Consider the following 66,659-nt stretch of genomic DNA (forward strand, 5'->3'; position numbering starts at 1 on the left):
AGTAGGACTATGCTCCCTTGGATCCTATGGGCTCCTGCTGCTTCACCCCAAAGTGTGCATTTAGATGGGGAAAGGTGGAGGATGTTCCTAGGCCTTGGTAGAACAACTTTTCCTGCTGCCTACAAGTCCCAGAAATCCCAATAGGATTTGCATGTTATTTTGAAGGAGAATCTCCAGTGTACAGTGGGAAAAGATACTCCACCGGGGCCTGGCTTGCAACTGCATGCAAGTAGTCCAAACTTCTGTACTCAGAAATATGCAGAACACCCCAGGAGAAATTCTCTAAGCTTATTGAAACTCTCCTTTCTTCTGTTTTGTCAGCTTTTTGCATGAGTAGGAAGAGCCCTCATGTCCACATTGAAATTTTGCCTAAATATTTTCCTCATTTTTACCTTAACACTGCTTGACATCTTATCTTCTCCTGCTCCAGGTTTACACTGTCATATATCCTGCTCAACTGTCCTGATTTAAGCAGGACATCCCAGAATTACAAAAACTATCCTGGCTACTGATTAGATCAGGCATAGGCAAACTCCGGCCCTCCAGATGTTTGGGACTACAATTCCCATCATCCCTGGCCACCGGTCCTGTTAGCTAGGGATGATGGGAATTGTAGTCCCAAACATCTGGAGGGCCGGAGTTTGCCTATGCCTGGATTAGATCCTGGGATGTCCCATTTGGGGGGGGGGGGCATGTTCTTGCACAAGTCACTTGACTTGTTCAGAAGCATGGCCCCGAAAGACACATATCCCAGTTTTCCTCTGGGACATGTTGGAGGGTATGCAATTGTAGGACCGCATGAACCTCCAATGATTCATTTTGTCACAAATTGCTGCACATTTAAGAAGAGTGGAAAGTCAAGCTCTAGGATGCCCAGTGGCTTTGTGTTCTGCTTTACAGAGGACAGTCCTCTGTTTGAAGTCCCAGTTCAAAGATAAAAAAAACCATAAGAAGCAAGAGCAAGGATCTTGGAGCTGCCCATCAGTAGTTAACATCTGAACAGCAGAATAAGAAGCACACTGGTCAGCTTGTCACAGTTATCCCCAGTATGAGGAAATCTGTATACATTTCTGTATACATTATAGTAATTATTTCTAAATTTACACCTAGATATGCACATTGGCACATACTAATTTTATGCAAATCTGTGTATTCTTTTGCCCTCATTTTTAATGTGTAACTATATCCATAACATTACCCTCTCCCCCATTCTATATTTCAGTGTCTATCTCTCAGGAGCATTTATATCTCTGGCCAAACCACGGGTTTTGGAAAAAAATATGTTGGTATTAAAACAACCCTTTCCCTTTGCTTTACAGATGTAGGTTTGTATGTGTGCAACAGATTGACCTGTGCTGATCATTCTGCCATAGAATTGTGTGTGCGTTTAGTAGACAGAACATGCATTCTTAAAATACACTGCTTTTTCCCAATTTTTTATTAAATATATCCAGAAGTGGGCCTTTGTAGCTTGCTGTGCCCCTGCTGAAATATGAAACAGTCATCATAAGAGAGATGAAATAAATTCCACTGAAGCCTTCAGATTAATCAGTAATTGTAGCCAACCATTACTTGATCTTCTGCCTTCCCCACAAGCTCCCCAGTCAATCTATACTGTCTCCATCAATGCCGCCTTTTCCGTTCTACAGCAGAACGCAAAGCCTGCAGAATCAGGTGCTCGTTATTCAAGATGTTGTATTCACTCAGGTTTACTAGCTTGTCGAAATCTTCATCGCTGTATCTGAGGCAGTAAGTATTGTATGGTGTCTTCCAGGTGGAAACATCAACATCTCCTGCAGCCATCTCTGCTTCACCATCGCGTTTCTCGCCTGGGATAAAGAAACGACGAGTTATTAATGGTTAGATATTTGGCTTATTTCAGAAGCATACATGTGTATTAACCCAATGAGAACGTTCTTAGAATGGTTCATTTACAATTTTGGTTTTGTGTTTTTTTATATAAAAAATAAATCTACCACAATTTTAATGCCCTATTTTGATTTGATTTATCAGGCTTGGATATCTCTTTATACTTAAGAGGGTCTCAAAGTAGTTGAGTGTATATAATATAATGAAGTTAATAAAGTATATTAAATAACGCACAATATCATTGTAATTATAAGAACATACACTCAAGGCTGGATTAGTATTTGTTGGCACAATCTTATTCTGACCATGCTAAAGCATGAACAAAAGAAGCAAAAGACTTAGTCATGCTTAGAGGGCTTTTATTTCAATCAGTGGGACTTACATTAGTGACTAACTTAAGTATCATTGATTTCAGTGGGTCTACTCTTAAGCATGACTAAGTCTGGACCCTGGATCCATTCCAGTGCCTTAGAGCTTGTTGTAGTCAGTCAAGACTCAGAGGTTAAAGCTTCAGGGTTGTTACCACAGAGATTTGGTATTTTATATATTTTATTTTTAAGATTCATACGCTGCCTTTCAGTCAAGTGATTTGCACAATGGCTTACAACAGATTGTAACAATTCAGTTCAGAGGAATTAATTGATTTCTCGGTAGTGGGAAAGTCCAGCAAAAATCTCCCCACCTCTAGGAATTGTATTGCCTGACAGCACTGGAAATAATAATAATAATAATAATAATAATAATAATAATAATAATATATTATTTATACCCCACCCATCTGGCTGGGCTTCCCCAGCCACTCTGGGCGGTTTCCCCCCCCCCCAAAAAATTAAAATACTGTAATACATCAAACATTAAAAGCTTCCCTAAACAGGGCTGCCTTCAGATGTCTTCTAAAAGTCTGATAGTTGTTCTCTTTGACATCTGGTGGGAGGGCATTCCACAGGGAGGGCGCCACTACCGAGAAGGCCCTCTGCCTGGTTCCCTGTAGCTTTGCTTCTCGCAGTGAGGGAACCGCCAGAAGGCCCTTGGTGCTGGACCTCAATGTCCGGGTAGAACGATGGGAGTGGAGATGCTCCTTCAGATATACTGGACCGAGGCCATTTAGGGCTTTAAAGGTCAGCACCAACACTTTGAATTGTGCTCGGAAACGTACTGGGAGCCAATGTAGGTCTTTTAAGACCAGTGTTATATGGTCTCTGCGGCCTCTCCCAGTCACCAGTCTGGCTGCCGCGTTCTGGATTAGTTGTAGTTTCCGGGTCACCTTCAAAGGTAGCCCCATGTAGAGCGCATTGCAGTAGTCCAAGCGGGAGATAACCAGAGCATGCACCACTCTGGCGAGGCAGTCCGCAGGCAGATAGGGTCTCTTAGGCAGATAACTGTCACTTAGGGTGGAGTTTATTAGCTATTGTCAGTAACTTACCAGGTGCTTTGTAATAACGGAAGGTATCATTCACTAATGGGAAGAAAACCAGGATTGGACAACCAAGGACATGTGATTGATCAAAGTAGTAGCATTCCTTTAGATGTTTCTTGTCTTCTTCCGTAAGGACAACATGTGGAAATGGGATACCTTGCTGGATATAGTACTTGCAAGCTTGCTCTAGGGGCTTCATTCACATGAAAGTTAAAACAAGAGAGGACAAGAAATGTATGTTAAAAAGCAATCATATGCCACTAAAAAAAATCTATGTGGAAAACTGAGATACCCAGGAAGCACAAGGTAGGAATTAATGAACAATTCCTTGAATGGGGGAAGTAGAAAGCAGAGTCCCTGCTTTTTAACTTGTTCATAAACCATCTAGAGTTAGGAGTGAGCAGTGAGGTGGCCAGGTTTGCTGATGATACTAAGGTGTTCAGGTTCATTAAAAGAAAAAAGCAGGCAACAAAATCTGGCTAAATGACATCGTAGAAGCTATCAGGGATTGGTTGCAGGCGTGAGGGGTTTGGCAGTGAGCTGATTTCAGCTTGGGTGATGGTTAGGCATTGAGTAAGTTGCATGGAAGTGAGGTTGTAGCCCCTGCCTGCCCCTCCTTGGTAAAGAGTATCCAAAAGGATCCAGGAGGAATGGTTTCTGTCCAATGCCTAGGTGGGAACTAGGGCCATACCACTCCTCCAACAGAAACCCCAGGTAGGGGGTACCCCTATTTGATGTAGATCATAGGCACCCCTTCCAAGATGTCGTTTACGCTTAAATGCACTTCCAGCAGATGTGCTGGAGTGGAATAGCAATGGCTTTACTCAAGGCCTATGCCAAACCATTCACTGCTGAAACCAATGAAGCTTTGGCGTTATTCAAACCCAAAACCCAATGTGCTGTTGTCCAGTGTGGTTATTCGTTTCCCCCAGCTAGGTCACAGGGCCTTGGCACATGGATCCTATAAATGAATATTATCTAAGCTTGGGAATTAATGACTTAAAGAGGAGGAGCAGACTAAAATTTATGTGAGATGAATTCCCAGGAATTGCCTTGATAAGATTTTACTTCCATCAACAGAATGTATTTTCTTTCATTGCATTAGTCATTGTTTTCTATCTAACTACCTACTGGAGAATAAAATTTGCATTTAGGGTGTTTTTTTAAAAAAACAACACCCTGTGGTAATGTTTATACTTGCTGCAACTCAAAGGAAAAAAACCTGCTGCAGGTTGGTAGATGTGTGATCAGCCATATCTTTTATGCTATTATAAACCTCGTAGCAGTTTTATTACATTCAAGTGGTATGTATTATTTGTTTGTTAAATAGGTAAATAAATATATTATTGTCTTTTATAAGTTCTCACCAGAATGTGCTCAAGGTGAGATTCAGATATTTTAGAGCAGGAGTTGCCAGGCTGGTACCCACCAGATGTTGGACTCCAACTTCCATCTGCTCCAACCAACATGGCCAGTGGTTAGGGGCGATGGGCACTGTATTCCAACAACATTGGGAGGAACCCCTGATTTATAGTGAGGTGAGGAATCTGTGGCCTTCTGGCTACAGACAGTTAATTAGAGAGGTGACCTTGGGCAATATGTCACAATATGTCCACATAAACCTGAAATATAGCGCTTAAACAAACAAACAACACAAAACCTATTACCAGTGTTTGTGAGCCTGCACTGTAACTCAGATGTACAATGACATCAACTTTCCTCTCTGGCCTTAAAAGTGGTGGGCAACTTGTATTGATGAAAAATCCAGCGTCCACCAGTCCTATAGAGTCTGCATGTTCCGTTAGTTGATTTGGGCATCCGTCTAACACCGTAGCTGGAAAGGAAATATATTTTTTGCCATCAGAAAAGAATATTTCTGCCTAATTTGGAACCCAATTAAATTAAAATACATACGGCATTTTTACCTATGACATTATGGCTGCAGTCATATGCCACTTACTTAGGAGTAAATTGCACTGGATTAAGGAGAATTCAAATATCACTTAGAGCAGAGTGTGTGGTCTGCTTTCCATAATGGTGGAGAATTGTAGTCCAATCAGGTTTCCTGTCCTATGGGCTTTGGAACCTATCAGAACCATAGAATTTCACCTACCCTCTTTTGACCTCTCAAAATATTTGTGGGTAAAGCTTGATCTGTCCAGGTGTCAACTGTAGCTTGTTTGTTAATCCCTCACGAAGAGCTGTTTCTCAAACTGTTTCATACCAATTGTCTATCGTTGTGCCAGAAAAGAAATTCCAGTGTCTGGTTATGTTGCATCTCGCTGCTTGTAATAACTGGCTTATTAATTCTTTATTATGTAAATCCAGATGGGTGTCTTGAGATATATTGAATAAAGCTAATTCTGGTTTGACTTCCATTTTTTTAGTGTTATTTTATTAATTTCTTGGAATATCAAATTCCAGAAAGGTTGGATTTTGTACATTGCCACCTTCTGAGTGTTATTATTAATAATAATTCCATTTATAGGCATCATAATAAAACTGTAAAATAGAACACTGTGAATATAACTAATAAAACAAAACACTAAGTCATTGGTCAGTTTAATCTAAAACATCTGGAGTCTAGAGAAGTCTGGACTACAACTCCCATCAACCCCAGCCAGCATGGATGATGGTCAGGAAAAATGGAAATTGTAGTCCAAAACATATGGAAGGCACCCAGTAGAGCTATCTAGTTTCATACTGTCAGTATCAACTGTGTCTGGAAGTGTATCTCCATGTGCTCAGGCAGAGGTGCTTGATTATGGAAAGCAAGTGTTCTGATACTGAACAGTGGCTTCAATAGACAACTATGTAAACCTGTTTACCTTTCCATCTATTGAAATTTTCATTCTCCAAGTAGTAGTTATGCATCTGAAAACCCTTCAGAAAATTGTGGTATTGGGCAACAGAAAAGCGATCAGTCAAGGCCCCTCGGAGCTTATTGGCAAGTTCTCCGGCTGGGACGTACATACGGCTCCTTATTTCATATGGCCTTGTAGGTAAATAAGGCTCTTCCTCTGCAACAAGATACAAAAGGTGACAAAATAAGCAGTCACTAACTATGCTCTGATTTGCTGCTAAGCCGAATCTTAGACAACTCAGTTACCGGACAGCTATATAGTAGCAAACCCGCTGCAAGAACACTGTAAAAGACAACGTATGGCCCAATTCTAAGCGTATTAACTTGGAAGTAAATCCCATTGAGTTTAATGAGATTTGCTTCCTAACAGAGCACTGTAACTTCATACATGTGTCCATATAGGTGCATAACAGTCTCCGACCTTCATCACTACTGACAGCATTGAACCAGATTGCTTTGATATTGTTTTGGCTTCACATTTTCGGCTGAAGTGTCAAATGGTTAGGCAGTTCAGATACCATGCCAGCAATTCACCTGGCGTGTAACCTCCCTTTAAGACTATATATTGTCAAGTTGTCTTCTGAGGTGGACCATGCTATGTACCTCTGAGACAAATCAAAAGCGAAAGGCATTTTATCCAAAGGTATGGGCACACAACCTTTAACAGGTGGCATGGTAGGATGTTACTCGCCTGACCTCCTACTTACTTGGAGGTAGAAGGGGAGGCAGTTGCAATGTTGGCACAGTGCAAACACGCTAACAGCAGCACAGCACCATGCCAAACTCTCTGCACCCCTCTACCTCCCAGTAAGCAGCAACAACATGACTGGCCAGAGATCAGTTGAGGTAGCAGCACCCCACTGTACCCAGCTGCTATTGCATACAGCTATGAGGCTAGTGGCTTCCTTGTTTTCCAGTCTTGCTATATCAAATACATCATGGCTCATCAGAGACAGGCACCGTCAGTATGCCTTATGTTTTGGCATGTCGCTATTCCACCCATTTAAAGAAGGCTTGCTGCGATGCACACACACACACACACACACACACACACACACACACACCCCGACTGTGCTTACAGTAAATTATTCAGAAGACCCACAGAGAATGAAAATTGTGCATCCAAATCGACACCCAATGGTTGCTGTTTTTAAAGGAAAAATAACTCCCAACCTCCATCTCTTAAAGTAGCATATTGGGTCAACCAATTTAACAGCAGAGAAATGGAGGAATCAGATGCATGAAGAGGAAAAGCTCACCAATATCTATTAACTTGTCTTGAGTCCATCTGTGCCAGAATTCCTCTGAATCATTAACTCTGTTCCAGATATACAACAAGTTTAAAGAAAATATGCTACTCCACATACCTACGAGGGGGGAGAGAGAGAGAGACGGGGAACAAGAAAAGTGAGTTCACACGAATAAATTTAAGTAAGACCTCAAGGCAAACCAGTTGAGAATGACTCTTATTTTCAGCTTGCTTGGTTCTTCTCAGTCAACCATGAATGCATGAATATGAGCATATTTAACTCAAAACATAGTCTAAACTTCTGTTTTTAATGCCCGGGAAGATATACATCAGGCAGATTAACATCTATAAACTGAGCAAATGAATCAAGCTGGGGGATACAGCACAGTCACAACTTTTACTGCTACACTCTCAATGGATGAAATTGTCAGGAGCTCGTCCTACAGTCAAGTAGGACCCTGGGAGAGACACATGCCCAACTGGCATGTTCTCTCCCTCCTGGACGATCGTGCGGGCGCTTCAAAAGCTTTCTTCAGCCCAAACATCACAGCAACCGATGCCAACAGACATCGGCACACTTAGGGATCCACAGAGTCTTCACAGCTTGCGTGACAGACCTCAGCAACTCAGCATTTTGGCTAATCTACTTTATTTACATATAAACACACATGGAGCACTGCAACATGGCTCCCTCTCTCTCTAGCATCAGACAGCAAAGATAAAAGGAACAAGGGACAATAGTCCCACTTCACGGAACACAGTAACACAAACATCCTGTCTCCGTCACTTCCCACTCTGTGGAGTCAAAACATATACCGTCATGTGATAGACAACAATCCCATGACTGCAGTCATGGAGCAGGAATTCTAACAGAAATATCAGTCTGCACTTGCTTTTGGTTTGCAATCTCGAATGCTGAGTCTGATAAGATATACAAAGAGCAGCATAATTTGAGACTGCTCTTTATATGAAGCTGTGCAGAAATTAAGATGAGCTCACTGTTGGGCATGGGGGTGCTAGGAAACAGTAGACAGCGGGTTGACTCTGAATGCTCTTCAAGGCAGGAAAGAAGCTCCAGAGTTTATAAAGAATGACCATGAGTTATCTCTGTCAAAGGAGAAAGGAGGGTGCATTGTGGTTGGTCCTTCTCTTTCTGCCAGAAAGTAAAGAAAGCAGAAAGTAAAGAAGAAAGCAAAAAGTAAAGCAGAAAGAGCAGTTGTGTTTTCCTTGGATTGTCATTTGTTCCAATTTGGCAGTAAACAGCAGGTTTTCCTGGGGAAAGTGGCAGGACAAAAGGAAAAAGGAAAATGCTCAGACATGGACCTGTTCCTATACAGTGTGGCATAAAAGGAAATGGGGGTGAGCCCCATTGCTGGATGTTTTGCTGGGCAAGCAGATCCAAGTTGCATGATGATATTATTATCTCAGGATGCAGCATGACAAAAGCACTCATTTAAACATGCCCCAGGAAGATGTAGCCCTAAAGCTTGATATGCTCTTTTAAGATGGACCAGATTCTTGGCTGATTAGAGCGTGTCCAGATGAGGTGCGGGCCCTCCTGGGGGATATCATCAATTTGTCTCTTGGCACAGGGACATTCCCAGGGGAACTGAAGGAGGTAGTGATGCGCCCGCTCTTAAAGAAAACATCATTAGATCCTTTAGATCTATCCAATTACCGCCCGATTTCGAATCTTCCGTTCCTGGGTAAGGTGATTGAGAGAGCGGTTGCTGAACAGCTTGGTGGGTTTCTGGATGAAACTGTTAGGATATTTCCGTTCCACCATAAAAGGGAGCAGGATGTTTGTGTCACAGCTTGCGTATTTCCTGTTCACAGGATGTTTCTGTTGTGTCTTTGCTTTTGTTTCTCTCTCTGTGCCTGAGACACCGAAGCAGGCAGTCATTTTTTCTTTGTTCTGACCAACGCTGAATAAACTTGTAAATAATGTTCTCCTGCGTGCAGCTTTCGCTGTGCATTATCTGCTGATAGAGCGTGCATCAGCTCTGGAATGTGGCAAGCTATTTCTGGAGCTCGTGTCGCTAATTGCTGATACTGTATCTACGGGAGATCGATGGGTCGCAACGGAGACGACGTAGAGTCATGATGGACTTTGTCTCCCTGGCAGTATCCCAACAACAGGCTTCGGGCCCAGATTCACGTCACTTACAGGAGAGTAAGACTGCGAGAGAGATATGTGGGGGGAAAGCGAAAGTGAGGCTTTTCGTTGCCACGGCAGAGTCTCTTTGAACTCCAGCCGGCTAATTGGCCTGGGAGTCGAGCCAAACAGAACTCAAGATTTATGAGCTGCCGAGATAAGAAGTCTCTGAAGTGAATAAGGCTCACGGCTCAAGAAAAACCCTGGAATGGAGTTTTTACAAGCTTCTGAAGCTGCTCAGTGCCCAAAGTTAAATCAGCACAATTATGAGACCTGAGCTGTGTGGTGTGAGAGTTTACTACGACAGTTTGGAGTGTGGCATACTGTGTGTGAAGCCCCTCCAGTTCCTCTGACAGATAGATGGAGGGCCCAAGATTCAAAGGCCATAGACGCAATAGTCTTGTCTGTCTCTCTGGAGGAAATTGCTATGCTAGCTGGAAATGCGACAGCATGTCAGATGTGGAATGCTTTGAAAGTAGCTCATCTGCCAATTATCCCAGCCCAGAGTTTGACTCCGTCGGAGGTCCTGGCTGTTTCCCAGAATGCAGAGTGAATGCAGGGATGCTGAGGGCACTGGTTGCAAGCTGCAGGGGGAGCTGACTGTGATGTCATCCCAGGCAGCATTCCAGCCTCCAGGGGGAGCCAAGGAGTCGGCAGCTGAGAGCTCTGTTTCTCATGGGAGCCAAGGTCATCCTCACAGATACCGGAAGGCCAGAAGTAAACAGAGACAGATGCCTGCAGATGGCCCGAGGCAGAGGGGGTGTGTGTGGAAAGCCCAAGCCAGGGAAAAGCAAGGCTTTGTTTGCTGGCACAGCTTCACCAAAGGCTAAAGGCAAGTCTGATGGCCAAGAGCAGGGGGGCAAGCAGCAAAAGCCCACGCCTGTGGAAAACAAGGTTTGGCTTGCTGCAAATCTGCTCCAAAGGTCAAGGCCAGATTTATTGTAGATTCTGGATGCACCCGCCATCTGGCAAAAGATAAGCATCTGTTTATCTCCTTCAAACCTCAAGATGGTGAGATCCACCTGGCTGATGGAAAGACGTTGCGAATTGCAGGAGAAGGGATTGTGAAACTGGCAAGTCTGCACACTACCATCAAAGATGTACTTTATGTTCCAGGTGCTGCAGACAATTTGCTCAGTGTCCCACAGCCGACTGGGCGTGGCTTTGAGATTTCCTTCAAGAGGAGCGTCTGTGTCATCAGGAAAGGCAAAGAGGACATTTTGCATGCAAAGTTTATAGATGGTTTGTTCTGTATAACTTATGATGACAATGGTGCTGTTGCTGTGTCTAATGTTGATTCTTGTTGTGTTGCACAAACTAACAAAGTTCTTCATGCAGGACGCATTCATGAAGCACATTGAAGATTTTGTCACATGTCTTGGCAGGCGCTGGCCAAGATGCCTAAGTTGGTTCAGGGTTTGAACATCAAACCCTGTAAGTTTCACATGAAATGTGTATCTTGTGCAGAGAACAAGGTGAAGGTTGCTCCAAAAGGCAAGGAGTCTAGCAGGCAGGCTTCCAAACCCTACCAGCTAGTCCACGCAGACCTGGTTGGTCCACTTGCGCCCTCTTTGGGTGGAGCAAGGTACTTCATGGTTCTAATTAATTCTTTTTCCAGGTACATTCATGTGTTTATGCTTGAGCAGAAATCGCAAGCGTTTCCTAGGTTCAAGGTATTCTGTGCTTGGTTGGAGAATGTTCACAGTAAACGCATTGGCTGTTTGTTTACTAATCGAGAGGCTGAGTTCACTTCTCAGAAGTTTGAAGCTTTCCTGACTGAGAAGGGAATCCAGCATAGCCTCTCAAGTCCTGGATCTCCATGGGAGATTTGTGAGCAAGCAAAGCAAACATTGCTGCAAGGACTGAAAACATTGTTGCATGATGCCAATCTCCCTGAGAAGTTTTGGGGGGAAGCTCTGTCCACTTTTGTTTACACTTTTAATCGCAGATTGTCATCACCTATTGGTTGTACTCCCTTTGAGAAGATGTTTGGTAAGAAACCTTACGTCAAGCACATGAGAATCTTTGGTTCTGACATGTGGGTACACACCCCACAAAGCAACAAGCTTGGGAAGCGTGGGGCACATGGTTTGTTCATGGGGTACGAAAAAGGAGCATACAGGGTATGGATGACTGACTCTAAGTCCATTAAGTTCACAAAGAGTGTTGAGTACAATCCTAAGTGGGGGGAAAATGTGGGAATTTTCCAGAGTTACCCAGAGGAAGATGAAGGTGATGTGAAAAAAGCAGATGATGCTGAGGAAGTTGAGGATGATGATGATGATGATCAGAGTTCGGATTCCAGCTCAGTGGGCGGCGCTGCTGCTGATGTCAGCGACAGTGATGACACAGCAGACTACAAGAGAGCAAAGGCCTCAGACAGACCATCTGCTGCGTCTGACAATGAACTGGAAGAACCACTGTTCACCATTGGTCACTTTTCTCCTAAGAAGGAGGAGTTGAGTCCAGAAGACTTGCGTCTAGTACGCAGATCTGAAAGGGCGACCAAAGGCAGACCTCCAAAGAGATTTGCTGATGAGTTTGCTAAGACGGCAACTGCTGTTCTTAGTAGCTCAGAGAAGGTGTGGGAACCTTCAAGCTTCAAAGAGGTTCAGGAGTTAACCTCTGAAGATGCTGAACCTTGGCTTAATGCCATGAAGGCTGAAGTTGATTCCTTGAATAGGAACCAAACTTGGGAGCTAGTCCCAGTAGTCCCAGGAATGAGACTGGTTGGCAGCAAATGGGTCTTCAAGGCCAAGACAGACCAGAATGGCAAGGTTGTCAGACACAAAGCCAGATTGGTTGCCAGAGTTTTTTCACAGGTACCAGGACAGGATTACCACGAGACCTACTCACCCACCGTCAAGTATGAGAGCATTCGGCTGATGCTCAAGATTGCTGCAGAGGAGAAACTGCATGTTTCCCATCATGACATTAATACAGCTTTTTTGTACGGGGTTTTGGGGGAGGAGCTGTATATGCTTCCACCTGACGGGATGCAGATACAGAAGGGAATGGTCTGTAAACTTCGGAAATCCTTATATGGTCTCAAGCAGAGTGCCAGGTGTTGGAACACAAAACTCACTGAGACATTGCTTTCTCTAGGTTTTCACCAGGGCAAAGCTGATCCATGTGTGTTTGTCAAGGAGGAAGGGCAAAACAAACTGTATTGTTTATGTTTTGTTGATCTTCTGATGTTTTGGAAGAATCAGGCTTTGTACCAAAGCACCCTAGCTCAGCTGAAGGAGCACTTTGACATGAAGGATCTTGGTGAGGTATCCAACTATTTTTCTCTGCAGGTGGAGAGGGACCAAGCAGGTAATTTTCTGGTACACCAAACACAGAAAATTGCTGATGTATTAACCAGGTTGAATTTGATTGATGCAAACCCAGCAGACACACCGATGGTGACAGGTTACCAGGTAGATAGTACTGCTGAAACGTTTTCTGACACTATGCTGTACAGATGCATTCTAGGCAAGTTGAATTTCATTGCTAGATGCTCAAGACCTGACATAGCTGTAAGCACTAACCTGCTTAGCAGACATGCTAACAATCCTACTGTTCAGGATTGGAAAGCTCTGAAGCGCATAGCCTGCTATTTGAAAGGGACTTTGCACTACAGGCTGAGGTTCACCAGTCAGAAGGCTGGAGGTCTGGAAATCTTTGCAGATGCTAGTTTTGGAAGTGACACCACGGATGGTACAAGCACTTCTGGAGTATGCTACATGTACAACCACTGTCTGTTTGACTGGCTGTGCAAGAAGCAGACGACAGTAAGCCTAAGTTCCTGTGAAGCAGAACTCAATGCTCTGTCATTTTCACTCATGGATTGTGAATGGTTGATGCAACTGTTTAAGGACATCAGAGTTTCTGTGAAATGTCCTATACAAGTGTATCAATAGATCCTGTTTGGCTTTGCTGAACTCAGAGAGTTGCAAGCAAAGAACCAAGTACTTGCAGATTAAGCTACATCGTGCAAGAGAGTGTATTCAGAAAGGTCTCATTCAGGTGTCCTACATGCCAGGAAATGAAATTCCTGCTGATCTGTTGTCTAAGGTTGTTAACAGAGAACAACTTAAGGTTTATGTACAGAGGTTGCAATTGGGTTGAACCACAGGTACTACAGGTTACACGGAAAGGGGGAGGATGTTAGGATATTTCCGTTCCACCTTAAAAGGGAGCAGGATGTTTGTGTCACAGCTTGCGTATTTCCTGTTCACAGGATGTTTCTGTTGTGTCTTTGCTTTTGTTTCTCTCTCTGTGCCTGAGACACCGAAGCAGGCAGTCATTTTTTCTTTGTTCTGACCAACGCTGAATAAACTTGTAAATAATGTTCTCCTGCGTGCAGCTTTCGCTGTGCATTATCTGCTGATAGAGCGTGCATCAGCTCTGGAATGTGGCAAGCTATTTCTGGAGCTCGTGTCGCTAATTGCTGATACTGTATCTATGGGAGATCGATGGGTTGCAACGGAGACGACGTGGAGTCATGATGGACTTTGTCTCCCTGGCAGTATCCCAACAGAAACATCGGCTCTGGATCCATTCCAGTCTGGCTTCCACGCTGGTCATGGGACCGAGACGGCTCTCGTTGCCCTAACAGATGATCTTCGTAGACAGCTGGATCAAGGCGGGTCGGGGCTGCTGATTCTTCTAGATCTGTCAGCAGCTTTCGACATGGTCGATCATGAACTCCTGGACCACCGCCTTGCCGATGTGGGGATCCAGGGCACAGTCCTTCAATGGCTGCGCTCGTTTCTCTCTGGTCGGGGACAGAGGGTGGTGCTTGGAGGGGAATTGTCATCGCGCCACTCCTTGGTGTGTGGAGTACCTCAGGGTGCGATATTCTCCCCGATGCTTTTCAACATCTTTATGCGCCCCCTCGCCCATCTTGTCCGGAGTTTGGGGCTGTCAGTATGCTGATGACACCCAATTCTATCTGTTGATGGATGGCCATCCTGACTCGGCCCCAGACACACTGACCAGATGTTTGGAAGCTGTGGCTGGATGGTTACGTGGGAGCCGGTTGAAGCTAAATCCTTCAAAGACAGAGGTCCTGTGGCTGGGACGGGACGGTATGGGATTGGGTGGGCAACTCCCATCTCTTGCGGGGGCGCAATTAGTGCCAGCACCGTCCGTTAAGAGTTTGGGTGTAATCTTCGACACCTCCCTTTCCATGGAGGTGCAGATTGCAGCTATAATAAAGGCGGCATTTTTCCATCTCTGCCAAGCTAAGCAGTTGGCTCCTTACCTCTCTCGCCCTGACCTAGCCACTGTGATCCACGCGACGGTCACCTCCAGACTGGATTATTGTAACTCACTCTACGTGGGGCTGCCCTTGAGACTGACCCAGAAACTCCAGCGGGTGCAGAATGCTGCAGCGAGACTCCTTACGGGGTCTTCGCTGCGAGATCACATTCACCCGGTGCTATACCAGCTGCGCTGGCTCCCGGTGGAGTACAGGATCAGGTTTAAGGTGCTGGTTTTAACCTTTAAAGCCCTATACGGCCTAGGACCCTCGTACCTACGGGACCGCCTCTCCTGGTATGTTCCACAGAGAAACTTACGGTCTTCAAATAAAACATCTTGAAGGTCCCAGGCCACAGAGAGGTTAGGCTGGCCTCAACTAGAGCCAGGGCTTTTTCGGCTGTGGCTCCGATCTGGTGGAACACTCTGTAACAAGAGACCAGGGCCCTGCGGGACTTGACATCTTTCCGCAGGGCCTGCAAGACAGAGCTGTTCCACCAGGCCTTTGGCCAGGGCACAGTCTGACTCCCTTCCTCGGTAATCTTCGCGGAGCGCTGGCCCAATGGTTGCCAGTGGCTTGATTTGAATTAATTTTATAATGAATGATTTTAGAGTGTTGTGTTGTGCTGTATTTTTGTACTGTTTTATTGTTGTTAGCCGCCCTGAGCCCGGCTTCGGCTGGGGAGGGCGGGATATAAATAAAATTTATTATTATTATTATTATTCAAACCTTTTTCCTTGGCTACAGAAGGGGAACAGAGATGCCACAACAGTAACTACTCCTGCTAATGAGGTTATCACAATACTTTGACGTTCCCATAAGGCAGTTAAATACATTACCATGGAGATAGCATATTCGGCTTTCTGGAAGTTTCTTGATCATGCGGCCCATGAAGAATTCACTTCCAAAGTTTTCTGAAGGCACAAATGCTCCGTATTTCAGGAACCCAACCTCATAGGGAGTGAACTCCATCCATTCTACAATCAGAGGAAATAAAATACTGTAAGAGCAGAGAAGGTGACTTTCAAACATAATGAAACTAAGGGCTTACACACACTTAACTTTCCACCGCTTTTCCAAGGCATGGTCTGTACCTTAGAATGCTGTGTTCAAGCAACCCCCCTTTTTTTGCCTTGTAAAAACCTGCTCTTTAAAGCTCAAGTGGAGCAAACGGCAATCTGCAGACAACTAGAATTGATGCTTCCTCCGACTGAGCTCGGACATGGAGCTTTCAAGTATGGACTTGTGCCTGGAAAGAGTGGTGCAAAAGGAAAGTGTGGATAAGCTCTAAATGGGCCTCTGCAGGTCATGTAAGACCAGCTTCCCATTCTCTGTGTTGTCCCAAGTGCATAATCTGTCTGTATGTGCAGCAGGAGGAGAGAAACAGATCTCTGTTGAGCCCAGAGGGCATCACATAGGTGCTGCACCCACACTAGGTAAAAAACAACAACCTACCCCCTTGGTTTCTTTCTGATTCTTATTAACCAGGTATGATTTATCAGAGAACTTCTTTTAAACCAAAAATTCCAGTCAAATAGCTTCACACATAGAGGCTAGTCTATGTGAGAATACGTGGGATGCGGGTGGCGCTGTGGTCTAAACCACTGAGCGTCTTGGGCTTGCTGACCAGAAGGTCGGCGGTTCGAATCCCTGCGTCGGGGTGAGCTCCCGTTACTCTGTCCCAGCTCCTGCCAACCTAGCAGTTCGAAAGCATGCCAGTGCAAGTAGATAAATAGGTACCACTGCGGCGGGAAGGTAAATGGTGTTTCTGTGAACTGGCACTCATCACGGTCCTCCGTGCGCCAGTAGCGGTTTAGTCAGGCTGGCCACATGACCTGGAAAACTGTCTGTGGACAAACGCCGATTCCCTTGACCTGAAAGCGAGATGAGGGTCACAACCCCATAGTCGCCTTTGAGTGGACTTAACCATTCAGGTGTCCTTTACCTTTTACCTTATGTGAGAATAAGTGGTTAAGCAAACACTGGCTAGTACTCTGGCTAGTTTAAGAATGGAATTTTTTTACTCCCCTAATTCTAAGTCTAAGGCTGCAGCCCTAGACATCAGGTGTGGGAAACGTGATGTGTGCTCCAGTCGTCACTGAACTACAACTCCCATCATCCCTGGCCTTTGGCCATACTTGAAATTGGAGGTGAGCAAAATATGGAGAGCCAAAAGCTCCCTACATCTGCTATACATACTTAATGCATTGAACCTGAAGGAACTTACACAGAATTACATCATAAAGGTGCTCTCCTATATATACCTATTTGCATGTAAGCCCCATTGTACGCAAAGCCACTCCCGACATACGAAGGGGGGGGTTGCGGGCTCACGCTCCATTCACACCCTCGCAGGGCTGGCTGCAGCCCCGCGGGACTTGGGGAATCCCGGGGTCATTAAGATTCATCATTCACCGCGCCAGCCAATCAGCTGGCAGCGGGGGCGGTACTTGTAAGGGGCATTTAAGGTCGGGGCAGCCCACGCTCGCCCCTTTCTTTTCTTTCAGCAGCTGTTGTTTCCCACCCTCCCGCCCTTTAGGTTCTCATCTGGACTTTGCTATGGGCTTCGGCTGGTCGCCGCAAGGGGCCTGGTAGGAGTTTTTCCATTTGGCTAATTGGCTATATTTTGGAAGCCACTTGGTTTTTTCGCCTACCTCGTAGCAAAACGTCACAACACCTTTGGTTTGGGCGGTTAGGCATTGGCAGGGGTATTATTATGCAAATGAGATGGGGGGAGGAACGCCATCACCTCCCCCAAATGTTGAAGGGTAGTTCGTTAAAGGACTCCGGGGGGCGTCGCCTCGTCCGAAACCTATGGAGGCTAGGGCCTAAAGCGCGCTCCCGAGCGGTAACCCCTCGGGGAGCGCAAAGGGATGTGCATCTTGGGGGCTCCCCCGGTTGGTGCTTAACCCTTCCCGGTTATACCGGTTAGTCTGATAGGGCCAATGCCTAAAGCCAATACCGCTCTTACCTGTAATCAATAAAGTTGTGGCCATTTTTCGCCCATTAACCTAAATTCTGGTGTCCTGTGTCTTTATTTATTCCATCTTGGGAGGGGGCGGGAATCGCCACGCAATGGGACTTCTGAGTATACAGCTGTATTGCAAGGGCCATTGGATTTGTGGACCTAACTGTGTAATAGTTTGGTTCTCGGGTAATATTTTCTGCTAATTTTCCCAAGATGTCTACTCGCTGCAGCATAAATGTAATGAAATGGCACAGAATCGTATAAACTCATAAAGCAGTCGAAAACACTCACTGCAATCAGCTGCCCACAGTATCACACAAAACAAACAGAAGGTTTGACCCACCTATTTCCATCTCAGACCAAATGAGCCTTTTTACAAGTATAAAAGGGAGCTATGTTCTTCTCACAGATATACCACATGCAAGTGTATATATTTGCACATGTATAGGAAACTTGAATTCAGATTAAATGTTAAAAATAAAATGCTAAGCAGTTAGAAGAACTGACCTCCGATTTTGATGCCAACGTTTGAGTATTTTAAATATTTGATTAGCTCTGAAAAGATAGTGGAATATTGACTAAGAGGCGACCATGACCCTATCATAGTCTAGGGTACCAGATATAATGCTAAATTTCTAGGCTATGGCTTTGTAAATATTATGGGTCAAGTTTCAGCCTAAAACCAGTATTTTATCCGTATGAGGATATGCAAAATATGTGATTTTTGTCATTCACATGTCATGGATTCCAAAGAGCTTCAAATGCAGAACAAGTTATTTGATTTCCTTACTCTTTCCCCTCACCTTTGAAATCTTGAGTGCTGTATTTGTCCTTAATATTGATGGTCACATAGATGGGCAATGGATTCTGTCCATCTGTCAAAGATTCCCTCTGGTCCGAAAGCCTGTGGCAATCTTTCTAATTGTGAAGGGAGGAGGGAAACGTTACTTACAAAGCCATGGAACAGACACATGCAGTAACAACTAGCAAATCATCTTAGTGTTTAAACCAATGCCTAAAATAAACCTAAATCATAAAATATTAGAAGTTGAATGGGAATCCTGAGCTCATCTAGTCCAATTCCTGCTCTGGGTAGGAATCTTGTGACAGCAGCATCCTTGGCAGATGGACAACTGAGATTTAGTTCTAGTCATGCTGTCTGGAGCAACAGAGGAACAAACCTTGTCCCATCTTCGACAGGACAGGATATTTGTGATTAATTATCCTATATCCACATAACCTTCTCCAGGCTAAGTATACCCAGCTTTTTCAAACTGTTCCTCACAGTATTTGGATTCCAGATTCCTCATCATACTGGTTGCCCTCCTCTAAATGGACTGCAGTTTTCAAAGTCTTTCTTAAAATGTGCTGCCCAGTATTCCAGATGCTCTGACCAGTACAGAACAGAGTGGGATGATTGCTTCTTGACGGCTGGACCCCGTGCTTCTGTTAATGCAGACCAACATCTTAATATTGCCTGATTACCACCACCCCCGGCCATGAGTGGCTAAATCAGGCACTTTATCCCAATAGAAGTGATGGTACAATAAGCCTTAGGTTATTGAAATTTGTTCAGAAATGAAACCTGGATATATGTCTGTGCTACACCCCTCACTCTGACCTCAACACATTTATTGTAAATTCTGTTGAGATATTCCAGGAAATATATGGAGATCAGGGGCACCAGTAGCAATCCTGAGTATATGCAAACATGTCACATTAATAAGGTTCTTGGGACATAGATTTGGAACCCCCCCCCCCTTTAGCATTTACATTACTGACATTCCACCCTGGAATGATCATACTATAGATATTTTAAGTGCCTGCCACCCTAATAATTTAACCTTAATATTTTCACATTAGAGTCTTCTGGGGCGATTTTCAACTACCATGTCCTGTCATTATAAGGATTTCCATTTGCAGAACAGGAACCCCCCCCCCCACAAAAATAATAATAATCCCCATGTGTGCCCTTCCCAGATCTACTCCAGAGGGTTGGGGGAACTCCTAGAACAGATTTTGGAATGTGGAAGAACTCCTTGCAATGAAGGAACATTTAGAAGAGTTTGGATTTGATATCCCGCTTTATCACTACCCTAAAGAGTCTCAAAGGCTGAGAAACTTCAGCAAGGTGCAACTAGCCCAAGGTCATCCAGCAGCTGCATGTGGAGGAGAAGGGAATCGAACCTGGTTCACCAGCTTACGAGTCCACCGCTCTTAACCACTACACCACACTGGCCTTAATTGATGTTACATTGGATTCCACCCCTGGTACCCCTGTACTATTTGCAGTTTCCTCCAGAATTCTCATAGCAATGTTGCCCTTCATTTTTTATAATGCAGGTATTAGCAATTGTTTAGAACTAAAAGAAAGATTTGATACTGTACCCCATCATTTATCAAATACTCTATGACAAGCCCCCAGAGATCTATAAATGTTGTATTGTATCCTTCTTGTTTCCGTTGACTCAGCTGTTGATAATAATATTTCATGCGCTCCATGGTAAACATCTCCATCTTGCTCTTGGTCACTTGTTTCTTAGCCTCATTTATTTTTTCATCAAGATCTTTCTGGGACCAATAAGCATCTCTGTACAGGTGTGTCATGGCCCTGGGGGAAAACAAAACAAAAAGATGTACACTTTTTATGACCTAAGCTATTAATAATAGTCATACTGTTATTGATAATAATTATGAATAATAATATTTTTTGATATTATAAGGCATGGGTAGGCAAACTAAGGCCCAGAGGCCGGATCCGGCCCAATCGTCTTCTAAATCCGGCCCGTGGACGGTCCGGGAATCAGCGCGTTTTTACATGAGTAGAATGTGTGCTTTTATTTAAAAAGCATCTCTGGGTTATTTGTGAGGCATAGGAATTCGTTCATTTTTTCTTCTTCAAAATATGGTCTGGCCCCCCCACAAGGTCTGAGGGACAGTGGACTGAAAAAGTTTCCTGACCCCTGTTATAAGGCATTGATATGAAATTAAAAGCGGTGTGTTGTGGCCTAAACTTTCAAGGGCAAAAAAGAAAAAGTAAGCACACAACCACACATATATGAAACACTATATTCCATAGGTCAAAAATTCTAAGTCCAGGGCTAAGAGATCCATGCATGCTGCGCTTGGGTTCACAGCACAGATTTGTATAAAGGCACTATGGTATTGGCAGGTGTGATCAGTATGTCATTTCTTCATTCATTAACAGTCCTAATTGATTTAAAAGACTCCACATGACGGTTCCACTTACCACGAAGTGCCAGACAAGCCAGACATGTACGTTACACAGTCTAGAAGATTTAATTTTTTTAGGCCCCTAATGCAGCCATATGTTGTTGTGAATGACCTTGTCCCACCTCCTGTTGTCATGACTGCCACCACTGGAACCTGTATGGCACACAGGCATAAGAAATCAATATACAGCTACCGCAGGATGAAACGTTTAGGAGGACGGAAGTTAAAACACAGCGGCTTACAATACAGTTGTTGTATTAATGGCGTACCTACACAGGTGAGAAGATGAACGGTTGCAATTTAAGGCTGCATATCTATGCATGTTTATGTGGAAGAAGGTTCCACAGAAGCCGTGTTTAATGAGTTTACTCTCAGGAAAATGTGCATAGGTTTATGGCCTTAGGAACTGTATTTAATTCACTATCACAAAGGGGTTTCAAAAGAGCTAAACCCTGGAAGAATAAAGTTGGCCTACTTGACAAAGAAATCTGTAACTATTTTAGCTCAGTGGAGAAACGTGTTTAGGATTATAGCCTAAGCCATAATGACAGGTCTTGGCTAGTGTTAGTCCTGGCAAACTGCCAATTGTTAGGGCTTGCACAGCTCAAGCCCTGAGGATCAGCTGATAGCTGGGACTTGCATAGCTCAATGCGTGTTACTTTGCAAACCTAGATAACCAGCTTGTGCTTTTTAAACCCTGATGACAGGCTGATTGGCTGTGTGGGTACCAGGAGACTTAAATATCTACCGGTACATCACTGGCTTAAGCTATTGTAGAATGTGGCCAATCCACTTTATTTAGTTAATGTGCTTTTATCTCCCTTCAAAAAAATTTAAAACCCCACACATTTTTAGGGAAGTGATACATAGTACATACCATTCGGTAAGCCAAGAATTAGAATATTGCATTCACAGTTGGCAGTGGGTGGCATTACCCCATTTGGAAATTCTAAGGTGGTGAAATGATGGCCAGAGATGCTTTATACAACATAGGCAGCTACTTGTGAGATACAGTGGTACCTCGGGTTACATACGCTTCAGGTTACATACTCTTCAGGTTACAGACTCCGCTAAGAACTTTGCTTCAGGATAAGAACAGAAATCGTGCTCTGGCTGTGCGGCAGCAGCGGGAGGCCCCATTAGCTAAAGTGGTGCTTCAGATTAAGAACAGTTTCAGGTTAAGAACTGACCTCCAGAACGAATTAAGTACTGTATTTTTTGCTCTATATGACGCACCAGACCACAAGACGCACCTAGTTTTTGGAGGAGGAAAACAAGAAAAAAAATATTCTGAATCTCAGAAGCCAGAACAGCAAGAGGAATTGCTATGCAGTGAAAGCAGCAATCCCTCTTGCTGTTCTGGCTTCTGGGATAGCTGCGCAGCCTGCATTCGTTCCATACGACACACACACATTTCCCTTTACTTTTTAGGAGGGAAAAAGTGAGTCTTATAGAGCAAAAAATATGGTACTTAACCCGAGGTACCACTGTATCCCAGTCAACTGCTGGAAACAATGAATGCACCAGTACACCAAAACACCAGCACTGGACAAAAATTGCGAAACACTTGCCAGTGAGTGCTCCAATTGGAGAACAGCCTTTACCAAAGGTGTCATGGGCTTTGAAGACATTCAAACTCAGGACGTAAGGGAGAAATGTGCTAAGAGGAAGACACGCTTGGCAAATCCACACCGTGATCAATTCCCACCTGGAAACCAGTGTCCCCACTGTGGAAGGACGTGTGGATCCAGAATTGGCCTCCACAGTCACTTATGGACTCATTGTTAAAACTGTGTTTATGGAAGACAATGTTACTCGGCTACGAGTGATCGCCAAAGAAGAAGAAGAACATAAAATACAATGGTCTCGCAATTACAAAGGTGGAATGTGGCAAGATAATAAATTCCACAAGATAATAAATTCACCCTTAGCATAAATCAGCATCCCATTTCACATACCTCATGATCTTGCAAGTCATAATTTAGTTGGAGAACCTGCTTCAGAGCCTGAGCAACATGTCTCCTCCGTTTGTGTAAGAACTCTTCTTCCTGTGAGCATATGTCATATCCCAAGCGCACATCGAGGTCTGCTGGGCAGGAACAATGACTAGAACATACACAGGCATTATATATAGATATCTTATCCAAATATATGAGAAATCTTAGGATTTTATCAAGCAGAAATATAACAGAATAGATTACTGCTTGGGATCATTCAGCGTCATATTATGGGAAATAACCATAGACAATTCAGTTATTGTCCTGCCCCAACTGCGCATTGTGTTATTTGATAGATTGGCCCCTGGTCTCCATATTTAAAACTGGTCTACTTTTCACATTGTTGAGAAACTGATTAAACCTTAGTATTTTTATCAGGCATTAATGCTGAATCCTAATCCTGTTTAGGCCAATTTCAGCAGAAGGTGGAGGGGGGAAGGAGCCCCCACTTAGCTTTGTTTACTGCCATTCCATAACATTTATTTTATCTTGCTCATAGTCAAACTTCTATACAGCTAAGTATTTGATCACCTGCTTTTGTAAGTTGTTTGCTGTCCACGTTATTAATAAAATTGGGTTATTTGAGTTTATTTGGCATAGATAGACACATAGCCTAATGTGTGTTGAGGCTATTTCACACAATATCATACTGAATGCCCAGAAAGGTTTTTTAGAATACTGTTTTATTGTTTATATAACTTTTAAAATTTATAAGAATATTTTTATTTTCTGATGACTGCACATCACACATGATTTACTTTTGTTTTATTTTTGTTTTGTTTTGTATTTTATTCTGTGAACTGCCCTGAAATCTTTTGGGGTAGGAGGGTATAAAATTTAATAAATAAATAAACAAGGTAGCTTGCCGTTAAAACTGCAGTTTCACAGTAAAACCACAGCTTCAGTCAAAGATAATAGACACAAGTATGGCAGATGCCATTCTAAACAAATCTTAAAATGACAGCATTATTTACTTGGCAGGAAGTGGGGTGTTAGGATTGCTCTGAAACATTACCCTGTGTTGCATGTTATATTCCCTGGATTCCCTTTATCAGGCTAATAAAATGAATATGTTATGTACTGAAGTTCTCACCCTGGGCCAGCGGGGGGATACTGTAGATAGTTATGCAAATGAAGGATCGAAAGTGACGTTCAGTGATTGGATAGTTTTAGAAAATGGCAACAGTTACACTGTTCTGGAGCTCTATATAAGCAGGCTGACTGAGCTCCTCAGATCAGTTCTGTTCCAGCTTACAAATAAAGAGCTGCTTTGGAAGAATCGCTGTGTCGTCTGATATGTTCGCGCACAACTTAACAGAATACAATATTCTAATCATGTTCTGGCAACTGTCATAGATCAAATGTGGTGTTTAAATACCTTTCCCCCCTCAAAAAACCACTTGTAACTGGATTTGTAATGGCTTTTAGTCAAATGCAATAAATGATTGATTGATTGGGGGGAAAACCACATAAGAGCATACAAAATTATGAGAGGCAACTTATTTCATATTGTCACTACAAAAAATTAATCATTAAGGATACTTACCAGTCGTCTACTTGCACGTGCAAATTGTACTTTTTCTTCTGAAAAGCAGGAAGTAAATGTCACATAGGGCAATCATAATTTAATATTACTACACAGCTAAATGACTAAACAACAACAACAACAACAACAACAACAACAACTCTCATTCCAATTGTCTGAAGTGAAGGACTAGATGTAAAAACCCCACCCTCTCTCTCACACACAGAAGTTGACTGAAGTTGTGATGAAATATTACTTCAGCACTGGCAATACTTTTTTTTTTGAGATGTTTACACTGTTGTGGAGAAAGCTGTCCTGATTATGTGGTGAGCCACTTCACATAAACAGGCTACCATAAGATAATATGGTATTCCTCACAGGAAGAAAAAACTCTGGAAAATGGCTCCACATAGTGGCCACAGATTGCTTAAGGAACTGAATTTCTGAGAACTCTACTGTGAATGAACTTGATCTGCACCTCCTAGACTAATGCGAAGATCAGAACATAATTATTCTCAATCCTCATAATTATGGTTCTCAGACACACACACACACACACACACACACACTGGCCACATGACCCGGAAGCTGTCTGCGGACAAATGCCAGCTCCCTTGGCCTATAGAGCGAGATGAGCGCCCAACCCCAGAGTGGTCCGCAACTGGCCCAGCGGTCAGGGGCACCTTTACCTTTACACACACACACACACAAACAAACAAACAAACACACACATGTTAAAGTGTGCATTTTTGGATACAATATATTTAGAAATTCATACATTGAAATAAATACATATTTAAATTTGGATTTTAGTACAGTTTTTTTAAACAACAACAACAAACAAACCACAAATTGATGGAGAAATGGGGTGAATGCACACATGCAAAACTGACTAGAAATGGCTTTATTTTTTCAACCTGAATATGTAAGCTGCTCTCTTTTTCCTGCCTCACACTGGGAAGGGGGCACGATGCGGCTTCAGGTCAATTTCAGCCCACAACTTGCAGCCAATTTTGCATGAAAATGGCTTAGATGTGCTTCCCTATGGGGAGCAAGGTATGGCTTTAGGTCAGTGGGACCATACATACCTGCGGCATTTACTACTTGCAGCGCACCACAATACTGTTTGCTGCTGGTTAATGTTAAAATGCACTTGTGAAATCACTTACATTTACTCAGAGACTTAATCAATATATTCACATGGGATGGAGAAACAATTTTGCGTGCCCCTCCCCCTGCCCAAGAGAGTGCATGCTTACTTTTTGCTGCCTTGCAAATGTGACACATACAGAGTTAATATCCCAGTTGTTGTGGTTTGTTTGTTTGTTTAAAAAAACTCTGGCCCCATGGTTTCCTTGTATAGATTTTAATTTTTGTTACCTAGACAAAAAAGTGTATGTGCACACATCATTTTCTCTTGGGAAGGAGGAATTCCAGGTTGTATTTTGTTTTGTGATGTAACTGATGCCCTCTATCCCAATTTGCTTTTCAATCCATCTCATAATTCTCAACTTGAAGCGTGCTCACTTATGGCTAATGTGTGTGGTACGGAAGCTGTACTACCCAGGACAGGATGGGGTTGTGCAGGGTTGTTAAGGCAGCAGAGAGCATTGTTGGCTGCCCACTCTCCACCTTAGAGCAGATTTATGCCACAAGGTGCCATAGGAAGGCACTGGACATAGTAAAAGATCCATCGCATCCTGGTCACTGTCTCTTCGAGCTCTTGCCATCGGGACGGAGATACAGGACGATGAAGACAAGAACGAGCCGTCTTAAGAACAGCTTCTTCTCCAGAGCGATCTCGGCCCTGAATGGGAAGCCCGGACTTTGAAAGTCATCTAATCTCCCTTGCTGTATTATACTGTATTGATTAATTAGTGTTTTTATGGAGCAGTCAAGTAATTTCGTTGTCCCCGAAGGGGGCAATGACAATAAAGATATTATTATTATTATTATTATTATTATTATTATTATTATTATATATTCCAACTATGTAAGGGAGTGTGGGGACCTCTGTGTGAGAGATTGCCCAGGGTAGGTTTATTTGCAGCTGTGGATTGTGATTGCCCCCACCCATTTCAATGAAACAGCACCCCTGTTGCGATAGCTGAGACTTGTACACTTTAAAAAAAATTGGAGGTTGTTAGCTTTTCCTAAAATAAAAATAATCCAGAAAGTTCTTGTGTCAAAGCTCAAAGGAGAAAACAGGCAGAGCGCTTGATGACAAAAAGTACTTGAAACTTGTTGCTGTACAGAAAGGTGGATGTCATCTGCCATCTTACTGCAGCTCTGCCTTAAGCAGTTAAGCTGCAGCAATGCAGCTACACAGTCCAGAGGGCATCTCCATGGTTCCTCCTTATCACAAAGACCACTATTGAAACTATGCCTAGCCTCTGGGCCCCAGTTAGTTTGTAATCTGAAGCATTAATCTTTGGACTCAGCCCTGGTATGAACCAAGTCTTATAAAAGTTACTATTAAAAGGGACTTAAAGGGGATGGCAAGTTCAGAAGACCCTACATTTTAATACTTTGGAGTTCGTTCGTTCATACATTCCACAAGGTAGAACAATGGAAGCGCCCAGAATGTCTTATGCCATTCCCATGGGATTCCCTAGGATTTAGAGTGGACAGAAGCAAGTTTGCTTCAAGAAGAAAAAGTTGCCTCTACAATAGGAACCTATAAAGTGCTTTCCAGAATCCTCAAGTTCTGGGGAGGCAGGTAGAATTGTTTTCCACCATAGTTGTTTCCATATCAACTCAGTCTAGGAATTATTAGCTACTGGTTTAACACTTTCAGAATGCTACTACTGAAAAATGGCACTCACCTCCACTATTGGTACTTTCTCTCCCATGGGCAGGGAATTCAACATGACAGGTAGAACATTGGTTTTGGTGCTATAAGAACAGGTAATCTGAGGAAAAGGAGAAATATTGGGTGAAACTGAACGCAGCTCTAAATAGGGTATGCACACGGAATGGGGTTCAGTAGCACAACATGACTTCCTCACCTTTCCTCCTGTAACCCCCCAAACCTATTCTTTGGTTCCTCACAATCCAGAGCAGATTTAGGGCGTGGGGGGCAGAGGAGGGAGGCAAGGAGGAAATGTCCCGTAGTGCCAGCAGACCTTTTTCTGTGCATGCAACAATTTAGCTGAATCCCAACTGATCATCCCAGTCAGAAAAGCCTTGTACTGTTTTCTTCTGAAGGGAAACGTTTATGGTTTCAAAGTCAGTTGACTTACAGGATTATAGTGTCTCTTCTTTGGTAGCATAATGTCCATTGCCGGATCCTTGTACTTGACATAGTGGAATGTAGTGGGGCATGGCGGTATAATGAGAGCATCCGAACCCATCTTAAAACAGTGAGTGCCTTCGCAGGAACCTTTCACTGAAAGCGCAAGGTCTTTCTCTAAAGACAGGGGACAAAGCATGAAGAGAAACCTGCCATTGCATTTGTTTCCATAATGAACAATTTTGGATGAACACAATTAATTTTAAAAGAAACCACTTGGGAAAGGGAAAGGATCAGCTCTCAAACCACTCAGCACATTAGTGTAAACATTACCATTTTGAGGAAAGTACACTGCAAAGTTCTCCAACATGTGGACTAGGATTAGCCATTAAATCAAGGATGGGTAACCTGTGGCCCTCCAGATGCTATTGGATCTCCCATTATCCCTGGCCATTAGCCATGCTGGCTTGGGCTGAGGAGAGTTGGAGTCCAACAACACTGGAAGGGCCCCAGTTCCCCATCCCTGCTTTAAATGGATCTGACAATGTGCATCTGTCTTCAGGGCTACCATGTTATTACCAGATATTATGCTGGAAAACTAATTTCAGTCATGGTGTTCTTAAACACTTGCTTGGATTAAGTGTTCTATTGACCACCAAAACAGAAAAGAAAATTATAATACTGCAAGCCTCCTTGAGATTTGCTTTTGTCTATTGTTTTTGTCCAAGCAGATGGAATTCAGGTAGATCATTAGTTGAAGAAGGGGGCAGGAAAAAGGCAGGGCACATACCTGAGGGCTATGTTCTACCTCCACAGTTGAAGGAAGCATGCTTCTGAATACCAGTTAATGGAAACTGCAGAAACAGAGAGTGCTGACGCACTCAGGTCCTGCTTGCAGGCTTACCATTGGCAGCTAGTTGACCACTGTGAGAACAGGTTGCTGTACTGGAAGAGCCACTGGCCCAATTCAGCAGACTCTTATTACCCTCTTCTTATATCCACCCTCCACTTCACACTCCTGTTTGGCATAGCAAAAACATTCTGCTCATCCCCTCCCCACAACACAGCCAGGATCTGGACAGCCTCCTTTAAGTCACTGTATCCCATCTTTAGTACACCTCCATTTTGGAACAGCAATAATTCACTGACCTGATTGGCTCTCAGCTTGCAAGATAATGGTCAGTAATGATAGGATCAACACCATAATGACTGGAAAGTACCTCATAAAGCAAGGACAACTTCCCAGACGCTTTGGCACTTGTGCGTAAAGGTACTTTTGCAACCCTCACCGCGAGGGTTGCACTGACAATGGTGTCCTCATTTTTTCTCCTCTAGAATGTTAGTGAAATGCCCACAAAGAGGCTAGAATATTGTAATGTGCTCATAAAGATGGGCTGTACCCACTACTGAGTGAGCAGTGGTTCAACTGCCCTTCTCAGGTGACTTTGCCCCACTTTTCCCTCAGCTCCTCCTTACTGTCTAGTAGGTGTCCCAGGCCTGCTAAATATGCCTAGCAGGCTGAATTGCTGTTTTGAAATCTGAAACCTGGGACAGTTTGATAAGCTGGATTTTCAGGCAAAAGTCAATAGGGTAAAGCCACTTCCGGCCTGCCCAAGAGGTGGGGTTGCGGGCTTCACGCCCACCCCACATGAGCGGGGGCTGGTTTCAGCCCCCGCGAGAGCAGGGGAATCCCGGCCGCGTCGTCCACCCAGCCAGCCAATCGGGTGGCTGGGGGGGCATGGCCTGCCCTATTTAGGGCCGGCGCGGCCGGAGCTCGCCCTCTTTCGCCGGCTAGCCCCCACGTTTTCCCACCCTCCCTCCCTTTAGGTAGGTAGGTTTCTGACTTTGCTATGGACTTCGGTCTGTCGCCACAAGGGGCATGGTAGGAATTTTTCCCAATTGGCAATTTGCAGCCATTTGGTTTTCGCCTACCTCGTAGCAACTCGTCACAACTCCTCGGCATTGGCGGTTAGGAATTGGTAAGAAGGGGTTAAGAGGATGTGTGGGGGGGGAGGAACGCCATCACCTCCCCCCAGAGAATGAAGGGTGGTCCGGTAAAGGACTCCGGGGGGCGTGGCCCTGTCCGAAGACTATGGAGGTGTGGGCCTAAGGCACGCCCCCGAGTGGTGACCCGGGGGAGCTCCTAGTTGACGTGCCTCAGCAGGAGACTCCCCCACTATGGTGTTAACCCTTCCCGTGTCTCCAGCAAATGGGCTGGAGCCGGATAGTCGATAGGACCAATGCCTAAGCCAATGCCTCTCATTCCTGAATTCAATAAAGTTGTGGCCTAATTTGCCCATTTTACCTTAAATTCTGGTGTCTGGTGTCTTTATTTATCCTTGGTGGGGGGCGGGAACTTGCCATGCAAAGGAAAATGATTGGTCTACTCTAGCCTGTAATACTATAGCAGCCATTCATTCTGAATTACAACATCCTCCCCCACCCCACTTTTTTATTGCTGTGGAAATGTAGCATTGCCCTCCAATGAAAGATCACATTTTTCAAGTAGTGTCTATTACCTTCTTCTTGTGTTTCTCAGCTTTCAGAAAGCACTTCCATGGTGGTGAAGTGATTGAGGAAAGCAGAATTTGCTAGACTTGCTTGCATTGGGTCTGGTTTAGTCTGTATATCAGTATCAGAGGTTAATAAATCCCCCTCCTTTACCACAACACAAATAAACTCACTTGATTTACGGGGCTTCTTCTGGTCCACCTCTGCTTTCAATTCGCAAACCTCACGACACTGTAGCAGAGATGAGCAACAAACAAAATTAACAGGGATCAGCTGGAATTGGCAGTTTTTGTTACACTGCATGTTATACTTGAGGTTCAGCTAATTTATATCCAAATATCACTCTTGTTTGAGTACAGTTAAAAGCCAGTATAGGAACCTTCACTTACTATTGGGCATTATAATTTTACACTGATCATTGTAATTTTTTTCAAACCTGTACTTACTGAAGATGTTGGCTTTTAACCCTGTCTCAAACAATATTTGGATATCAATTGGCTGAACTCTTAGAAGACGTTGCATAAGAAAATAGTCTACTAAAGAAGGCTGGCAAGATGAAATGTGTTTGGCATTGGCATTCCAGAAAATCTGACTGATGAACATTAGGAAGATCATATATTAGCATTTTAGTTATCTAAAGAGCAGCACTGAAGAAGCATAAGCACAACCCATGTACTGTATAGAGAGGGTTTCATTATATCTATATTATTGTATGGTTCTCCATATGTTGTGGAAATGTTATTTTGACTTATGGTATGTTTATAGATTTATCTGCTTTAGTTATTGTGTTGCAGAGTTCTTATATTTGCTATTCAGATTTCTGGAATTTTGTACCCCCCCCCATCTTTTTTACTAGGAGCAGGTGGTCCTTAAGAGTTGTTTAGAAGCAATCCCGCTTAATAGGATCTTGAAGGGCTTGAGTGTTGATTTTGTGCCTTGGTTTCCTTCCTTGAAGTCTGCGTTGAGGTATAATATTGATAGCCATCGTGGAGCGTATTATCCGGTGATCTGTCCAGCAGTCGTCTGCGCTCGTCATAACTAATGTCCCCACTGTGGAAGGACGTGTGGGTCCAGAATTGGCCTCCACAGTCACTTACGGACTCATTGTTAAAACCGTGTTTATGGAAGACAATCTTACTCGGCTATGAGTGATCGCCAAAGAGAGAAGAGAGATCTTTTTTACTGAAAGCTTCAGCTCCATTTTTAGATAGTAAAATTTAACACATTTGAGTCTGATGTAGCAGAGCACTCTCAGCGGTTGAGCTAGGACCAATAGTTTCTTAGATCACACAGGTATTATCAGCATTGATAAATTGCAGAAATAAAAAATTACCACTAGGACGCCATTTGTTATGATGGTTTCAGGTGGGCCAGGCCTAGGAAACAAATATAAGAGTATAGGTTCAGGGCAAACAAAAGTTTCTTTCCAGTCTGATCCTAAAAAATGGGCTCCCTTCAAAGAAAATGCAACAGATCCATTTACCCTAGAGTTTTAACACTGCTTTAGCTTCCATGAGCCTAAATTGTAGCCCAATTCTTACTTTTAAGTTGCAATATGGTTGCTGCTTCTTGAGGGCTCCAGCATACACTAGTCTGGTAAATGTAGGCATGAACACCAAAACAATACAGCAGAGGTGGATGGCCAATACTTGTGCTGCTTCCCATCCAGGCTCCTTACATTTGACAGGATCAAGCCCTTCCCATATGGCTCCATGTCACATAAAGTCAATGACAGTCAATTATAACTTTTCTGGAGGTTTGATGTCTTAGAAATTTATTTTTATTAATCATGGAATTCTTAAAGGGTAAAATTGCACAGATCAAGTGAATTCTGGCTTTGTGCCTGCACAGATAATTCTTAACCAATCTGATGGTCGGTGCTGATCACCTCTTTGGGAGGGAGAGAAAAGGTCATTTGGGTCCAGTATCCTTCAAGCAAGAGATCAGCACCAACCATCTGTTTATAGGAGATGGAAGTGAGGCATCCTTCCCCGTGTGAGAAAGAGTGGGGGGTGGGAACGAAGGGAACATTTGCAAGCAATATTCATGTTGGTAATAATAATGTTGTGAGTAAAGCTGAAACCTACTAGCGATAACTATGTTTTCAACCAAACAGTTTTGCTCAGTTTGCTCACCAAATTTTCCATTTTTATCCAACTAATTCAGCAGCATTGTATACATTTATATCCCACCTTTCTTCCATCACACAACTCAAGGGGACATGTATCAGATTCTCAGGTAATGCTGACCAGACTCAAACCTTCTTGACATCAATTATCATATTCTTCTAGATCTAATAAATCTGTGTTCTCCAATAATATCCAGTCCCTCAGCCAGCAGAGGCAGGATGCCTCGTAGTATAATTTCAAATCTGGCAGCGAGAATCCACCTCTTTCCTTTATCTGTAAGTAGTTTATATTTAATTCTTGGTGTGTGTCCCCCCCCCCCGTGTTAAACTTCAATAATGTTTTTTGCCAATCTTTGAATTGTCCCACCTCACTGTTAACTGGGATTGTTTGAAATAAAAACAACATTTTACATAGCACATTCATCTTTACAGCAGATATTCTTCCTGCTTCTTAACTTCAGTAAGGTCGTTCTATAGTATGCTTTTGAGTTAATACATAGAACACTTTTGTCCTAACATTTCTCAACAAAATTTATTTATTGTCTTTGGAATCCAAACAAAATTTAAAATCAAAATGGGGAACACTGAAATGCAGCAGAAAAAACAAAATTTCAGATTCAAAAATTAAGTCTGGCTACATTCTGAGTTTGTGTAGCTCTCTTTCGGCTCTATAACTGCCTGTATCTTTGTATACTAAGGTCAGGAATTCTGATCCTCATTATTAATTTACCTTTGCCTTAATTCTGCACCTGATAATTATATTTATTTATTTGAAATAAATGCACATTTTATTTTTATGTTATTTTAAAAGTGAAAGCAATGTAGAAAATTTAAGCGTTTGACATACTTACGCAGGTTCCACCAAAAATTCAATTTCCAGCTCTTCTTGTTTCTATTTCCAAGAAGAAAGAAAAGGAAAAAGAAGAAATGGTTGCACACAAATCCTTTCTTTCTGAAATTAAAATTATCACATTGCAGAGTTGCTGAGGGACACACATAGGAACATAGGGTGCTGCCTTATAGCGAGTCAGACCATTGGCTCATCCAGCTCAATATGGGCTATACTGAGATTTGTCGCCTCACATAGAATCCCTTGATCCTTTGTTCTTCTTAATGGCTCATCACCCAAGCTTATCACCTCAACACAGAAATATTAGCCTAGCTTAATTAGTTTTTAATTCTTGCTGATTCCACGGGAGTCAAAGTGTCTAGCACACAGCCTAATACACATGGGTCTGGCTAAATACACACAGTGTAGAACAAAGTCTTAACACTCCAAGCATTGATTAAAATTGAACACTAGCTTGATCCAGACATAATGGTGGTGGTGGTGGTGATAATATTTATACTCCACCCATCTGGCTGTGTTTCACCATCCACTCTGAGCAGCTTACAACACATTTTAAAAAACATAGTAAAACATTATAGAGGTCTAGTGCCCACAAATTCACAACAGTATCTTGTTCTAACAAGCCAACGTGGTGTTCAGATCTCACCTGTGGTTCAGGCTTAAAATACATGAGAACTCTTTCACCAAGTGGAAGCCGAGCAACATCAAAAGATATAGTGAAGAGGAGCTCATCTGGACTGAAAAGATCTTCATCAAAGACAGACATCTCTAACAAATTCTGTGAGAATCAGTTAAATATATTAGATGCTGGATATAATCTATGTCTATAAAAGCAGCCTTCATCTGCCCCACCTGCAAAAAAACATTTCTCTCCCGTATCGTTCTATACAACCACATCAGGCACTATAACTACAATGGTAGGACTTTACCCCGAAGCTACAGTCTTCCGTTGTCTCCCAAGAAAGATGCCAACCATAAGAGCAGTGAGATACTTGGAATCGTCTTCTAAATCTGAAGTGGGAAACCTTTTTTCACTCCCAGGCTGTCATTCACTTCTGAGCAACCTTCCAAAGGTCACACACTAGTGACAGGCAGTGTCAGAGGCAACAGTGGACAAACCAATAAATGCAATATGTACTCTAGTTTCTCCACAAATTCCATCCTCCATTTAGGCAAGGAAGAAGCGTTATGGGCAGCATTGTCCAGTTGTATGGCAACGTAGATGAGACTTCATTGCTTCCCTGGCTTTTGAACACAGCACATGACTGGAGATTACTGGAGGAACAGGGGCAAGGGGAGAGAGTGCTCGGTGCTGTGCAGCGCAGCACAGCCAATCTGACACACTTAACCATTATTGTCAGGGACTGAACATCGGAGGAATGGTGCACTTCCAGGAGAAGAGGGAAACAATATAGATTCACTCTTACAAGAGTGGTTTGCTGAAGGTCATAGTTCAGAGGTTGCAGAGGGGAGAAGCTGAGAAATATTGGGAGAGAAGCAGGAAGAAGAAGAAGAAGAAGAAGCACCACCAGGGGAGAGATAGCTGACAGACTCAGTATCTTTAGAAAGCATTCCAGATCCCCCCTCTCCCAGGACCTGGCGGGCATGGAAAGTAGGAGAACAGAAAGCTCAGAGGCAGAAAGCACAGATCAGCCGACGCAGGGATGACATATAATAGGAGAGATGGAGGGGATGGGGATTTTATTCAAAGCAATGCCATTATCTAAGAGGCAACGTCCTACATCTCTGTGAATATTGAATAAAATACCTTCTTGTTTTTTTTCCATTACTGGCAGCCTGCCATGAGGGAGGAGGATTGGATTCCCTGTATCTGCACAGTGCTGAGTTCCCCATACCTTGCCCCTCCCCCTCCAGTGATGCCTTGCACAAACACAATAGCAGTCAGTGGGGTGCCATGGGCGGGGCTGCATTGCTCTCCCATCTTCCCAATGTCATGGCCTGCTGCCAGTACCAAAGGGGAGGGGTGGCAAGACAACCAGGAGCTCAGGATGGTGCAGACTGGGCAACAGAGCCAATTGGAGGCTGCTTGCACTGCCCTGCTGATGGATACTACCCATCCACACATATGCAGATGTCTTGCAATCAAAAACAGGCAAAGGATCGTGTATACAGTGGTACCTTGGTTTACGAACTTAATCCGTTCTGGAAGTCCGTTCTTAAACCAAAGCATTCTTAAACCAAGGTGTGCTTTCCCATAGCAGTGGGGGACTCAATTTACAAATGGAACACACTCAACAGGAAGTGAAACATGTTCTGCTTCCAAGGCAAAGTTCACAAACCAAAACATCACCTTGCAGCGTTCTTAATCCAAGTTGTTCATAAACTAAGCTGTTCTTAAACCAAGGTACCACCGTATTAGGAGCAGGAGAAGAATGCACATGTGATGGTATTATCTTGTTGAAAAAGCCAGCTCAGAACAGTGCACAACTGAAAGGGGAATAGCTCAATTTCTCACCTTGACTTGGTTTTGAATCCTATAATAAAACGTTTCATTCCAAACGGGGTTCTTGCTATTATTAACAGTTTTGGTCCGCACTTTTTCACATGAAGAAGTAGGTAACCAGAGGGTCACGTAACAATCAGACTGGCTTACTGTGTAAAAGAAGAATAGCATAGTAAGTAGTATTGTCAGCATTTGTTGTCCCTTTCAGTGCACTTTGATCTGGAGGCATTAGCACAGAAATCTGATACTTTCCTCTCACAAGTTTCAATTTCTTCATTACGAGCTGCAAAGCTTGCATTTTGTCCATATCCTCACTGCATGGTAGTAATTCAGAAGTGACAAAGAAAAAGGGTTTGGTTGAGACTCCTTTCCAATATTTGCCCAAACATGGTTTGGAAATCAGGGCAAATACACCTTAAATGGTTTTGCTAAAGTGAGATCACTTTGGCACACATCTCAAACCCCACTCCTGTCATTGAATGAAACCATTCAACAATTTTCTAATTATGTTGCCAAAACTCATAACTGCCTAGTTCAGAACACAAATTTGTGAGCTTATTAGATATAATATGAATTGAACTGCAGACAGCTACCACAGATAACAATTTAAATAAATCTCCACACTGTGACCAATTGATGTACATTATTCCTTTTTCATTGGCCTTGACAATAAGAAAGTGTTACATTTTACAGTGTGCAGTCCTGGTTTATGTTGTTGGATGGGTAATTCAAATAGAGGCAACACTGGCTACATTTGGATGTCATGGTAAACCATGGTTTCAGATTGGCTTGCCTCAAACAACATTATGATGTTTCAGATTCATTTACATCAACCACAGTTAGTTGATTTGCAAATTAAAGGACAAACTGTGGTTAAACAGAAACAGAAACAAACGCTTCTAGACTTCTCCTTACAGCAATACTGAAGAAGACATGAGACAGAAGGACCACACAAGGCTCATGGTATCTCATCTCAGTTCATTTATTACGATAATGTGGCCACATTATATAAAGCAATGTAGGAAGCTTCATGACAGTGTTGTATCCACCCTAACATTAATGCCAAGCTACTTAAACCAAAATCACAGGGACATAAACCATTAATTTGGGAACACCCAAAACAAAAAGGTATGCAAATAAACCAACTGCAACTCCTGTTCATATGACCATTTCCAATATATTCCCAAATACATTTGTTGCAAATCTATTCAGAAGTTCCTAAACTGTATTTATGCGGGCGGCGGGCGGGGAGGGCGGGGTTGCATGTCAGCCTTTCATATGGGAAAGTGTGAAGAGCGTCCAGAACAGAAATAAATCCTACAGATACAATTGATATTTGCAGCTGCATTGTTTTCAGTCCAGAAATGTAACTGGCTACAACCCCTTCCAATTTGCATTGTGTTTCCTTTTTGCTGAAATGAATGGGGTGGAATAACATCCAACACACATTTAAAGCATTTGACTTCCCACAAAGAATCTTGGGAACTGTAGCTTCCACTTCACAGAGCTATAATTCCCAGTACCCTTGACAAACTATAGTGTGGATGATTTTGCCACAGAGGACAGTGAGACAAATAACAGAAGACAAACTGCAGCAGAATGGAAAACAGTGCTGCATGTTGCAAATGCAGGGTGGAATGGGGAGAACTGCCTTGTAAGCACTTCAGCTGAACATCATGTGGTTGTTCCTGTAATCAGGAGCCTTGCATAATCTCCTTACTGAGGGGAGGAGCAAAACTGTATTGAGCCAAACACACCTATAATTCCTATTCATACCTTCCATGGGAAGTGGGGAGGGAGAGAGAGAGCAGGGCTGGGATGCCTCTTCTTATGGAATTTAAGAATGACCGCTCCCCACATCAAATGGGGGCGCCTTTTGCATGGTAGCGCGCAGCCAGTGCGACTCCTGGTAGTTTGGCCTGGCTTCATCCTCCCCAGGCTGGATGCCTGGAGGTCTCCGCCTACCTCAGCCAATCGCCCAATCCTGCTTGGGGAGGCGTTGCCAGGGCATTGGCCAGGTAGGGGGAGGGATGTCCTACCCACACAACAGAAGGTGAATCTTACCTGCAAAGTGGCAGTCGGCTCCAGAGCTTGTCCCACCCTCCCCTCCCTCAGTTAAGTCTTCTTTTGCAGGTTAACCTTTTCTCCACAGGTACGCAGGCGCTGCTATGTCAGGGTCACTGTTGAAGGGCCGGAAAGGAATTTTCCTGCATTGGCAGGTTTTGCCTTTCCCGTAGCAAAATGTCACAACTTTGGTGGTTTCAGGCCTTGGGCAGAATCCTTTAGTCTAGCTTCCTAAATGGGGGGGGAGGGTGAAGCAGTGATCCACGCCCCCTTGCAGCGATGATACCAGGGTTCCCTGTTAAAGGGGTCTTGAGGGGAGGCATTGGCCATACACCAAGAGGTTGTCATTGCTCTCCCCTCCAGAGCCAGCCCAATCCCCACACATTCTGGATAACCCTGAAGTCTCCCAGATCCCCGGCTGGGGACTGGGAAGGATAAATGCCCAATGCCTGAGCCAAGGTCTCCCTACATCTGAAACTTAATAAAGTTGTGGCCAATTTTAATCCCATAGCACATTGTCTTGAGTCATTATTCTTGAGCACATTCAACTCAAAACTGAGTACTCACTAATGGTTCTTCCTCATCCTTGGAAAAATGTGACAAGTGGAGTGCAACGGGGTTCTGTCCTGGGCCTGCCTTATAAACAACATGGACAAAGGAATTGAGAGGACATCAAACTGGGAGAGGAAGCTAATGTTGCAGAAGATGGAACCAGAAGATTGGAGAACTGGGCCAAAACTAACAAAATGAATTTCAAAAGGGACAAATGCATGGTTCTAGATTTAGGCAGGAAGAACCAGCTGTACAGATATAAAATGGGGGATACCTGACTTTCCAGAAATACATGTGAAAAGGACTTCGGGGTCTTAGTATACCACAAGCTGAACATGAGTCAACAGTGTGATGCAGCAGCAGCAACAAAACAAAGACAAAAAAACCCCCAATGTTATCCTAGGCTGCATCAACAGAATGGCCCAATAAAAGGAATAGCACTGTTCTATTCTGCTTTGGTCAGACCACACCTGGAGTACTGTATCCAGTTCTGGGTACCACAATTTAAGAAGGATGTTGACAAGCTGGAACATGTACAGAGGACGGCAACCAAAATCAACAAGGGTCTGGAAAATAAGCCTTAGGAGGAGCGCTTGAAGGAGCTGGGTATGTTTTGCCTGGAAAAGAGGAGACTGAGAGGAGATATGATAGATATCTTCAAATATCTCAAGGGCTGTCACATGGAAGAGGGAACAGTTTGTTTTCTCCTGCTCTGGAGGGTAGGACTTGAACTAATGGCTTCAAGTTACAAGAAAGGAGATTCCGACTAAACATCAGGAAGAACTTTCTGTCAGTAAGAGCTGTTTGACAGTGAAACAAACTCCCACAAGAGGTGGTGGACTCTCCTTCCTTGGAGGTGTTTAAGCAGAGGTTGGATGGTCATTCACCACGCAGAAGATTGCTGCACAGCAGGGAGTTGGGTTAGATGATTCTCAGGGTCTCTTCCAACTCCACGTTCTATGGGGCAGCATTCAACTAAATTATTCTACATGGGCATTGCCCTCACGCAAGTGATGTCACATTTATAAACTGGTACTCCATGCATAGAGCCCTCCTTTTTGGTATCAATGGCTCCCAGGGATATGCAGAACTGGATTGAATATCTCCATATGATTGGGCTGGACATCGTGTGGTGCACTACCTCCTGGATGCAGGCTTCTGGTGACTTCTCCATAAGGGCAGGAGGAAACAAAGCCCATAATTGCCACCTTAGGTTATTTGAGATTGATATCTCAGATATCCCTTAGATCTGTGGGTTATGGGGCAGTTCATTACTCCATAAAGCAGGGCGGGCTTCAAGTCCTCATTAGCATAGTGGCCAATATTCATGCCTGTCATATAGGTGGCTAGAGATTGATTTATTCATGGAGAGCCCCTCTCTTGAGATAGAGGACATAGCCTAATGGCAGAGCATGTGCTTTGCATGCACAATTCCTCAGGTTCAATTTGTAGCATCTTCAGTTAAAAGAAAGATTAGGTTGCAGGTGATGGAAAAGGCCTTTGCTTAAGACGCTGGTAAGGATGGAAGGATCTGCCAATACCTGTTATTTCAGTTTCTCGTTCTCCCAATCCTAAAACCTGACCTTACCATTTCTGCTGCAATTTGCAGTTTTTAAAAAGATTCTCAGGAAAATTCTTTAGCATTTTAGTGTGAATTTCTCCTAATAAACATGTTTTTGTACACAGTTTTGACTAATGTAAGCATTTTGGCAAGCAATTTCTACTAATATAATGTTGTTTTGTCTGCCATTTTCACTAATGGCACAAAATTCAGATAAGTGTGAATTTTGAAGGCTGTTTGATAAATTCAGCTTTAAATGTGAATGGCATTGAATTTCTTCCCCATCCTTAGACTGGAGAGCTGTTGGCAGTCAGAGTAGATAATACTGGCCTGGACGTGACCTGATATAAGTTCTCTGAGGAAAAGTGATTGTGAGAATATCTGAGGGCTCTTTCTCCTTTACTCAGGAACCTCCATATATTAAAGAGACCAATTTGGTGGACATTTCAAATAAACTTGGGGACTACTCAAATTCCTTTAGCATCACCATATGGGATCAACCTGTTTGTGATTAATGGTGCAATCCTATGCACGCCAACTCAGAAAAAAGCCCCATTAAATTCAAAGGAATTTACTCCTTGGTAAATGTGTAGAGGTTGCAGCCTAAGCCAAAACAATCCCTACCACTCTGCTTTCCCCCCTGTTCCATATTTTCACCAGATCTTTTGCAAGGCAAACCAGGCAAACCAGTTTATTCTCCTGTTCTCCTTTCCACCCACAAACAGTGCAAATAGTTATCTTACCCAACTTAAGAGTTTATGAGCAAGCCATACTTGGGCACTGATATAAATATAGTTTCGTATGCAATTTATCTTGTCAGCTATGAAATCCTGCAGCACATATGAAGCTAGATGTGCAAACTATCAAGAGTGAGTGAACTTTAAAAGCAATATGAAACAGGAACGGAAGAACACTCACAGACATCAGCTTGGCGAAGATTTCTCATTCGTATGACTCTTACAGTAAGCAAGTTGCAAGGAAATTCTTCCAGCTGCTGAAAAACAGCAAAGCAAAGCAAAGGATGAATATTAAATTGTGTTTGGATAATCAAGTACCTAGCAGAGCAGCAAGCTAACCAATGGTTAATAATTCTGCAAAACAACATATAAGTAATTGTCTAGGCCAGGGGAAGTCAACCTTTTTATACCTACCGCCTACTAATGCATCTTTCTTGATGGCAAAATTTCCTTACCGCCCACCAGCACTCGATGGAAGGAGGATTAAGCTTGTGTCCACCTAAATCGCCCACTAGTAGGCAGTAGGGACCAGGTTGACAACCCCTGGTCTAGGCTAAAGAATGAAGCGCACATTCTCCATGACCTTGGCGTGTTCAGATCACCAACTGGCATCAGTTTTCAATAGCAAATAATAATGAAAGCTCTGAAAGATGGAATTAACCACCATTACTCCCAGGTTATTCGCTAATTTCCAAATAGCGAATTCTGTTTGGACCACTTTCTTCCATTATAACTGAACAAACACCATTTGACCCTAAAGCAAATACTTAACAACAACAACAACAACAAGAAGCAAGAATGAATTCAACACTATGGAAGTATCTTTTCTTTTGGGTATTAAATTCATTTTAATACCCCACCCTATTTTTGTTTTGTTTTGTTTCACTTTTAAATAACACCCAGCACTGATGCTTCAAGCAACTGGACAACTGAAGGATGCCTGCTTCAGCTGACATTTATTCCCTGTCTTCTGCTCTCAGAGGTTTAGGGATATTCTTTGGCCAGTTGATATCAGGGTGCATCTTATGAGGAGTCGTGCAATTCCTTTATCTTTCCTGTTCACTCTAAATGTCACATGGAATTCAGCTGGAAGCTATGACGTAATTTCTCATGTGATATTACTCTTTTTTATTTAATGTCCAAAAGAAAGTGCCTCCTACACCATTAAAGTGTGTGTTTTTTTAAAATAAAATAAAATAATGCTGCAGATATCTAGCCATCCTAGATATGAAATGGCATTCATCATTTCCTGTAGGAAAGCTGTTTGATTATAATCCTCGTCATCAGAACTAAGCATTCCCAAGCACTTCTCCTAACTGTTCTTTCCTGTGGGTGGGGTTCTGAGTAAAGTTGATGGGCAGGTTGCTGCTGACATAATTGTTATTTATCACTTATATAGCACTTCAAATGGGGGAGGTGATTTATAGTCCCTATCTGGTTTGTCTTCATAACATCTCTATGAGCTGGGCCACTAATCTTCTGCATATGAGGAATTGCAGTTGAAAGACAATACTTTGCCCGTATCTAATCTCTTCCATCTATGGCTCATCAGGCACATGGAACAAGGTGTTTCCAGTTCAAGTCCATTTCTGTGTCATTTGGACTCTCATGGTTTTCAGGTTGGACCTAATTTTTCATCAACGGGTACAAATCTGACACCAATGTAGTGAATTGCAGCACAATAGAGTCACTGGCAGGATTTAAATAAACATTTGCAATTTTATGTGTAAAGAACAAAGAACATAATACAGTGGTACCTCAGGTTACATGAACTTCAGGTTACATACGCTTCAGTTACAGACTCTGCTGGAAATATTACCTCGGGTTAGAAATATTACCTCGGGTTAAGAACTTTGCTTCAGGATGAGAACAGAAATCGTGCAGCAACGGCAGAGCAGCAGCAGGAGGCCCCATTAGCTAAAGTGGTGCTTCAGGTTAAGAACAGTTTCAGGTTAAGAACAGACCTCCAGAACGAATTAAGTTCTTAACCCGAGGTACCACTGTAGTATGACAATATGGAAGTATATACAAACAGCAGATTGTAATATGAGAGGTAATAAACCAAGGACAGAAGTTGAGGGAAGTCAGTAGGGAAAGGGGGAAAGTGAAACTTGAATGTAATGTAATGATTGCAGATATTGTTATAAGAGAAAAAACTCAATAAAAATTATTTTAAAAAAGAGAGAATAGCAGCACATTAGCTAATGGGGAGAAGTCTGATAAAAATAAATCCCTGGAATAATTATACTTATTTATTTTACTTAACAAGATGTATCTACCACTTGATTATAGTAAAACCTCTACAGTAATCAGTTTACAAGTACATTATAAATAAAACAGTTTGAAACAGTTAAAAACATTTGAACATCATTCAACTTAACAGTAAAAGAAATTAAAACACAACAAAATATACGTTTCTGGGTAGGTTTGCATAAATAAAAATGTTTTAAGCAGGTATCAGAAAACATAGAGTCACTAGCCAGGGAGTTGTCTGAGAAACCAAAACAAATCTGGCATATATTGAATGTCAGTATTTAATGTATTAGGGTACTACAAATGGTTGTAATTCTGATTAGAGATGGAAAGGCCTGGGGGGGAAACAGAAAAATTGGGGTGGGGTGTTGGTTTCCCCCCTATTTTCTTCTCAAAGCCGTTTTTTTCTGGAAGAAATGAGGGGGGGTGGAATATTCAAACCATATCAAACTGTTTTTTTTCAATTTTTCTGGAAAAAAACAGCTTTGGGGGGAAAACAGGATAAAACAGGGGGAAACAGGGGAAATGGGGGGGGGAGCGGGGAAATGGGAAAAACAAGGAAAAAGAGGAATAAAATTGGTGTTCCCCCTCATTTTTCTGGTTCCCTCCAGGCCTTCCCATCTCTAATTCTGATCTTACTTTCATTATTTTTTTATTGTTTCTTTAATTTGTAATTGCTGAATGTGTAATTGTTTTCATAGGTTTTTGGGGGGTTTTTTTAAGGCAGGGAGTTCCAAAGTATGGTTGCTGCTAAACTAAAAAATGATTTCTTATAAATGCTGAATCGCATTATGTGGCACCTGTAGCAGTGCCAGTTCCACAAATCAAAGTTGGGGAGTGGGCACAAATGGAGCTGCAAAACTGATTCCTTGCCCTAACTTTGGACATTTCTTGGCCAGAGTAGCAACAACAGTAGTTGCAAACTCCAGAACACACTGAGGTGCCAGTGGAAAGTATAGTGTACAGAATGATTCCTGTCACTCTGAGGGGAACAGAGGTAGCAGTGTGTGGATGAAAGTCTCATGATTTCAGTTGTCTCTATACTAATGCAGAGTATGAGAAACAAGCAAGAAGAATTTGAGCTTTTAATCAAGGTTGCCAATATGGCCTAATAGGTATTACTGAAACCTCATGGGATGAGACTCGTGACTGGAATGTAGAAACTGAGGAGTATAACCTGTTCCAATGGAATAGACCAAACAGGAAGAGAGGAAGAGTACCATTGTATGCAAATGATATGTACACTTGCGAATAGATCAATGACTTGGTGTATGGAAGGCAGATTGAGAGTAAAAAAAAAAAAAAAAAGAGTAAAAAATGGAGAAGATGGAAACAAGAGCCACCTTACTGCTATAGACCTCCAAGCCAAACTGAAGACTTGGATGATGCCTTCCAACAGCAGATTACCAAACATTAAAAAGAGTTGTGTGACTTGAACTACTATGGTATATCTGTTGGAATGCAAACTCTGCCAAGAATGTAAGGTCCAACAAATTCTTCAATTGCCTCACTGACAATTGCGCTTCCCAGAAGATGGGAGAAACAACAAGGGAGTCATCTCTCTGGGACTTGGTCCTCACTAACAGGGAGGAACTGACTGACAAAGTGAAAGTACTGGGAACCTTAGGAGGAAGTGATCATGACCTCTAGTGTTTAATTATACAAAGGCAAGGGAAAACTGAGTGCAGTTGGACTTGCACTCTGGACTTTAAGAAAGTTGATTTCAAAAAGGTTAAGGAACTACTGGGTGAGATCCCATGGTTAGAAATAGTCAAAGAGAAGGGAGTCCAAGAAGGGTGGGAGTTTCTTAAAGGTGAAATACCGAAGACACAAAGGCAGACAATTCCAGCAAGAAAAAAATGTAGGAACCACTGAAAGAAACCAGTGTGGATGCATAAGGAGCTTACAGATGAGCTGAGTTGTAAGAAGGGGAAGTGTAAGAAATTGAAGAAAGGAGAAATAAGAAAGGAAGAGTATATATAAGTAGCCAACAATTGCAGGGAGAAGGTCAGGCAGGCCAAAGCTCAGAATGAACTCAGGCTTGCAAGAGAAGTTAAAAATAATTTTAAAATGTTTATTTGGCTATGTTCAAAGCAAGAGGAAGAATAAGCAAGGAGTAGGTCTTCTGCATGGAAAAGATGGAGAAATGCTATTGGGTGACAGAGAGAAGGTGGAACACCCAACACCTACTTTGTCTGTCTTTACAGAGCGCCCAAAGTGGTGGTATCAGAATTAACAATGCAAGGATGGAACTGCAGCCCAAGATGGGAAAAGAGAGGATAAAGGATCACCTAGCTACTTTAAAGGAATTCAAATTTCCAGGGCCTGATGAACTGCACTCAAGAGTACTAAAGGAGTTTGTGGATCTCATCTCAGAGACTCTGTCTATAATCTTTGAGAATTCTTGGAGATCAAGTGGGGTTCCTGCAGACGGGAAGTGAGCATATGCTGTCCCCATGAAACACTTACCTACATTTCCACTATCTTGGCAGGATTGAAGCTCAGCTTATGCTCCACCCCCTACTGCATCCAGGCAGCAGCCCAGAGACCGCACGGCCTCTCCCAATTCTCCTGAACAATTCCACGGATAACCACAATGGACTACAAGGTAGTCATATACTACTTTTAATTTGTTTACTATTTTGACTTTTGTATTTTCTAAAGTATTACTGTGAGTTTTCCTTGATTTTCTTGTTTTATCTTTTTGTAAGCCACTTTGAGGGTGCTGCTGCTGCTTACAATCAAGCAGTGTATTTATCAATACTTATTCTCAGTTCCCTACAGCAGTATTAGTATTACTGGGCTACTTCACAAGGTTGGCATAACCCACACTTTCTTAACCATTATAACCCCACCCACCCCTATTGATCGATTTGTACTTGCAGGTTTTGTTTTCATACTGTAAGAATGTTCAGAATTTATTTAACAGTTAGAGCATGAAATCCTTTCATCCTTGCATCCTTTTGCTTTTGAGTGAACACCTTACTACCAAGTCACATGAACACTAAAAACCTGGATTTCTCATTTGTTTTCTACTGGCAACAACCACATCTCAACTAGGGTAGGCAAAAGAAAGTTTTGAAGAAACTTCAAAATGAACCAGAAAGTCCTCTTGCATTATCTGAATGCAGAGAAAAGCTCACGTGAGGTCGCTTCCAGACAACCTGCTTATTAAGCACTCATCCCGATTTGCAGGGAAAATTGATGATGTTGACTATTTAACAAACTTTCATCCTGATTGTTTGAAAAGCAAGATTTGTTGTATCAAAGCAAGCATGATCCCACACTTTCCACTGCCTTTCCCCAACACTTTCCTTATTGCATAAGCCTTATTGTTTAGGTAAGTGGGCTTGTTGCGAAGGACTTCCCAATCAACAATAACGTGAATTTGCCAGTATGTCCCAATTCTAAATGTCCACCATACCTTGTATTGAGAATTACAGTGCACTTCATTGCACAGGTTCATGGGTTCATTTCCCAGGCTTTCCACAGGATATGCATTTATACTGAAGTCCTGTGAGGAAGGCAAAGGGACAGAAAGGAGACAACGTTCAAAAAGATAAACTGTGTATGTAAACCAACAACTTTATCATGTTGCAATAGCATGCACTTCAAACAGGAATAAATGTTGAAATTCTGAAGTAGAGGTGTTGGTTATTAAATACCTGGTTTAGCAAGTAGTGAGAGCCAACACTAAAAAAAAACCTAATCAGTGGATGATTTTGGGCACATATTCTTGACTGGGAATGCTGAGTTGCAGGAAAAGGTCAAAAGAATGTAAATGACACCCTTCCCTTTGGCATAATGCCATCTTTTCAGTTTTAAAGTGCAGTCACTTGTCTACTTAGAAGTAAATCCAAGAAGCTTGCTTGCAGGTAAGTGCATAAAAGTTAAAAGTTAAAGGACCCCTAGAGGGTTAAGTCCAGTCGAATTTGACTATGGGGTGTGGCGCTCATCTCCGCTTTCAGGCCGAGGGAGCTGGCATTTGTCCGCAGACAGCTTTCTGGCTCATGTGGCCAGCAAGACTAAACCACTTCTGGCACAACAGAACACAGTGATGGAAGCCAGAGTGCACGGAAACACTGTTTACATCCCCATCACAGCGGTACTACTTGTGCTGGCATGCTTTCAAACTGTTAGGTTGGCAGGAGCTGGAACAAAGCAACAGGAGCTCACCCCATCATGCAGATTCAAACTGCTGACCTTATGATCAGCAAGTTCAAGAGGGTCAGTGGTTTAGACCACAATGCCACCCACGTCTCAGGTGAGTGTGTATAGGCTTGCAGTCTAAGTCATTAAAGCATGAATGCTTGGGTTGTTGTTTTTGAACAAACCTTTGCTTTTAAAACTTTCCATCTGGATTCCCACCTACTCACTCTCTCCATTTAAACTATGGGAGAAATGAATGAAACACAGTATGGAAGAACTGATGCGTCTGTAGAGAAATGTTGCATTCTACAGAAGCCTTATGTTCCCCTCCTGCTTCTCTGGCATGAAAGCCAAGCCAGGGCCTAACGGTTCTTTCCTCACAGTTCTCAAAACCCCAATTGGCAAGTCTAAGGAATCTTGGTGTTTCCAAGCATTCAGTAATGACTCTACAGTGGACCCTTGGGTTACGTAACTTTCAGGTTGCGAATGTGGCAAACCTAGAAGTGGGTTTGCCGCTTGCGCAGAAGCGCTCTGTGTGCCTCGCACATGCGCAGAAGAGGCACCTCCAGTTACGAAGATTTCAGGATATGGCCTGGCCTCCGAAATGGATCCCGTTCATAACCGGAGGTACCACTGTATTTGTAACCTACTTTCCCAGACAGTCTTGTTCAGAGAACCTCTATTACATCCTATTTGTATTCCATCTCTACTAACTGACTATCTTCCTCAAGGTACACAGTGCAACATAGTTTGGTGGAGACAACAACCTGTCTCTCTTTGCTGTTCTGGTTAGCGGGCAAAACAACAACAACCCTACTTCTTGATCCCTTGGGAACCAGGCTATTCCTGCAATGTAGTGTTTTGTAATGTACTATATTTTTCCGTGTATAAGATGCCCTCCCGTATAAGATGACCCCTATTTTTTTGAACCCAAAATTAAGAAATCAATATTTTCAGCATCACACAGAACAATGTTGGTATTTTATTAAATATTCAAAGCACCGGTATATTTAGTACCATATATTTAAACATCAGTGGCGGAATGGTTGGTGGAAGTGGTAAGCAGCAGAGCATGACCCTCTGGCACAGGGGGCGGACAAGCGGGCACCAGAGGGACACAACTTGAGTTGTTGAGCAACTCCACCCATGCCCGTGCCAGAGAGTGAACCCCAACCTGAACCTGAGATCAGGCCACCTGGGCCACCCGCCCCAGAGCCCAAGCCTAAACCCCTGTGCATTCACCATCCCCATATAAGATGACCTCCAATTTTTGAATAATTCTTTTTTTTTTTTTTTTTTTGCAAAAAATGTCTTATACACGGAAAAATACAGGTATATAAAACAGAGAGAACAATTATAACAAAGCAATGAAAAGGAAAATATTGAGAACAAAACCATAAAATCAGCTCTTGGGTGGCTCAAATAACAGAAAGTCAACCACCCTCAATAAAATATCCAGAGTTGGGTAGGGGGTAGACCCATATACTTTTTTCTTTTATAGAATGCCTACCTGACATGAACTGGAACAGCATGCTGTTTTGGTCGGCACATTGAAGGCATGTTTAGCTGGGAAAGGCAGTTGAGCTGGAAGGTGCTCCTGAAACATCCTTACAGCCTGTTGTGCTGGCAACAATAATTGAGGAGGCATCTTAAAACTAAACTCAAGACCCGCCCTTTAGGAATGTAGATGCCAGCCCATTTTCTCCTACTCAGGTAGAAGAGGAAGTTCATAAGATAGCTACAAAAGGAAGAGGCTCATTGTCTAGAGGAATGGAGTTGTGAAAGGTACTTTCTTAATCTCCCTCCCTCCCATTTCTGTTTACAGTCAAGCAGTAGTTACTTGAGAACTCTTGATTTGTGCTAGATAAAGAATTTAACTTGAGCAACTTCTCTCAAGGCTGGAATACTCCCTCAGGTAGCAGCTGTTTTCTGAGCGATTTCAAAGCAGTTTTCCCTAATTCTAGTGACCCAATTCAGATGAAAAGAAGGAGAAAAGAACACTAATTACGAAGGAGGCTCTGCCTAGAGATGTTTCTCCATCGCCATCTCACCTCCTTTCCCCCGATTTGTGCTAGATAATGAAATCATCAGGTGTTGTTTTCCTGTGAGATAAATTTTGTGGTTTAATTTAAAACTTTTACCCCACAACATGCACAGACTCAAGACACCTTACAATAGTAATCTAAAAGAGGTGATGAAGCTATCCAATTATATGATAATTAGTAGACTGACAGACAGATTGTGAATCATCGGAACCAACTCCTAGGGGCCAAGGTCCCTTCAGTCCCCTATAAAATATTTGAGGGCCCTCCTCCATTGATGGGCATTCCCATTCAAATGGTGTGTGTGCACTGTGTCTTGTGATCAATTATGTGGGTGGAGCTTACCTGCCCCCCACCATATTTTATTGAAGTTGGCACCCCTGTTGTGAATCAAAAATATTTAAAGCACAGACAAAACTTTAAAAATCAATGAGCAGACATAGATTTCTACTTGAGTCAGTCATGCTCAGAAAAGACCCACTGAAATCAGTAAACTTAAGTTAGTCAAAACTGAAGTTGTGTACACATTACCAACTTAAACTGCAGGGAGGTCATCCAGCACCCACTCCCTGCATCTCAGATAGCATTTGCATGTCATTGTAAGCATCTGTACTTTTGATGCATTTCCAAGTTGCCCACTGCCCACGCCTGTGGGTAGAGAGGGGGCATGGATGTCTTCATATGTCTTGGCTACAAATCTAATCTGTTGTGGGCAGGTGGAGAGAGACACATCAACATGCAGTTTTTCTTGGGAGACTACATAATAGATGTGGATTGTGGCTAATATAATGCATACATGGCTTCACAAGGCAATGGTGGAAGCATGCTGGATGCAGAATAGATGGGAATGTGTACACAGTCCAAATATGCCTGGTCTAAAGCATCATTGTATCAACAATGCCAATACACAGATAATTGTTGTTGTTGTTTAGTCGTTTAGTCGTGTCCGACTCTTCGTGACCCCATGGACCAGAGCACGTCAGGCACTTCTGTCCTCCACTGCCTCCCGCAGTTTGATCAAACTCATGCTGGTAGCTTCAAGAACACCATCCAACCATCTCATTCTCTGTCGTCCCCTTCTCCTTGTGCCCTCCATCTTTCCCAACATCAGGGTCTTTTCCAGGGAGTCTTCTCTTCTCATGAGGTGGCCAAAGTATTGGAGCCTCAGCTTCACGATCTGTCCTTCCAGTGAGCACTCAGGGCTGATTTCCTTCAGAATGGATACGTTTGATCTTCTTGCAGTCCATGGGACTCTCAAGAGTCTCCTCCAGCACCATAATTCAAAAGCATCAATTCTTCGGCGATCAGCCTTCTTTATGGTCCAGCTCTCACTTCCATACATCACTACTGGGAAAACCATGGCTTTTACTATACGGACCTTTGTTGGCAAGGTGATGTCTCTGCTTTTTAAGATGTTGTCTAGGTTTGCCATCGCCTTTCTCCCAAGGAGCAGGCGTCTTTTAATTTCGTGACTGCTGTCACCATCTGCAGTGATCATGGAGCCCAAGAAAGTAAAATCTCTCACTGCCTCCATTTCTTCCCCTTCTATTTTCCAGGAGGTGATGGGCCCAGTGGCCATGATCTTCGTTTTTTTGATGTTGAGCTTCAGACCATATTTTGCGCTCTCCTCTTTCACCCTCATTAAAAGGTTCTTTAATTCCTCTTCACTTTCTGCCATCAAGGTTGTGTCATCTGCATATCTGAGGTTGTTGATATTTCTTCCGGCAATCTTAATTCCGGCTTGGGATTCATCCAGCCCAGCCTTTCGCATGATGAATTCTGCATATAAGTTAAATAAGCAGGGAGACAATATACAGCCTTGCCGTACTCCTTTCCCAATTTTGAACCAATCAGTTGTTCCATATCCAGTTCTAACTGTAGCTTCTTGTCCCACGTAGATAATAGGTACGCTTAAAATATCTTGCTGGTTCAGTTGAAAATTGTTCCAATTAACCAATGTGCCAAAAGTTAGGCTTATTTTGCTTTAACAAGGCTATCCAGAAGTTACTGAAAAGAGTTGCTACTTTCTTAACAACACTAGCCAGGGCATGAGCTAAACTGTGTAACACTTTTGCAAAACTTGGATTATAAATTTCAGTTATTTTGATTTTATGTTTGTACATTTTATCATGGTTAATTGTTGCTTACAGAAACGGGACGCGACGGGACGACAAAAGTGAGGGCTGGAGGCTGTCGCCGCAGCAATTCAGGCTGCTGTACACTCCCCCTTGAAGGCACCTGGTTGGGTGCCTGGCCGAGGGCGTGGGCGCCAGCCAGGTGAGTGGGAGGCAGGGGGCAAACGCCCCCTGCTTGAGGCGGAGTCCGGCTCCCGTCCACAACCACTCCCCTCTCTTGCAGGGAGGAGAGTCTTTACAGAAACTAAATCTGAAAACTAATACAATGCCATTTTAAATCTAGGGACACAATTACTTCATTCAAACCAGGGGTTGGCAAGGCTTACTGGGCATGGGTTGGATCACTCCCGTAGAGATCCTCCGTGGGCCGAGGATCGCGCCTGCACATGTCCGCAGTGCCAGAAATCGCTTCTGCGCATGCCCAGATGCCGAAAATTGCGCCTGCACTGAAGCGATTTCAGTCGTCTGGGCATGCACATAAATTATTTCTGGCGCTGCGGACATGTGCAGATATAATTTCCGGAGCCGCGAAAGAGAGTCCCCAAGCCACGCCATGCTGGTTTAGCGCAGCAGCGGGGACTTGCCAAGTGGGCGGCTCGGTTCGGGGGTGGCTCATGGGTCAGTTAAGCGACCCTCATGGACTGCTTCTGGCCCATGGGCCTTAGGTTACCGACCTCTGATTCAAACTAAGTAATTATGCCATTTGTTGGCTCGACTGCCAGGTTTTAATTAAGTTGGTTTTATTGATTTATGTTTAATTTTCCTTTATTTCTCACCACGTTTGTTATATCATTTCGTCTATTCTGTTTTATATTATGATTATTTATGGCAGTCGTTCCCATATTTTTCTCTTCCATGGACCTCTTGAAAATTGCTGGGGGTTTTGGCATATCTCTTATTGATTTTTAATTGCAATGTGCTGTGGTAGATGCAGCATGATTTTTAGTTGCATTTTTACATTCATGCCACGGAACAGCTTAAAATAGCTCACAGATTTGCATATCCTCTAGCTAGGATTATGTATTCAGTAGTTCACTTTAACTGCATGAAACTTGAGTAATTTCAGCCAGGGCTTGCCAGCATCACCTAGTGTTGCCAGGGATGCAGAACGCTGCCTTACACCCAACCAGGCTGTTGGGTACTGAATTCAGTATTGGCAACATCTGACTTGTCCTTGGAAACTTCCCAGGGCTTTCTTCATTTGAAAAATTAGCAATGGAGGTGACACTTCTGGCATTATTGATCTCATAAGAATACTGAAATGGCAACCACAGAGGAGAGCCGGGTGTGTTTTAGGGCACACTCTCAGTTTACAATGGGCTTCAGTGAGAACCCCCTGCAACAGGGCTGGAGGACCTGTCACCCTCCAGATGTTGTTGGCTGCCATCTCTCACCAGCAACAGTCGGGGATGATGAAGGTTGTTGTTGTAGGCAGCATCTGGAGGGCCACAGGTTCACTGTTCCTGCCCTGCTGTGAACCAAGCAAACACCGTAATTCTCTCCCAGAATCCTCTGGAATGTGCAGGGATTCTGTAGTAAAAAGCACAGGTGTTAAATATATATATAGAAACAGTTCCATGACATGAACAAGTTTGAAAACCACAGTACAGTGGTACCTTGGTTCTCAAACACCTTGATACTCAAACAACTTGGAACCCAAACACTGCAAACCCGGAAGTAGGTGTTCTGGTTTGCGAACTTTTTCTGGAAGCCCAATGTGCTCCATTTTGAGTGTTATGCTTCTGATTTGAGTGCCACACTTCCGATTTGAGTGTTACACTGAGGTCTGTCAGTTTTTGCTATTTATTTTGCGTTTGTGTGGCTCTTTTTGTTTTCTTTTTGTTTTTGTGACTCTGTGGAACCCAGTTCAGCTGCTGATTGATTGACTGTGTGTCTGCAGTACATTGTTTATTGCTTTCATTTTATGGATCAATGGTCTCATTAGATAGTTAAAATTCATGTTAAATTGCTGTTTAGGGATTAATCCATTCTGCATTACTTTCTATGGGAAAGCGCGCCTTGGTTTTGGAACGCTTTGGTTTTGGAACGAACTTCCGGAACAGATTATGTTTGAGAACCAAGGTACCACTGTATTAACACACTGACGCAAGCTTCACCAGCTGAACATTACTTCATCAGAACGGGAGGGTGAAAATTAAAGTTATGTTAGCTTAAACAAAAGACATTTTTATTGAGTAAACAGTGGGTTTGTGCTATTACATGGTTCATTTAATGAAAAAGTTAAAGCCACTTCTGTTTTACTACAAAAATTTCATGGCAGGTGATGATCACCTGTTGTTAGTGCTACATTTTACATTGACTGATTATGATGATTAGGAGTCATTCCCGCCTGCCTTATGTGTAATAACATTATCAGAGTTTGCAATGTTAATGTTGCAAATATATCTGAATCACTCTGCAGAGTTGATGGAGTAACTTCAAATGCAAGTGTTAACAAGCATACCATGCAAACCATACAACAATATAATGAGACGGGATTTGCATCTTGGCCAGCATCCTACACTGTAGGGAGGTATCTCATATCTAAACTATCTCATATCTAAACAAACCTGATGGATTAGCCCAAGATTACCCAGATGTTAGTATGTCACATGGATAAAGCAAGAAGTCTTGGCATGCACAAAATCAATGGGGAAATTAAATGTACTACAGAACAAAATGACAAGTGAGCAGTCACATTCTTATTCTTTCAACAAATCCAGAAAAAAATACATAGAATAGAGGAATATGACCATACTTCATGGGAAAAGACTGGTGAATTTTGAGGAAAATAATCAGGCAAAAACAAAGTTTCATATAACAACGTGACAAGGGTGGATGGGCCCTTTACTCATCGACATTGTCACAATATTACTTTGAAGATGCCCAGACTTCCATGGTACACTTTTTCATCAGAAACAGAGTTTTCGAGGTAGATTCTCATGAAAATATTCCTGCCAATCAAGTGTTTTCTCCTTGGTTTAAGTTTTAATGAGGAGAGATCAGTATTTTCAACAGTATTTTCTAGACCTAGCTTTCGTTGCCTTAGAAAAGTTTTCACTGCCCTGTGTTTCCAAACAATGCCTTCAGCCTTTTTGGAAGGAAAGTATACAGGGGATTCCTAATGCACAGTGAGCATTTGTGTTATTGAGGAGGTGAAAGATGTCATACATTCGCTTTTGCAGTGTCCCTTGTATAGAGATCTCAGAGTGCATTTTTCCAGAGACCTTTTGAGAACAAGAGCTGACTGGACCCAGAACCGTAGATAGATGATCTTGCATCCCTGGCAGAACTGTCCAGATTGCGCTCCCTAGCCTCTCCTCCACCCCCCCCCTTCCACCCATTCAATTCACTCTCTATTTAAAACCATTTCTTATGAGGCAATAATAGATATTTATGGACATATTTTTAGCTGATTTTTGCCCCCCTCCTTCGCCTGCACCCCTGGCCCTGACTGGACCCTAACAGATATGACTTGTGATCTGTTGGCAGACCATAATAAAGACATTACAAGTAAGGTGGCAACTACCTTTGAAGTAGCAGCTCCAAAAATTTGCTTCTCTGGTGTTTGTCCTAGCAGGCAGTGGCGTAGCGTGGGTTGTCAGCACCCGGGGCAAGGCAAGTAATTTGCGCCCCCTAACCCTAACCCCCAGATGTTGCGCCCGATGCGGCCGGCCCCCCCTGCACCCCCCACGCTACGCCACTGCTAGCAGGAATCTATATCTGCTACTAATTTTTGGATTGTAGGTATCTGTACTATCCCTATGCTTTGCATAAGACAGAAATAAAATCACTCTATCCATCCAAACTATGGAATTCACTGTCACAAGTCAGTTACAGTTAAATACATTCTTCTGAACAATGATCTCAAGGTTGACAGAAACAGCATTCTTCAGGCACTCAAGGCCTGGTTAAAGAGGAATGTTCTACAAATTCATACTGAAAGTTAATAATGGTGCAAACAGGCACACTTCACTGGGGATGGCATCCCACAACTGGAGAACCACCACTTGTTGTGGGGCAACGTTGTGGGGCAACGTCAGCCAGACAGCTCCCAGTGGTCACACCTCTTTTGGGCTTGGGAGAAGGTGTTCTTTTGTATGCTGCTTTCAGGGTTAAGCAGCATGCCCCTGGATATCTGTTGTGGGGAATAGGAGTGGTAGAGGGTTATTGTCTTCACATTTTGCTTGTGAGCAACCCAGAGGCATCTGGTTGGATGCTACGGGGAAAGGATGATGAGTTAGATAGCCCTTTGGTTCTTAAATGACTAGCATACTTGTCCCACTAAGAATTATAGTACAGTGGTACCTCGGGTTAAGTACTTAATTCGTTCCGGAGGTCCGTTCTTAACCTGAAACTGTTCTTAACCTGAAGCACCACTTTAGCCAATGGGGCCTCCTGCTGCTGCCGAACCGCCGGAGCACAATTTCTGTTCTCATCCTGAAGCAAAGTTCTTAACCCGAGGTACTATTTCTGGGTTAGCGGAGTCTGTAACCTGAAGCATATGTAACTGAAGCGTATGTAACCCGAGGTACCACTGTATGACTGTTATACTTTCCTTCCTATCATCTTAGGTGCCTCATAATTCTAAGTTCATGAATTCCAATGAGTCATTGGTATAAAGGGATATCCTGCACCCACATAGAGGCAATTTAGCGGAGGGAGAGGTTAGTGACATGAAACAAGATTTCAAACACATTAATTAGTTGCTATTTGCAATGTATGTCATGGCAATTAACTGTTCTTTTAAAAAAGATTTTTCAAAAAGGCAAATTAGACCTGCAACACTGTCAAAAGGAGCAGCACAGTCTCCTGCCTAACCTGGATTAGGTTATCATAGCAATCCATTACAATGAATTCAAATTGAATGCCATTGTTTTTTAGAAATATTTCCTGCTAGATAAGGAGAATTCTCCTGTGTTCCTATCGACACCATACATTTAGGGCAGTATCATACCAATTTAAATAGTCATTAATCCAAAGAATACTGGGAACCTGGGAAAGATCAAGGGACACTTGTGGGTGAGTGGTTGCTGCTGGTATAAATACAGTGTTACCTCAGGTTACAGACGCTTCAGGTTACAGACTCCGCTAACCCAGAAATAATACCTCGGATTAAGAACTTTGCTTCAGGATGAGAACAGAAATCATGTGGCGGCGGTGCAGCAGCAGCGGGAGGACCCATTAGCTGAAGTGGTACCTCAGGTTAAGAACAGTTTCAGGTTAAGAACGGACCTCCAGAACTAATTAAGTTCTTAACCCGAGGTACCACTGTACTTAAATGGTAAAGGTAAAAATAGGGACATGGGTGGCACTGTGGTCTAAACCACTGAGCTTCTTGGGCTTGCCAATCAGAAGGTTGGTGGTTCAAATCCCCACAACGGGGTGAGCTCCCGTTTCTCTGTCCCAGCTCATTCCAACCTAGCAGTTTGAAAGCACACCAGTGCAAAGAGGTACCGCTGTGGCAGGAAGGTAAACAGCATTTCTGTGTGCTCAGGCTTCTGCCCTGGTGTTCCGTTGTACCAGAAGCTGTAAAGTCATGCTGGCCACATGACCTGGAAAGCTGTCTGTGAACAAAAACCAGCTCCCTCGGCCTGAAAGTGAGATGAGCGCTGCAACCCCATAGTCACCTTTGACTGGACTTAACCATCCAGGGGTCCTTTACCTTTACCTTTTACCTTAAATACTAAAATGCCTATATGCATGTCAAAGTCTCAGATCCTTTTTAGCTCAAAAAGAAAAAGATGATTGACATGTTTTGATAACATTGTTATAGTTAGGGCTTTTGTGTGTGATAATGGGTCAGTGTGTCTGGCTGTTAACCGGAAGTTTGGTGGTTTGAGGCCACCGAAGGACGGCTGTGGACAGGATTCCTACATTGCGAGAGGTTGAACTAGGCAACCCTCAGAGTCCCTTCCAACTCTATATTCTATTATTCCTTGATTCTGCAATGGACCAGTCCACCATTTTCCATGGTTGAGTTGCCTGTTTATTATTTGTTTATAAAATTAATATTCCACCCCTCATCACATGTAAGCTCAGACTAGGTCACGACAATTTACTGAATAAACAATAAAAGGGACAATATAATTTACTTCAAAATGCAACCATTCCCAACCAATTAACTCTCAGGCAAATAATGATCCTTTCAGAAGATCTAACAGAAGGGGAGAGTCTTCAGTTGATCCTGAAAAATAGTCAAAGTTGGTTCCGCCTTCAGTGATGAGGGTATTTCAGAACTGTGGCATTATCACTAAGAAAGCCTTCCAGGCAGCCACATCTCCTCTTCTGTATCCAGGGAATTATCCTTGTATACACCTGTATTTTCCCTTCTCATACCAGCACTTCACATTAGACAACCTGCATGCATGTGTGACAGAAGAGCTAGCAGAAGTGCAATTGGCAGTGGATGAGTGGGGTGGAATATTGGATACAGTTAGAAGGAATGACTAAGTGTTGGTTGGGAAACGACAGCCATAGTGGGGAGAGTGGGGCTGTGGGAGACAGAGAGGCTGAGGGCATATGAGGCAAGAGGGATAATGAATGCATCTGTGAGAGTTAAGATAGCTGTTATGAATATGAGAAGTGTGGAGGGAAAATAGATCTTACCCACGTGTGGGTAATTAACAAAAGAATCATCTGGGTGCCTAGATTCAAAGCGTGGGGCTTTGCACACTCTCCAGTGGGACAGAGCCCCAAGCAGAGTTAAAAGCACACTCAAAATTAAGCAGCAGTTTAGCATGGAATACTGGCTATTAGACCCTTTTCATATCATGATTAATTTCTTACAGCGCTCTCTACCCCTCTTGCAATGAACAGATCACAAACTGTACAGTTTAAACTGCTTTATTTACTAAATCCAAAGGTCTGGTTCATGCATTGTTCCATGCATCAGCAAGGAGAACACAGGTAGAATACTCTTGGGTGTAAACTGCAGAGCATAGTTTCAAACTTGCGGTTCAAACATTGGAGCAAGTTCAGGCATATCTGTCCTGGTCAGTTACATGGTGTGGAGAGAGTGTGAGAGGAAGAGAAGTAGCTTCACTTCCTCCCTCATGAATGTAAGGGGGTGTGACCTAACTGAGTCTAGGAATAGACCTCTCTGGTCTTAACCCCTTCATTCACATATTCAAGCACATATTCATAGTTACGTTTGACTGCAATTTCTCACAAGTAGGGCAGTCAAGTATGTTATGTCGGAACACCAGAGCAACTCACTATATAATGACTCCTTGTTCTGGAAGTTTCTTAATTAAGAACAAGTTTGCGTTTTAACCATCGATGTTCTGGTCTGGCTGGATTCCTTTGGGTGGATTCCAAAGAAAATAATCTCACACCACTTATCTAGTGTAGATGTAGGAATATAAAGGGAGAGTCCTACTGCTCTCTACATGGCAGTAGGTGGTTGCTGGCACCCGTCTGTCTCAAGAGACAATGGAAGAGTGTGCTATCAGCAGTAAAGTCAATCTCTTTTCTTTTCTTTGCTGCCTAGTGCAGTAGACCGGTCCACTTGTCAAGTGCTTCTTTGAGCTCCCAGAACCCACTGAAGCAGGAAGACAGTGGCAGGTCAGCACCTTATTGACTGGGGTAGCTGACCAGTGAGGCACAATGATCTCTCCCATCATCAAAATCTACCGTATGCCTATCAGGTTGAGCTTATAACTTGTAACTGTTGCTTCCCATGTTGTTTTTGATGCATTATCAGCACTGGATGACCTCTCCTGGGGCCCAAGACTGGGCAGTTTGCCACCTTAGGGACTCCACTCTGGATTTGTGCAGGGTTTAGTCAATGGCCTTTTCTTCTCCAGAAGATGTTCTGCAAGGCAGCAAAGAGAGATTATTCCTCAGGGTTTACTCCTGAAGCCTCTCTCACAGATAAGTATAGCCACAGGGCAGTGGCTAGTTTCTCCTAGATGGGCTATCTTCCCAGGTTGATGAGGCCCACCTGCCCCTCATTTCCCTCTACAGCACATTAAGTTGTTAATTTCCCTCCTTGGTATTATGTTGCTATAAATGCAGCACAGTCTACAAGCATTACCAGCAACAGAAAGAAACTGCTTTTCTTCAGTATTATTTATTCAGTATCACAGTAAAAGTTCTACTGAATTATGAGATTATTTGTCTGCAAAATTTCAAACATTTCAACAGTAACAGGCATTTTATTTCAATTGTCTGCAGTAGGTCACTTGATAGTGCACTGACCTCTAGAGGCTATTCTACAGAATAGAAAAAGAGCAGGGAAACCCAACAGAGGATTTATGGGCTAAGCCTGTGTTGTGAGCTTTTAACCACCACTTTGCTTACTTTCAAGCCTGGCAAGTTTCTAACAGCACACTGGCTATTCTCCATGTTTCCCCTCAACAGCACCAGGTGAAAACTCAAGGTCACATCCTGCTTCCCTGATATTAGACCGCTTTCTTCCAATTTCCCAAGAAAACAAAAAACTATTTACAGAGCAAGTCTGTCATGTCCTCTCTCTAAAAGTTTCAAACTGGGAAAATAGGTGTAATCATAAGAAGCTGTGATGGTAAAACCACCCAAAGAGCTTGGTGGTGTGGGTGGGATACAGATGTAATAAATAATATAGAACTAAACCATCAACAGAGTGATATTAATTTGTGCATGAGCTGCCAGTTGGTGAAAGCAGCTTGAGCAGTCCCTCCTTCTTGCCAGTCGAGGAAGCAAGGAAGGAGCAGAAAACTACAAATTGACTTAGCAGTTCATCCAGATATTTTGAGGGAAATCTGGAACTCAGGAGAGTAGCTGAGGTATCAATCAATCAATAGACTTTATTTGCGTAGCCGACAGGCCATAGCATCAAAGGACAAACACATATAAATATAACCTCGGAGGGATGGTCAGGACAGGGAGAAAGATAATAATAACCAGATGCAGATAAATTAATAATCTCAGTACTCAGTAATAAAACATAATGATAATAATAATAAGATCCTAGGCAAGGAATCCGGGTGACGACACTGATGTCATTCAGATAGCAGCTCTCAGTCTCATTGCTCTCTCGATAAATTTGGCAACCTTCTCTGTTGTCGAGCTGTTCTGGTCGGCTAGGAGTGAGAACAATTTGGCTTCACAAGAGCGACCCGGGATGGCAGATAGGAGCGGCGTGATGGTCTCGTCCCTGAGATCTTTATATAGGGAGCAAGACAAGAGAACGTGTGACACAGTCTCCACGTATCCAGCTCCACAGGGGCAGAGCCGGTTCTCAAATGAAATTTTTTGATATCTACCTTCAAGAACAGCTGAGGGTAACATATTTAGTCTGGCCAGTGTAAAGGCCTATCTGAGATTTGGAATGGTTAAGGTAGACAAATAAGGTGCCCAAGAATCAAAGTGGGAGGGGGGCAGATAAGCGTACCAAGCACTAAATTTCTTAATATAGGCCAGATTATTCTGCTGCTCAGTATCCTTCATGCGCTGGTCAATAATGGTTTTTGCCTTGGGGAGACCCATTTTCAGGAGATGCTGTGCTTGGAGGCCACATGTAAGTAGTTTTTGATGCACTACTTTGGACCACCTACTTCTATGAGCATCTCATGCTACTAGAGGTAGTAGTCCGGATGGGTTTAAATTTAAGCGAAGCCAATAGTTGAATGTTCTTAACCAGGTTTGGGTTTCGACAGAGAGGAGGCCAGTCTCCAGCCGTAGGGCCGCATTTGCTGCGCATGGTGGAACAGCTAGAATCTGTCTTAAGAATTTAGACTGGACCGTTTCAAATGTGCGGCAATGATTTCCCATCCAGATTTGGGCCCCGTAGAGTAATTGCGCCAAGGGTTTTGCTTGAAAGACCTCCAGAGCTGCTGGAATATGTCTGCCCCCCTTCGTAAAGTAAAAGTGAGACAGTATTTTGGCGCTTTGAGATGCTTTTTCCCTAGCATATTTATGATGGGCCTCCCAGGCCCCTGTTGACTGGAAAACTACTCCGAGGTATTTGAAAATTTTGACCTGTTCTATTGGCTGATTGTCCATCTCCCATCTGTGATGTCTGTGTCTCCTAGCGAAGACCATGACTTTGGTTTTTTGGTGATTAACCACCAGTTGATCTCTCCTGCAGTAGGCTGAAAATTCTCTTAGTACCCTTTTGAGGCCTACTTTAGTTCGTGATAAGAGAACTGCGTCGTCCGCATAGAGGAGCGCTGAAATTGATTTTTCAGCCAGTTTGGGGGCATGAAACTCCGGGGATGTTAGGTATTTGACCATGTCATTTATATATAAGTTGAATAAGGCCGGGGCTAAAATGCAGCCCTGCTTGACTCTTTTGGTGGCTGGTACAGGGCCAATTAGTTGCCCATTTACTGAGGTTCTTACATATAACTTGGAGTCTTTATATAGGCTTTTTATCAAGAATAGTAATCTTTTGTCAATGTTGGTAGCATTGAGTTTAGCCCAAAGTTTGACTCGTGAGATCATGTCAAAGGCCGCCTTCAGGTCAATAAATGCTGTGTATCGAATCCCACGTGTTTTATTGACATATTTGTCAATGAGGTGTGCTAATACGAAGCAGTGGTCTATTGTTGTTCTACCCTGTCTGAAGCCGGCCTGCTCCTCTGCCAGAACTGCCTCAGTTTCCATCCAGTCAATTAGTTTGAAGTGGAGGTGTTTGGCATACAATTTGCTGGGGATAGTAAGGAGGCTAATGGGTCTATAGCTCGCTGGATCTGCCATAGGACCCTTTTTATAGATTGGGATGATTACTGCCTCTGTCCAGCAACCAGGGATTATGCCTGTTGAATCGATGTATGTAAATATTGACGCCATTAAAGGAGCCCACCAACTGATATTGTTCTTCATGAGCTCTGCTGGAATGTGGTCTATGCCCGGGGCTTTGTTGTTTTTCAGTTGGGCAATTAGTTTCCCCACCTCCTCTATGAAAACAGGGGACCAATATGGTAAATTCTTGGAGTAGGCACTTGGATCATTGTGCTGGGCTTTGTCGTCATAGAAGAGGGTTTGAAAATATTTCATCCACTCCTGGGGTTCTACAGTACATGTGGGACCAATCCACTCCTGGCCCAGGAGGCCCATAATGGTACACCAGAAGGAGGTTGAGTCTTTCTCATTCGAGGCCTTCACTAAATTACACCAGGCCAGTCTCTCAGCTTTTTGTTTTTTTACCTTTAATAGCTGATTGTAGTTTCGTCTTAAATAAGCCATAAAGTAAGCCATAAATAGCGAGGGTGCTCTGGTGTTTCTGTAATTCTGATAGGTTGATCTCAGACGTTTCCTTGCTTGTCTACACTCCAAATCAAACCATCTCTCTTGATCCTTTGCCCACTTTGTAACAGAATTAAGTATCTCAGGTGTTAGGAAGGTCTTTAGTCTTGCTAATAACTCGTTGAACGAGTCCATGGCCTTTTCCCCGGTATTAGCTGATACAATGGCTGAGTAGATGGTCTTCACGTCTTCCGAATGGAGGAGATGAGTTAGCTCTGTATTGAGCATGGGGGTCCATTTAATTCTTCTGGGGGCCAGTGATCCCAGATTAACGATGGGGGTGTAGTAAAGGTTAGCCATGGGTTTGTTAAACGATGGGCCATTGAGCGCTAAAATTAGTGGGAGGTGGTCGCTTTCGGTGTTATGTCCCACTTGAAACTTCGACACAGAGTTATAGGCAAATCTTGATATCAGAATATAGTCTATCACACTTCCTCCCATCTTTGAAAAATGGGTATACTCCCCTGGGCAATCCTCCTCCTTACTACCATTTAATATCATCAGCTCCCTTCTTTTTGCGACCTGGGCTAGACATAGTCCTGAGTAGTTGCATTTATTATCTTTAGAAAGTTGTGAAAAGCCTGCTTCGGTTGGACTTTCAGGGTCCTGAATCTGATTATATTGGCTGTAAAGATTGTTATCATCAATTCCCATACGGGCGTTGAAATCCCCCCCGATTATAATCGGTGTAGAAGGGTGGGAAGATTCTATGGACTCTAGGAATGCCTCTAACTCTGCCCAGTTAGCTTTCACTATAGATTTTTTTTGGCAGGGGGGCAGATAGACATTGACCACTACCAGTGCATCTCTCTTAAATTTGAGTAGGACTGCCGTGGCTAGTGAATTGCAGTTTGGGAGGGCTTTTAAGGAATGTTCAAGCTCTGTGGAGATAAGGCTAGCTAAACCTCCACTAGGCCTACCTCCCCTCACAGATGGAGTAGCAAATAGGGAGTGACAAGAATACCCATTGAACAGAATGGGGTCGCTGTGCCAGGTCTCCTGCAGGAGGACGATATCGAATCGCTTAAGAAACATTGCAAGTTGTTGATTGTTTTTCTTAGCGCGCCATCCTGCAATGTTCCAGGACAGCAGCTTTAATTCTCTGTCCCTCCATGGTGTAGATTTGTTGGGTCCACGGTGTCCAGTGACCCCTTTACATCTAAAAAAACACTCCCATTAAGTTTGTCAATAGGCATCTGCTGCATAAGGGAGTGATTATCCATAGCTCTTGGGGACTTAAGGGGCTGGTTTGGACTTGGGGGAGTAGCTATTTAATTTGGGGAGAGTTTTAGATAGTTAAACCAGGTACTCGGAGATGTGACAATCTGTTTTAGTTTTGCCTTACCATACACCAGCGGGGGCTGCAATTGGTCTTCCGAATCTACACATTTAAAGGCGCCTCCCACCATCCTCTTGTCCACTAGGCACTTGGGGGATATAGGCCGTGTGTGTGAGCCTTCCGTAGTCTCAACATGGGCCTCCTTTTTGGTCAATCTGCTTCTCAGGGTGTCCAGTCTAACCAAGATTTCCTTTTGGGCTGGCATCTGCAGTGACCAGAACCGATTTATTAGGGCATGTTCTTCTATGTAGAAAGAGTCCTTTCTGTCGTTCAAATGAAGTTGAGTCTCAATAGGGGCTATGTTTTCCTGCTGGCGCACTAGGCTCTGGTTTTGCTGGTTTTGTTGCATGTGCACTCTATTGTTTTGTTCCTCTGTTCCTGGTCTCCCTTCCCCCTTGGCCGCCAGTAGGGAGGTTAGCGGGGCTCTGTTTTCAAAGATTCTTAATAAATCTATTCCTTTCTTTAAAAATAGATTTCTTGTTCTAAAGATGAAGTTGACCAGATTATGATCTGTGAAAGTGATCAGGGCACAGACTGAGTGTCCATCTTGATATAGGTAGTCTATACTGTCTATGTCGGTTGCTTTAACTGCCCCAGGTAGAATGGTGTTTATAATAGTCAGCAGGTGCCTCACGCGGTCTGTCCCTGTGCGAGGACCCAGTGGTTTTGGATAGTTCGTGAATACCATCTTTTCCAGGCTTATTACCAGGATCCATTCTCTCTTTCTACTGGGGGCTTGGAGTTCCCGCGGGTTCCCGTCTATATTGGAGATCCCCGACTTACTTCTGTTTGCAGTTGCTACAGGGGCCCAAGGTGGATTCAAGACAGGAGCATCCAGCTGTAGTTTGGTTGCTTTTGTCAGGCTGGGCGAACACAGGGGGAGAACAGCCGTGGGGGGGTTATTTCTTTGAATGTACTTGGGGAATTATTTTCACATATGGGGAGGGGTTTGGTCTTTGGCGAGTCTCCCTTGTCAATCGCTTTGGTGCCTTGAGCTTTGATTTTTTTTGTGGATATAGGAGGTGATGATAATAAGTTGAAGAGTTTCTGCCACTGTTTTTTACTGATGTGTTGGGTTTTCCTAGACGGCTTAATTTTTTTAATGTTTTTAGTTTTCCTGGTCTTGGGTTCCGGTTTTCTTTTGCGTGAGTTCTTTTTGGGTGGTATGTGGATTCTAGCATCTGAGTCCAGGGACTGATCTGTGGCTCTTTTTGCTTGTTTGAAATTCTCCACAAGCGTCAGGAGTAGGCCATTTGTTACTGCTAGGAAGTTTTTTATATTGTAGAGGTCTGTGCGTATCTGATCTATTTGATCGTGTAATTGGTCACCCCTCTCTTCTATACTGTTGGCATTCGCTGTGGGCTGAGGGTCTTGCTGGTTTTCCCTGAGATTCTGAATTGATTTTTGGTGCTCGAGGTCATTGGGGTTGGGGGAATTGGTCATCAAGGCGTTCTCAGCTAGGTCCAGTTCCTGCGCCCAGCTCATGGAATAATTTGGTCTTTCATGCTCAGTTTGTAAGTCTTTGTGTTGCATTGACCAGCGTTGTATTGACCAGCACAGTAGGGGCAATTTCTTTTGGAGTGCTCTCGTGCTGTAGACTCTTATTCCCTTTTTTATGGGAGAAGTAATTGGTGATTTTACTTTGCTTCCTTCGGGGCTCCCACCCCCCCTGAGGTGATATTGGTGCAATTCCCGGGACCATATAGTTAGAATCATAGAATCATAGAATCATAGAGTTGGAAGAGACCACAAGGGCCATCGAGTCCAACCCCCTGCCAAGCAGGAAACACCATCAGAGCACTCCTGACATATGGTTGTCAAGCCTCTGCTTAAAGACCTCCAAAGAAGGAGACTCCACCACACTCCTTGGCAGCAAATTCCACTGTCGAACAGCTCTTACTGTCAGGAAGTTCTTCCTAATGTTTAGGTGGAATCTTCTTTCTTGTAGTTTGGATCCATTGCTCCGTGTCCGCTTCTCTGGAGCAGCAGAAAACAACCTTTCTCCCTCCTCTATGTGACATCCTTTTATATATTTGAACATGGCTATCATATCACCCCTTAACCTCCTCTTCTCCAGGCTAAACATGCCCAGCTCTCTTAGCCGTTCCTCATAAGGCATCGTTTCCAGGCCTTTGACCATTTTGGTTGCCCTCCTCTGGACACGTTCCAGTTTGTCAGTGTCCTTCTTGAACTGTGGTGCCCAGAACTGGACACAGTACTCCAGGTGAGGTCTGACCAGAGCAGAATACAGTGGCACTAATTCTTTCTTGTAAGAACCATGTTGAGCGTGGAAAAAGGTAATTGGGAGCAGTTTGCTGGAATCTCTTAGTCCTGGGTTTTTTGGCTTCACTTGGCTCAATCACAAGACGGATTATGTTTATCTTCCAGTTTCCCACCTTCGAAAGGTGGGGAGGGTTGTTTTACAAGCAAGGTTTCATGCTTGTCACTTATCTCGGTGGGCCTCTAGGGTTTCTGCTCCCTTTTCCGTCTTTAGTTCTCAGCTTTGGGGCTTTTAACGCTTCTGTCCTGTGGTGCCTTCCCCCTTATCTTTGCGAGCAAAAATACCGAGGCTGTCTCCAGTACCCTCATCACCCTCAAAGAAGTTATAAATGACTAATAAATCAGAATGGTTTACTGCAACAAGGTAATAGGGCTTGTGCCAGGGGATAAAATGAAGCAGAACTTGCCTTCAGTTTCAGCCGCTCCTTGTTTCTCGGCGTTCTCCGTCGGTAAAGTCTAACAAGGCTACAGATTCCCAGAGCCCAGCAAAATGGTTCTTTTCCTTTCCTAAAAATGACCTGCCTTGTCCCCGCTAACAAGTGGAATGGGCCGAGGTACCAGAGGTTACAGATAAAAATGAAGTGGGGTTCCCTCCAGCCTTTTGT

The 66,659-nt window shown here is 43.2% G+C and overlaps 1 protein-coding gene across 1 annotated transcript; it reads right to left on the bottom strand.

Moving 5' to 3' along the window:
• Positions 1–1,420: 1,420 nt before the first annotated feature.
• LOC308472095 (cytosolic phospholipase A2 epsilon-like) lies at positions 1,421–48,677 on the bottom strand. The gene is made up of 21 exons (XM_080996584.1): positions 48,537–48,677; positions 46,302–46,391; positions 40,806–40,878; positions 35,723–35,859; positions 33,893–34,024; positions 33,248–33,288; positions 31,602–31,644; positions 30,442–30,499; positions 27,768–27,934; positions 27,351–27,437; positions 24,547–24,584; positions 22,962–23,109; positions 21,020–21,156; positions 20,158–20,380; positions 18,573–18,687; positions 15,641–15,778; positions 7,409–7,516; positions 6,115–6,306; positions 4,954–5,120; positions 3,293–3,479; positions 1,421–1,829 (listed from the first exon to the last, which is right to left on the bottom strand). Exons 1-21 carry the CDS (start codon positions 48,672–48,674, stop codon positions 1,624–1,626), a joined length of 2,625 nt encoding a protein of 874 aa, XP_080852710.1. The 5' UTR covers positions 48,675–48,677; the 3' UTR covers positions 1,421–1,623.
• Between the last annotated feature and the right edge of the window lie 17,982 nt (positions 48,678–66,659).

Source organism: Podarcis pityusensis (assembly GCF_964106645.2).
Source record: "Podarcis pityusensis genome assembly, chromosome: 1".
Lineage (NCBI taxonomy): Eukaryota > Metazoa > Chordata > Lepidosauria > Squamata > Lacertidae > Podarcis > Podarcis pityusensis.

What these genes read in the sequence shown, in the direction of transcription:
- LOC308472095 (XM_080996584.1), bottom strand. Translation starts at nt 48,674, where the DNA reads ATGCCTCCTCAATTATTGTTGCCAGCACAACAGGCTGTAAGGATGTTT. An exon ending in GAAGAAGCCCCGTAAATCAA is followed by an intron (nt 27,935 to 30,441) that starts GTGAGTTTATTT and finishes CCCTGTCTTTAG; the next exon opens with AGAAAGACCTTGCGCTTTCA. An exon ending in CACGTGCAAGTAGACGACTG is followed by an intron (nt 23,110 to 24,546) that starts GTAAGTATCCTT and finishes TGTATGTTCTAG; the next exon opens with TCATTGTTCCTGCCCAGCAG.